Source organism: Dasypus novemcinctus, chromosome 1 (genome assembly GCF_030445035.2).
Source record: "Dasypus novemcinctus isolate mDasNov1 chromosome 1, mDasNov1.1.hap2, whole genome shotgun sequence".
NCBI lineage: Eukaryota > Metazoa > Chordata > Mammalia > Cingulata > Dasypodidae > Dasypus > Dasypus novemcinctus.
In genome coordinates this window covers 63,645,307-63,717,395 of record NC_080673.1, presented here as the reverse complement: position 1 = coordinate 63,717,395, position 72,089 = coordinate 63,645,307, and the positions used below count along the sequence as shown (strand labels likewise).

General features: G+C 35.2%; 1 protein-coding gene across 1 annotated transcript; it reads right to left on the bottom strand.

Annotated features, from left to right (window-relative positions):
• Positions 1-30,495: 30,495 nt before the first annotated feature.
• MSANTD7 (Myb/SANT DNA binding domain containing 7) lies at positions 30,496-48,657 on the bottom strand. Its single transcript, XM_058302852.1, is given in 6 exon segments — positions 30,496-30,732; positions 30,735-30,859; positions 30,862-31,241; positions 31,243-31,496; positions 31,498-31,527; positions 48,529-48,657. Coding segments are annotated over 6 exon segments (1,155 nt in total).
• Positions 48,658-72,089: the final 23,432 nt, after the last annotated feature.

Sequence of the window (72,089 nt, the reverse complement as noted above, 5' to 3'; positions counted from 1 at the left end):
ACAACTATATCAAACTGCTATAGTGATTAAGACAGAATTCTTGTAAATGTGCCTTAGAGTGCGATAGAGAAGACAAATATAAAATAGTCAAATTAGAACAAAGTTACAGCAATAAATATTCCTATATCATTCCTTAAATATTTGGCAATATATTTTGGAAGACATTGTAGAACTCCCAAAATTGGGAGTGACAGAAATCCTTAATTACCCCTCATCTTCAAAATGAGAGGGATGCCTTTATCCTATGTGCTCTGTGGTTATTTTTTCAATCCTCTGGAGAATATATGAATTTTTCTTTGTAAGTAAGAAATTTTGTATTGAGTCATATATAAATTCTATGACACTGGCTATTAAAAAACAAAAACAAAAGAATTAGAGCAGAAGAAATATTTATTGGGAAAGTGTTCCACACAGTATGCTTATATATTATCTTTAGTCCTTCATTTTAAAATAAAACACTAAATCATTTTGTGTGTTTCCAATGTAATCTAAATAACATGGTTATAGGCATCTATATCTTTTTTTACATATGTTAACAGATGACATCTTGTAGTTTTAAAATTCCTGGTTCTGGAGGTTAAAGAACTCAATCCCAATCTCTGATCTGTCACACATTAGTTCTGAAGTCTTGAGCAAATCAATGAATTTTTCTGTCCCTCAGTTTCCTCATCTTAAGAAAGAACCAATTGTAGCAAATATTTCTTGGCATTCTTGTGAGAATTAAATGACCTATAGATATAAACACTTAGAATAGGGACTGCTATATGTGCTGAATAAATTTTGTTTTAAAAAATATGGTAGAAATTAATAAATAAGAATTGAAATAGTTACTAGTGAGAGGAAAATGTCAATTTGAGTTTAAGGTTTATATTATGTAGCAGTTTGTTATTATTTATGAATACCCAAAAAAGATATTATGTTTGTAAACTGGTCTGTTCCTCTGGGCAAGATGTCCTTTGATTGGATTATATTAAGGGGTTTTATTTGATTGAATCAAGATTTGGGTTTTGATTTGACCAAGTCAGTAGAGTGTGACTCAGTGTTGAGTCCCTGTCCCTTTGGTTGGTTGATAGAAACAGACATTCACCCAAGAAGATACACAGAAGAAGACACAAGGGTTCCATAGACACAAAGAGTGAGAACTTTGCCAGTTTTGATCCTGGAGCCCCAGGGAAAGATGAGCCACTTGCCTGATAATTTATAGCTGGAGAGAACAGAGCTTTAAGAGGAAGAAGGGAGAGACCAGGCAGAGATTGCCTGTCATCTTGCTTCAACACATGGCAACAGACCTTGGTGAGGAAGCAACCTTGAGTTGGACTCTTTAGAACCTTGTAACTATAAGCTTTTACCCCAAATAAATATCTCTTATAAAAAACAACATATTTCTGGTACTTTGCATCAGCACCTGTTGGGCCAACTAATACAGAATTCCAAATAATGTTTCCTCAATATGTTATAACAAAAAAAAAAAAGTTTCTTTAATGAGAATCTTTTCTTAGAACTCTGGAGATTTCACCACCACAGTAGATTTTGGATTGGTGGGAGATAAGCTTTATTTGGTAAAGTGTAAAAAGGTGATTTTGAAAAAAAATGATTGGAAAGGAGAAATGGCATGAGCCTTTAGTAAAAGTACATTCTCAAAAAGAGAAAACTGGGAATATGGGAATATGTTTTTTAAGATACAATATTCATGTTTCTTTCATATTTTTGTTCATTTTTCAGCAGAGCACTAACTGCCTGTATTAGTCAGGGTTCTCCAGAGAAACAGAACCAACATAGGAATTGATTCAAACAACTGTGAGGATCAGCAAGTTCAAATTCTTTAAGGCAGGGCATAGTTGGGAAATCTGATGAAGGTTTTCAATGAATTCCCCAGGAGAAGCTGCCTGGTTGAAGCAGAGATAAAAATTATTCTTTATGATTGCTGAAATCACCAGTGTTCCCTTTAAGGCCTTAATCGGATGAGGAGACTTTTCTCATTGCTGTAGGCAATTTCCTTTAAGATGTAATCAGCCATAGATTATATTAGCTGATGAATGATTTAATTCCATGAAATAAACTCACAGTAACAATCAAATCAGTACTTCATTTTTGACCAAACAACTTGGACACAATAATCTAGCCAAATTGGGTCATGAAATTAGCCATCACACTGCCCTTTTGTTCCAGGTTGTATTTTCCAGATGACTGTATAATGAGCAGCTTGAAAGATATAGTGTTTATCAATGGAGCAGAGGATAGATCTGCTTATTTTAGAATAAAATAGAGATAATGTCTCTCTTAATTGAAAAAATCAGTCACATTTGTGGAGGTTTTTTTTTTTAAACATTTGCATCCCCTACATTTGGGGTTCATCAGTTATGACACAACTGGGTGCACAGTACAGTCCCAGGCTTTCCATGTATTCCCTCTGGGACTTAGAGAGAGAGAAAAAAGAACCAGTGTGAATCTGGAGCTCAGGGCATGCAGCTATGTGCTATGTGGCCAATAACAAATTCCTTTGTCTCTGACCCTGGAGTAATATCTTCTGCCAGCATCTATGAAACTGAATCAGTCTAACTTGTTAGCATACAAGTAAGGTATAGCCAATGATTCTTTACTGTTTTTATAAAACTGTCTATGAGTATATATCCCTTAGAAAGACTGGGTGTACTTTGAAAAAATTACAATATCCCAGCTAAATAACAGCAAGCTAAAAGGGTAGATGACTTTAGGCTTCCCTGCAGATCACTAAAATTTTTAGATAAATAAGGAACATGCAATTTTTACTAAGCTATTTAGCCATTTTCTAAACAAAATAGAAAATCATGTAAGATAAGCCAAGCACAATTATCTGTTGACTTTTATTCAAAATAATTTTATCACTTTTGTAAATGTCCCAATCAACAGTACTACCTCTGATAACAGCTAAGTTTAAAGAATTATCATAACTTAAATGCAAATTTTCCATTCATCATAAATTAGTAGGGAGAATTGCGAAGTGGAATATTCTAGAACAATGTTGAATAATCCTAATTAGAATTTAGTAATGTGACATTTATTTTCTTTGAGAATATGCAGGTTCACAAATTATTGATAAATATTCTTCCTTATCTGAGCCATTAAAGGACACTGATGATTGCAATTCATGAGGTAAATTGCAAATCTTGCAGGAAGGAAAAGGCATGGAAGAATGTAAGAATTTGAAAAAAAAAATTGAGATAGCCAATTCTGTTGCTGCACTTTCAAATTTAAAAGATCTATGTAAGCATCCAATAAGAAGAAGAATATAAATAATAATAATAATTAGATGCCTCAGAGACATGAAAAACATTGCATTTGAAATCTGATTAGTGATTTATTTTGCCCTTGTTAAAAAAAAAACAAAATGGACTAGAGACAAATTATCTTGCAGTGATTTATATAGGGATTTATACAATTTCTACTTCACTGGATTATTTTAGAGATTAAAAATTGGGGCATAAAGGAGTCTTTAATTAGGTTGGTGAAAATGAAAACCAAATTTTAAATCCCTTCTCAATTAAGGCTAGTTAACAGGGACTATATTCCTACCAAGCTGACATGTTTATAAACTTTGAAATCCTATTTACAGAAAATAAACTCAGTTTAATTTAAATCATGTTTAGAATAAGGGAATGAATAAATTCACCCATACTGTCAGTATCTGAAAATGAAAAGGGCCAAGATAAAAAAACCAAAACAGTAGAACAACTCTTCTTGATGATCTACTATAATATTAGCAAAGTTTTTAGGTTCTGTCGTAAGAAGAATGTTGTCTTCCTTGGTCCCACTTTCCCAACTTCCCAAGTATTAATTCGGTGAAAATGTAACCTCAGCTGTAGTTCCAACTTAATTTCCCTGCCCATAATATGCAGTACAATTAATTCAGTTAATTATAATCATGTAATCTTAGAGAAAAAAAGAAGTATCCTTAGAGATTGTCTAATCCTGCTTTCTCACTTTTACCTGTAGAAATAGATTTACCAATCTTGCCAAGGTGACACAAATTCAAAAGACACATAAGAATGTCTTTATGGCAATGTGAAAATTAAAAGTATAAAATTTATTATTAATTTATTTATTTTAAATATTTAAAGAAATATAAAACATTTAAAATTAATTTTCTAAAATGAAGTGATTCTGGTAAATTTAGTGACTTCAGAATATTGTTTCTCAGTGTTTCAAAATTTAATTTGTTTTCTGATTAAGAAGATAATACCTACTTTTATAAATTTTCTAATCTGTTAGACTGCTGTGACAATCTAAAATTCTTTTATGAATCCCAAAAAGAGGAAGATTAAGATTTTGAATTAATCCATTCCTGTGGATGTGACTCTTTCGATTGGACCACATCAGTGAGTTGTGACTCAGGTTGATTCTCTGAACTCTTCTGGGTCTTATAAAAATAGAGACACATAGAGAAAGACACACAGGAAAAAGGAGCTCTGCCCATGGAGCAGCTCAAGGCTGAAGAAACAAGTCCTATGCCTGGTTCCCCATAGCTGAGTTTCAGAAAATGGGCTGGAGGGGAAGGAAGGAACCTCTGCAGGTATCAGCAGCCATCTTGCTCCATCATGTGGCAGGACCCCAGGATCGCCTGTAGTTGATTTTGATGAGACAGCATCTCTGCTGATGTGGACATTTCATGGCCTGGAACTGTAAGCTTTTACTCTAAATAAAATTCCCATTATAAAAGCCAGTTTATTTCTGGAACTTTGAATTGACCACCCTGTGGCAAACTAAGACAGCTGCCAAAAGCAATATTCCAGAAATGGTTTGGCTTTTACAATAGGGATCTATTAGCTTGTAAACTTAAAGTTCTGAGGCTGAGAAAAATTTCTAAATCAAGGCATCATTAAGATGATAACTTGTTCTTGAGGACTGGCTGCTTGCAACCCTGGCCTCCTCCATCACATGGCAAGGCATGTGGTGGCATCCCCTGGTCACTACCTTCTCTTCCAGGTTTTGTTTTTTCCAGTTTCTTGCATCCAAGACTTTCTCTTCTTTTGTCTGAATGTCATTATCTTATAGAGGACTCCAGTGAGGATTAAAACCCACCCTGGGCCACACTGTAATTGAAGTAACCAAATCAAAAGGTCCTATGTGCAATAGGCTTACACCCACGTGAATGGATTAGCATTAAGAAAATGATTTTCTGGGGCCAATACTATTTCAAATAGTCATATGACAGAGACGATCTACAATGGAGATGATTAATAATGGGGAAGGGAAAGACATAGATCCTTAGGTGTACATCTTAGTTTGCTAAAAGCTGCTGAGAACAATATATAATAAATGGGTAGGTGGGCTTTTATAATGGAATTTTTTAGTTTAAAAGCTTACAGTTCTGAGGATGTGAAAATGTCCAGGTCAAGGCATTATCAGAGATACTCTCACTGAAGATCTGCTGCTGGTGACCCTTGATTTCTGTCATGTGACAAGGCAAAATGGTGGCTCTGCTGGTCTCTGCCATTGCTTCCAGGCTCACTTTCTCTCCAAACTTAGCTATGGGTGATAAGGCACACTGCAGTTCCCATTCATCTCTCCCCTCTGTTCCAGGCCCCATTGCTTAACATTTGGATTGCTCCATTTGTGACTTTTCTTTTTCCTGGGTTCATCAACATCTAAATATTTATCTCTGTCACTGCAAATGTTTTTCTCTGTTTGCGACTTTCTACTCTGTTTATAAGGGACTCAAGTAAGAGGATTAAGACCCACCTAGGGTCCCCCAATCTAATCAAAGGCCCTTAACATAATTGATCTAACTGATAATGATCTAATCCAAAATTCCACAAACTGAATGTAATGAAAATGTCTTGTCTACAGTGAGTTTACAGGCACAGGCATGGGTTCTCTTTAAGAACAAGATTTTCTGGAGTCCACAAAAGACTCAAGTCCATAAAACATCAAACTCCCTAAATGTACACATATAGTTTGAAAAATATCTTCTTGCAAAGGTAGTTCTGATGCCACCCTGTAATGGAATTGAGCTCTGCAGTTAAAACAAAAATCATGATTCATAAATAGTGATTTCTTAAAGCACCTGATTTATTTATAATAAATATTGACACTTGTTTAGTGAAATAAAATTTAACAAAGTCTTGCATAGAATTTTGTTATTTGATACAATGTAATGTATAAAAGTTAATACCCCACTTCTGGCCCCAAATGTTTCAGAAGTCCCAAAAACTCTCCAAGTTTGCTAAGTGTGGCAGTTTGAGATTATTTTATGAATCCCAAAAAGAGAAAGATTATGTTTGCAAACTAGTCTACTCCTCTGGATGTGATCACCTTCATTGCATTAAATTCAGTTGAGGGGAAAACACAGAAAATGGCATCTGAATGGGTATACCTTGTAATCTCTCCTGCAAAGGACCAGCTGAGTGGAGTTGGAATCTTGCCAGAGTGGGCTGTTTCAGGAGCCTGTAGGGTGGGAGGTGTCTGGACATCATTTTGGGGGTGCTACAAGAAGGTAGTGCTTGCTAGAGGTGGGATTGAGGGTTTCTAGCACTGAGGTTGGAGGTTGTGCGAGGGTGGAGCCCTTCACCCTAGGGCTAAGTGCTGCAGCATTCCCTGGAGATTGTTGGTTGTGTGCAGCAGCGTTTCTGGGCTCCATGTTCCTTAGGCACATGGTCCCCAGGTCTGCGTACACTGGACCTCTGTGGCCCGCATTCCACAGACTCACGTGCCCCAAGTCTGCGGTGTCCCGGGTTTCTGTTTCCTGAATCTGGCCCTAGCTGAGGTCCAGTATTCCCCTAGCCCTCTATTCTCTAACTTGCTCCAGGAGTGGGAGGGTTTTGGTGGGAGGTGCTGAGGGGCCTGGCAAGTGGAGGTTCAATTTTATGCCCCCATCCCTTTTTTTGAGCTTGGAGGAGTGTGCTAGCTGGCTTTTGGAGAGCCTGTGAGAAAAGAAGGGGTGAATCTGCTGAGAAAACCAGATTTACCTAAACACCCTGGGATAGGAAACTTGGTCTGGAAGAAGGTGGATTCAGAAAACTAACCAGTCCCTCCCATATCACACCTAAAGTAGAGGGACAGTAGGATGTGCTTTGCAAGCTTCCAGTAGCATATTTAGGGTTCCAGGCATGGTGTGGGTGCTCTCGCCCAAGAAATTAAGAGTCATTATTTTCTGTGGTGAGTTGGTTCACCAGGGACCCATTTGAATCTCCCACCACACCCCTCACACAGCTTTCCAGCTGCCCTGGGAGAGAGGGAAGTGAGGAAGGGAGAAACGGGAAAGGTCAGACACCTAAGGGGTTTATTTAATTGTATAGAGGATTCCTTGCCTGAAACCTTGTCTGGTCTTTTTTGTCAGTTTGTTTTTCTGTTTTTCCTTCATCTTTATCCCCCCACGGCTGTTTTTTCCTTTCTTTTTTTTTTTTTTTCTTTCTTGGCTTGCTTTATTTTTTTCTCTCCACCCCCCCCCCCCCCATTTTTTTCTTCTTTTCTTCTTTTTTTTAATATTAGATACACAGGGAATGTTTCTTATTTGCTGTGTTTATTCATCCTTGATTTCCTCTTTTATCTGTGTACTGATTTTGGTTACCAATGCTATCCCCTTTCCTTTATATCTTTCTATACTCTATCATTTACTGTTTCTCTTACATTCCAACTCTCCTTGTTTAGCCCCCAATTTTTTCTAATACCTCTGTTCTGTTTTCTATCTTTTATTCACTCTTTATATTATTGTCCTTTCTTTACTCTTCCCTTCTCTCCTGACCATGCCGGCCTATTAATACATACTATATTCCTCTCCATATTTAGTTTACTATCTCATTATAGGTGCTCCAGTTTCTTACTGGAGAAGAATTGATCGATAAAAAGATAGGAAAAAAAAATCCAGCAGGGACTTAGGGACATGAATGACAATGCAAAATTCACAAACATATGCATTATAGGCATCCCAGAAGGAGAAGAGAAGGGAAACGGGACAGAAGGGGTGTTGGAGGAAATAACAGCTGAAAACTTCCCAAACCTACTGAGGGAGATGCATATACATGTCCAGGAAGCACAACACATCGCAAACAGCATAAATCCCAACAGGCCTACCCAAGACATATACTTGTCAAATTTATCCAATGCTCAAGACAAAAAGAAAATACTAAAAGTAGCAAGAGAAAAGAGAACCATCACATACAGAGGAGGCTTCATAAGATTAAGTGCTGATTTCTCATCTGAAACCATGGAGTCAAGAAGAACATGGTATGACAGTCAAGGTACTAAAAGAAAAAAAATTCTAACCAAGAATACTGTATCCAGCAAAGCTAGCATTCAAAAATGATAGAGAGTTCAAAATATTCACAGATAAACAGAAACTAAGAAAATATGCCAACAAGAATTCTGCCCTTCAAGAAATACTAAAGGAAGTTCTACAAGAGGAAAGAAAAAAACAGGACAGACAGAGATGGAGGAGGAGGTAAGAGCAACTAAAAAGACAAAAAGAGAAAAAAATCAGACAGAATATGACAAACACAAATCCAAAGAAAATATGGCTAATATAAGTAATCCCTTAAAAGTAATCGCACTGAATGTCAATGGATTAAACTCACCTGTTAAGAGACTCAGACTGGAAGACTGGATAAGGAAATATGACCCATCTATATGCTGTTTACAAGAAACACATCTTAGACTCAGGGATTCATGGAGATTGAAAGTGAATGGCTGAAAAACAACCTTACAAGCAAACAATAACCAAAAAAGTGCAGGAGTAGCTATATTAATAACAAACAAACCAGACTTTAAATGCAAAACTATTATGAGAGACAAAGATGGACACTACATATTAGTGAAAGAGCTAATCTTTCAAGAAGAAAGAACAATCATAAACATGTTTGCTCCTAACAAGGGTGCCTCCAAATATGTGAGACAAACATTGGAAAAAATAAATGAAAGAATATTGGGGGACTTTAATACACCACTATCAACTTTGGACAGAACATCTCAAAAGAGAATCAATAAAGAAACAGAGACTTTGAACAATATATTAGAGGAGCTGGACCTAATAGACATATACAGAACATTACACCCAAATACAGAAGGATATACATTCTTCAAGTGCTCATGGATCATTCTCCAAGATAGACAATATGCTAGGCCACAGAAGAAGTCTCAATGAATTCTGAAAGATTGAAATAATACAAAATAATTTCTCTGACCATAGTGGAATGAAGCTGGAAATCTGCAAGGGCCAGAGACCCAGATTTGGCACCAAGATATGAAGTTAAACAACACACTCTTAGAAAAACAGTGGTTCAAGGAGGAAATATCAAAAGAAATCAATAACTACCTTGAAACTAATGAAAATGATAACACAACATATCAAAACTTATGGGATGCAGCAAAAGCTGTACTGAGAGGGAAATGTATAGCTATAAATACATACATCTAAAAAGAAGAAAGAGCTAAAATTGAAGAACCAACTGCACACTTGGAGGTATTAGTAGAAAAGTAAAAAACTAAACCCAAAGGGAGAAGAAGGAAAGAAATAGCAAAGATCAGAGTAGAACTAAATGAAATAGAAAATAAGAAAGCACTTAAAAAAATAAAAATAAAAACCAAGAGCTTGTTCATTGAGAAGATAATAAAAGTGATAAACCCTTAGCTAGACTAACAAAGGAAAAAAGAGAAAAGATGCAAATGCACAAAATAAGAAATGAGAAAGGGGATATCACCAGTGACCCCACAGAAGTAAAGACCATCATAAGAGGATATTCTGAAAAAATACATTCCAACAAAAAAACAATTTAGAGGGAATGGACAAATTCCTAGAAACACATAGCAACCTACATTGACAAAAGAATACATTGATAATCTCAACAAATGAATTACAAGTAAATAGAAGGGGTAATAGTGGGCATTCTTGTCTTGCTCCTGATCTTAGAGGGAAATATTTTAGGATTTCACCATTGTAAATGATGTTAGCTGTGGGCTTTTCATATATACCCATTCTATTTAATATTGTGTGAGAAGTAGTTGCTCAAGCACTGATGTAACAACCAGACATAAAAGGTATCCAAATTAGAAAAAAGTCAAAATTTAACTATTTGCAGATGACATGGTTCTATACATAGAAAGGCCTGAGAAGTCTACAACAATGCTTGTAGAACTTATAAATGAGTTCAGTAAAGTCACAGGTTATAAGATCAGTGTACAAAAATCAGTAGCATTTCTGTACACCAATAATGAGCTAGATCAGGGGGAAATCAAGAAACAAATAACATTTACAAACAATAGTAAACAAAAAAAAATACCTAGGAATAAATTTAACTAAAGATGTAAAAGACTTATACACAGAAAACTACACAACACTGTTCAAGGAAATCAAAGAAGACCTAAATAAATTGAAGAATATTCCCTTTTAATGGATAGGAAGACTAAATATTATTAAGATGTCTATCCTAACCAAACTAATCTACAGATTCAATGCAATCCCAATAAAAATCAACACAGCATTTTTTAATGAACTAGAAAAACTAACTATGAAATTTATTTGGAAAGGAAAGAGGCCCCAAATAACCAAAGACATATTGAAAAAGAAAAATGAAATTGGAGGAATCACAGTACCTGACTTCAAAACATACTACAAAACCTACAGTAGTGAAAACAGCATGGTATTGGCACAAGGATAGATACACTGACAAATGGAACTGAATTGAGAGTTCTGATATAAATCCTCATATATACAGTCATATGATATTCGACAAGGCCACCAAACCCACTCAACAGGGAGAGAATGGCCTCTTCAACAATGGTGTCTGGAGAACTGAATATCCATATGCAAAAGAATGAAAGAGAATTACTATCTCACACCTTATACAAAAATCAACTCAAGATGGATAAAAGACTTACATATAAGAGGCAATACCATAAAGACCTTGGGAAAAAATGTAGGGAAGCACTACAGGACCTTGTAATAGGAAATGGCTTCATGAACTTCACACCCAAAGACAAGCAGGAAAACAACAAACAGATAAATGGAACTTCATCAAATTAAAGCCTTTTGCATCTCACAGGAGATTGTCAGGAAAGTGAAAAGACAGCCTACCCAATGGGAGAAAATATTTGTTAACCATACATCTGATAGGAGACTAATGTCCTGAATATATAAAGAACTCCTATATCTCAAAAACAAAAAGAAAAACAAGCCATTAAAAAATGGGCAAGAGGTTTGAACAGACACTTCACCAAAGAAGAAATACAAAAGGCTAAAAAGCACATGAAAACATGCTCAAAATCACTAGCTATTAGGGAAAAGCAAATCAAAACTACAATGAGATACCATCTTAGTCCCATGAGACTAGTGGCTATCAAAGAAACAGAAGACTACAATTGTTGGAGAGGATGTGGAGGAATGAGAAAACTCATCCAGAGCTGGTGGGAATATAGAAGGATCCAGCTATTCTGGAGGACAGTCTGGCAGTTTCTCAAAAAACTAGCTATAGATTTGCCATATGACCCAACAATTCCACTGCTGGGTATATACCCAGAAGAACTGAAAACAAGAACACAAATGGATATATGCACACCAACTTTCATAGCAACATTATTGCTATGTCAAAAGTTGGAATCAACACAAATACCAACAGATGAACGGCTAAATAAAATGTGGTATATACATACAACGGAATACTACTCAGCTATAAGAAGGAATACAGTACAAGCACATGGGATAACATGGATGAATTTTGACGTTATGTTGCGTGAAGCAAGCCAGGCATTGAAGGACAAATACTATATGCCCTCTCTGATATGAAATAAGTAAACCAACCTTTCTCAGAGAGCTAGAGACTGGATGATAGGCTTAAAGGAAGTTGGGGGGAGAGGAAGGTTGCAAACTGATGCCTACAGGGATGAACTCTATGATAAGCTGGAGGTAAGTATTTGTACAGGGAAGGGACAAGATGGGGGCATAGGGATACCTTTGTATGCAGCTTTGCAGGCTTGAGGGGGTCAGGGTTGGGAGGATAGGTCAAATGGCCCAAGGAATTGGGGGGAGGGCTGGGTGGAACATTTTAACATGAGAGATTGTCAGGTATGTGGTTGAAACTATAATGGTGAGAAACTCTTTAGAAAATATAGTAAAGAAGGTTTACCTGTTTAAGATGCTTAAGGGGGGCATCCAGCTCAGGGGCTTCTAGGGAGTGTGTGAGTGCTCATTTTGTCAGTGTGTTATATCATTGGGTGGGGACCCATACAATGAGTGTGAAGGTATACCCATATTCTAGGGAGGACTGATGTTCTCAAACAGAGGGAATTGTGTCTCTCGAGACAATTGGTGGTTCCCAAAGGGTTAGGGCAGTCTAGTATGTCAAGTCCTTGGCATTGTTCTGAGTATCTGTGAATCTGGTCCTTCAAGTAATGAAGATTGATTGTCACTGTGGCCCCTGAGGGGAGGGGAGAGAGGTATAGAGTAGATGGAATCAGGGTAACTGGGTGGCAGTGGAAGTTTTCCATTGGATCATGCAGTGATGGATATAGGACATGTTAAATTATACCAAAAATGTATAAAAGTCTATAGGCTAAAATATAAACCATAATGTAAACCAAACGGAACCATGTTTGAAAGCTGTTTTTCAATCTGTGCAACAGCTGCAGCAGATATAACATGAACATGTAAAAAGATCATTGCTGGAGAAGGGGGAAAAGGGTTTGATGTTGGATATATGGAAGTCCCTTATACTGTATATGTGAATTACTGTGATACAAAACTTTTGTAAAGACAAAATTAAAAATTAGAAAAAAAAAAGAAGGTAGACACTAAGGAAGAAATAAAGGTAATTGCCTTGCCACTGTACATACAGGGCAACACCTATAGCAGTGACGAAATGCAAAATGTCAAAAATAAATCTTTACATTTTTCATTTTTTATTACCCCAATTTATATTTACTTTATTTTAGTTTTTCTAAATTAGTATGTATTCTATTTCTAATATTTAAACCCATCACTAAATTTCATTTTCCTATTAATTGAATTTGGCAATATATTAGTCTTCTTTTTTGAAGAAGTTTTGGACCACAGAGAGGTTCTACTATCACAGGGAAGGAACACTAGTGTGGGGAGTTATTGATGGGGGACACATGGTTGGGAGGAAGTTCTCCAGGGCATGTATATAGAGTACATAAAAATGTTTGGATATCTGTTGGGTATTTTCATAGTAGTCACAGTTACAAAAAGACAACTAAGGGAGTGCTGAGTTCCTAGCCAGGGGAGCTCTATAATATTCTCCAATGGAACAGCAACAATTCCCCAAGTGCAATGGCAAAGACCAACAAAGAAGAATGGCCCAACAATGAGCCCTTGATACTGATGACTATGCTTATGAGACTGTGTGCCTGAAATATGAACTAGACCTAGACCTGCAGGGTGCCTAAGAGTTACCTCCTGAGAGCCTCCATGTTGCTCAAATATGGCCACTCTCTAAGCCAAACTCAACATGTAAATGCATTACCTTCCCCCCAGCATGGAACATGATTCCCAGGGATGAGCCTCCCTGGCACTGAGGAATTACTACCATGCACCAGCTGGTAATGTAACTGAAAAAAGACCTTAAATAAAAGGGTCAACTCAGACCAGCAGAATATCTCAGCCTACATGTAGGGTCATGTGTTAAAAACTGCTTTTTGACCTTCAATAAAAGGGGAATATGGCAAAGACAAATGAGTTTATATGCCCAAGAGTCTTCAAAAAGAGTAGGGAGGTCATCAGAGGGGTTGTGCTTATGCATGCCTCAGCAGGACCCAGAGACAGCCAAAGTAGATACGACCCAAGGTACTGGTTCTCCTGAGGGTTATGGAGACCCACAGGTTCTATGGTCATGGCACATGGCTCTGGAATTCAGTGCCATGTCAGTTGGCCTTACTTTGGATTTTGTGTTCTTGAGTGAGATGGAGTTGGGCTCATATGGGACCTTTCTACACATGCCTCTTTTGTCACCTTTACTAAAACTGTGGTTGGCTCTAGGGTTGGTGTATACTCAGGAGACTTAAATCTCTGGACTGTCCATGTGCCAGCTGGTTCCTGAGCCTCAACAGACTTGCAACTCCTACCCTCTTGTTTATTGGACTTACCCAGGATCGCTAACAAGGTGAAGATGGTTAATCACCACACCAGCTAACCAATAGTGCTGAAAACTGCAAGCAGGAGAATTGCATCCTTCCTCCATGTGCAATCTCAAGCCCCTCTTGATATGGAGGTGGAGAGGACATCACCATCCTAGAGTCCACAGGATAGAGAAATAAAATATGGATTAGAGTGGACTTACTAATATTCTACTATGGCACTCTTGTGGCTAGTAATGGAAGAAATTGTAGCATTGATGTGGAGAAAGTGGCCATGGTAGTTACTGGGGAGCAGGGAGAGGGAAGAAGAGATGTGATGTGTGTGTGTGTGTGTGTGTGTGTGTGTGTCCTGAATGATGTTGCTGGGACATTATATATCCTGCCATATCCCACTGGGGGGAGTGTAAACACAATGTGGACTGTTATCCATGTGGTGCAGTGGTGCTCTGGGGTGTGTTTACCAAGTGCAATGAGCATGCCATGGTGGTGGTGGGGGTTGTTGATGTGGGAGGAGTGGGGTGAGGGTGTTGGGGATATATGGGAACCTCATTTTTTCTAATGTAACATTTAAAAAAAAATAAAGAGATCATGGGGAAAAAAAATTCAGTTGAGGGGCCTTCGACCAGATTACCTGTGAAGATTTCTTTAGAGCTTTTGATTCAACTTCATCAGTAAGACATGACTCAGGTTGAGTCCCTGACCCCTTACTAGGTCTGATATAAATGAACTCACACACACAGACACAGGAACAGAGAGTGCTGTCATTTTTTAACCTGTCATGTGATAGAAAGGAGAAGCCTCAGAAAGGTGAAGTCCCTGGGAGAGGTGATTCTTTCCCTGATAGCTTACAGCTGATCTCGGGAAGAGAGTGGACAGCAAAGATGGATAAAGAAAGCCTGGAAAGAGAAAAGCCCTATGTCAGCTTGTGCTGAAATTAGGAAGAAAGTGGAGCAACTGAGCCTGAGAGAGGAAACCAAGAAGAGAAGGTTGAGATTGCCTGCTCTCTTGCTACAATATGTGGCAGTTGACTTTGGTGAGAAAGCACCTCTTCTGGTGCCTTGAGTTGGCCTTTTCATGGCCTTGTAACAAATTCCCATTATGAAAGCCAATACATTCTGGTACTTTGAACAGGCACTCTTTGGCAAACCAATACAGTGAGTCACCAGTTGGAATCATAAATTCCAAGTCAGGTTTTACCCATGGTTAAGATTTACTACAACAAAAAATAGAGAGCAGAAGTAGTTCTAGGGAAGTGGATGTGGCTCAAGACATTGGGCTCCCATCTACCATATGAGAGTTCCTGGGTTTGTTTTCTGGGGCTTCCTGGTGAAGGTGAGCTGGCCCAAGTGGTGAGGTGGCCCATGTGGTGAGCTGGCCCATGCTGAGAGCTGGCCTATGTGGAGAGCTGGCCCACACAAAGAGCTGGCCCAACAAAAAGAAACAAAAAGAGAGTTAATGAGTGACACAAAAACCAGGGAGCTGAGGTGGCTCAAGTGATTGAGTGCCTCTCTCTTATACATTGGAGGCCCCTGGATCAATTCCCAGTGCCTCCTAAAAAGAAGACGAGAAGAGAAGACAATCAGACACAGAGAGCACACAGCAAATGGACACAGAATGCAGACAGCAATGTAAAATAATGAGTGGGATGAATAAATAAAATAAATCTCTTTTTAAAAAGTAGTTCTATTTCTACTTTTAAATACATAGTAAAGTTAGTAATATATATATTTTATTCCTATATATTGCCTATTCCAAAAATATGCAAACTTAAAAATGTTGTGGTTCTGTAAGTTCAAGCTCCAGGCTCACATATAAGTGGTATAATTATTCAACATGTGCATATATACCATGAATTTTGAAAAACAAATATAAAAAAAACAATATTATTGCCATTAACCTATAGATATGGGAAGAGTTTAGAGTTCTCTGAGGCATATTGTGTGGAAAATGAATTTTGTAACCATTTCTTAAAAATATTAGCTCTTTTTTATACAAATACACACAATGATACATACAAAATGATACAAATTATAAAATTGAATATGTTAGGAAATACAAAGAAAACTATATTACTTATAAATATTACTAGAAAAAAGACAAAGAATTTATATATCTCTATATCACTGTCATGAGAACACATATGTATTATATATATATAATACATGTACAAAAACACTAAGTATTTTCATGCCATATCTAATACTCTACAATTATTCAAATACAGGGGCAGAATTGTCTTAATTCCCTAGTTGCTAAAACAAATAGAGGAATTTATTGGCTCACTCTTTTGAGGCTAGGGGAAATTCAAATTTGAGGTATCAACGAGGTGTTGTTTTCTTGCCCAAGACTGACATTCTGGGGCTGGCTTCCTGCATTCCTTGGGCCCTTGGCTTTTCCATAGCATGACAATGCACCAGATGCTGCCACTTTCTTTCTGAATTCCTTTATTTCCAGCTTCTGCCCCTCCACATGGCTTTCTCTTATTATTAGTGAATATCTTCTGTTTATAAAGTACTCCAGTAATCTGAATTAAGATCCACCCTGATTCAGGTGGCCATACTTTTTCACTAAGATAATATCTTCAAAGGGTCCTATTTACAATGGGTTCACACCCACAAGAATGGCTTAAGAACATATTTTTCTGGGGGTACATAATTCAATCTACCACATATCTAGATATATTAAAGTTTATTCATATGGTGCATTTGCATCCATTATAAAATGTTACTACTGAAGAAATTTTTCATGCATTCAGCATCTACTATTTGTCAGGTATATGAAATACTAGGAGAAAACAGTAAAGAGATATTCAGAAACTCTTGTCCACAAGGCATATAGTTCTATATTGTGAGGAATTCAATAAATAGTAAAACAAATGATAATATATTGTCTACCAGATGGTGTTAAGTTCTATAGCAAAGAAATGGAACAGGGGAGGGCAATAGGGAATTTTGTGGGGAATTGAGTGAGTGATTCTAAAGATGACTGAAGGTTTCAGTGGGAGATAAAGTTGAAAACAATGACATGGTTATGAGGGACTAAAATAGGAGAATAACTGAGGGAAGAATTTTCAGGAAGGCAAAACAGCGAATGTGCTCATAGGTATATATGTAACTGGTATATTTCAGTAAGGATTCCATTGTGAGGGAGTAGATGAAGTTAGAGAGGGAATAAAGGGTCACATAGGGTTTAGTAGGAAATGGTCATGATTTTGGCTTTTCCACTGATGGGAAACCAAAGAAGGGAGGTGAAAAGAAAAGTAATAGCATCTTAAAAGATTTGGCAGTATCACCTCTGACTGCTACGTTGAAAATAGGTTATAAAGTGAGAAAACTATTTTGCAAATTATTCCTGGTAGGAGATGATTGTAGATTGGACCAGGTTCTAGCAGTGGGGAGAGGGAAAAATAGCCAACTTCAGATTTTATCTTGAAGACATTTCTGAAAGGATTTCTAAATCATGTAGGCAGAGCCTGTCAGTCCCTAGCCCAGCAGGCCTGGGCACCACCATCCGATCCCAGAAGAGGGACATGGGCCCTGCCACAGACCTTACACAGCCTCCCTGCTAGGGCAGCGCCCCACAGCACCTCAGTACAGCTCAGGTTTGGCTAAGTTGTCGTGAGGGACCTTGCCCTCCCTCACCTAGCCCAGCCCTAATCTCGTGGTCTTCCTTGGCCATGCCTTGGGTGACACACGCTGTCCTCTCTTCCCACAGCTTAGCATAAATCTTTCTCATTTGTTGTCTTTGTTGGTTTTTATTTGGGGACTGGCTGAGCCAAAGAGTCAGAAATTCTGCCCTTTGCCCCTACCACTTAGCATTCTCGTTTTGGTTTATGTATAGTTTTAGTTTTCCTATGCTGGTTCTATTTATATTAAACCCCTGGTTGGTGTAAAAAAAAAAAAAAAAAAAAAAAAAAATGTGAGTTACACATGAGGTGACAAAATATTTTATTGTACAATCTGGAACGTATTAACAGTGACGTGGGAAGCTATCTATAATCAGACTGAGGCAACAAGCATAAATTAGAGTCATCCTATGCAAACAAGATACATTGCAATCCAACATAATAGAGATAAAGGCAACAAGTCCATGTTTTGACCTGAAAATTGGAGAATGAGAATTGTAATTACTGTGTATTAGGCAGCCAAAGGGGAACTGATGCAAAGTACCAGAAATCTGCTGGGTTTTATAAATGGTATTTATTTGGCATAGAAGTTTGAAGCTACAATCGGCCCTAAAAAGTCCAACTCAAGGTGCCATTAGAGGTAATTTTGCACCCAGTCATTTGCTGCATGTTAATGCAAGATGGCAAGCAATGGCTGTGAGGGTTCAGCCTCCTCTTCCTCTTCAGGCTCCATTGTCCCAGCTTCTTCTGGTCTCAGCTGTAGGCTGGTATAAGGCTCGTTCTCTCCCCAGGGCTTGTTTCTTCCCGAGCTCAGCTGCTCTGGTCTCTCCACAGATCAGCTGTAGACTGTCAGCCCCTCTCTCTTCCCAATGCCTTGCCATGTCTAATGAGCCTTCTCTCTTTCCTCACATATCTATTTCTCTGTATATATACTTCCCAGAGTTCCAGCAAAAAACTCCTACTAACTAGTCTGCCATATTGTTTTCTCTGTACGTCCCTACCCGCCAAGGGGGCCGAGACACAATGCCCTACTGATATGGCCCAGTCAAAGCCTTAATCATTATTTAATCAAGGAAAAGTGAAACTTCTGAATTTAATGAAATCTAATACACCCAGAGGAACAGACCAGTTTACAAACATAATCCAATATCTACTTTTGGAATTCATAAATAATATCAAATTGCTATATACTGATATGGTGCTGGTAATTGAATCATATCCCTACAAAAGGCATGTTCAAGTTCCATTAGCTGGTCCTGTGGGTGTGACCCATTTGTATGTAAATAGGAACTTTGAAGATATCATTTAAAGTGTGCCCAAAACCAAATGAGGATGGGCCTTAATCCCATATGGCTGATGTCCTTATAGGCAAAGGAAATCAGATACAAAAGTAGAAGTCATGGGTAGCAGTCAAACACTGGAAGTTACCTGGAACAGAAAGGAAAAGAGACAAACATGTGCATAGCCATGTGATAGAAAGACCAAGGAATCACAAAGATTTCTGGCCATCCAGAAGATAGTGAACCTAGGAGCAAGCAGGTCTTCTAGCTTCTGAAACTAAGAGTCAATAAATCCCTGTTGTTAAGACAACTCATTGTATGGCATTTGTTTTAGCAGCTAGGAAACTAAAACATATGAATATGAGCAATAGTTTGCTTTTTAAGATGTAAAATTTGAAATGATATTTAATAGCATGAGTCTTTTATATAAATTATTATAAAAAAGAATGCTGACTATATTTTTATTTTTATCTCTGATATAAGAAAATATATCATGATCACAATAGTGATTGTACATAGACAGTAATTTTATTAATACATAGTACATTTTTCAGAGTTTCAGTGATGAAACTTCATGAGTTTTATAATCAGTAAATATGCTATAAAATAAATATACATATTATTTTTATTATTTATATTACATATATATTTCCACTGGATTGACTATATCAAAAATGATATAAGAACTAAAAAAAATTTTTACAACTTGTACTTTACTTGCTCTGTTAATTCAGTTCCTTTTAAATATTGCTTCTCATCCCCTAATTGCTATAATTCAGAACTACATTTGAACACATTTAATGACTAAGCAAATGAGTTCCAACTATTCCGAATGAAACTCTTTTTGTTTATGGGCTATTTCTGGAATTGTAGGATAATTTGCATGTTTAATTTGGTCACTCAGTATGTCCTATTTCATTCAGTCTTATAAACGTGTAAAAAATATTAAGTGCTAGAATATGTGTACCAAGGAAAGCTTGTTGTCTAATTAATTTAGGAATATTATACCACTTTAAAGTCTTGTTTTAGCATAAACTCATTTTAAAAACTATTTTTCATTTAGATTTATCATTTAAAAAATCAAACATTTGTGACAGAAAAATACAGAAGATAGTAGCAACAGGTAAAAAATGTAAACTTCAGGACTAAATGAAAATGTACTTCAGGACATTTATATGTAGATTATATAGTTTTGTTTCCTTAAAAATAACATATTCAAAATTTTCATGGGGAAAATTATAATTGTATTATTTGCAAAAATTAAAAGAAAACCTACTTCAAGTGCTAATATTTGTGTTAATCATACATGTGCCCAGGTCCTCTGCTTCTGGAAATACTGAGGGGAGGGTATCTGTCTGGAAGATCCCAGCTTTATTCCAAATGATGCCCCAGCACTGCTCTGACTATTGCCTGCCTCAACCCCAGTGAAATTGTTTACACCCAATTTACTTCTATGTTGATTCTAAATATGACAGCTATTGCCTCAAAAATGTGGTGGTAATAGTTAATTGATCTACTTGAAAGTACTTTAGAAAAGTTCTAACTAAATATTAAAGTTTTAAAACACAAGAGAACTATTAAAAAAATAAAAGGCATATAGGAGGAAGTGCAAACGCATTAGCCTCTTCTTGTTTAGCTTGGATGATGGATATTTAATTTTCATAATTCAAGATGTTATTATTCATATATGGTGATGTTATATGTGTTCTTTTTAATCTTCCCCCCAAACACTTGGAAAACAGCTCATTTTAAAAAAACTAATGAAGGAGAGTGGGTGTAGCTCGGTGGTTGAGCACCTGCTTCATATGTACTGTGTTCAAACTCATATAAAAGATTCATAAAATTTTAAAATGTCCAAAATAGCCATCTCAAAAAGGAGGTATTCTAGCCTAAAAGGAAACCTAGGTGGATAGATCTGAGAAAAGAAAATTCCTCAGAGGCTGTGATTTAGAAATGGCTCCAAAATACTGTGTGTGGAAAAGGCGGAACAATCAGCATGCTAAGGAAAGCCAAACACTTGAAAACTATGAAATATCCTGGAAGGCAATGATTCACCTTGAGGAAAACAACTGGAAAACAACATTCAATTGCAGGAATGCTAAGCAGAAGAGAAAGAGAAGATAAAGGAGGGGCAGAAAAATATCCCAGGTGAAGCAGATAACAGAAAGTTCAATAAAATTAAGACAATGTCAAATGCATAAGGCATTGTCTTGAAAAGATAGAAAGATCCAAGGTGGAAACATAAAACAACCAGTTTAGCTCCTAGAGAGAGAGGCTATATTTTCAGTAGGTAGCTCTCAAACAACCTAGCTAAGAATGTTACTTTAATCTAGCTCCTCCCCCATATAACTGTTTTATAATGCTCTAGGAAAACTCACCTCATTTAAACATGGGGAAAAAAGAAATTGAATCTGAAAATACAAAACTGTATTATAATGTAAAATCATGAAAAAAAGCATTGTAACAGACAGACAGAAGTAATAAATTGAAAAGAGAAGCCAAAAGTAGATTAAACCTCTAAATTCATATTTTAGGTAATAATTATTTCTTATAACTTAATATTTTGAAAAACTTTTAGATATACAGAAATTATGCAAAAAAGTACAAAGAGCTTCTGTATACTTTCATTCAGTTTATTTTAATATTAACATCTTAGGAAACCATAGTTCTCTGATCAATACTAATAAATTAACATTGCCACAATATTATTAATTTAACTATAAACTTCTTTCACATATTATCAGGTTTCCACTAATGTCCTTTTTCTGTTCTAGGATCCAATCCAAGTTTCCCCCTGAATTTAGTTGACACTTCTCCTTAATCTTCAAACTGTGACAGGTAGTCTTTCCTTACCGTTAATGACCTGTAACTTTGAAGAGTACTGTTTAGTTATTTTGTAGAATGATCATTAATTTGGATAAGCCTAATAATTTCTCATGATTAGAGTGAGGTTATGCATCTTTGGAAGGTGCATCCTATTTGTTTCTGTACATATCTAACTATAAAAAATATTAAAATTCTTGAGTTTATTGATGCCTATAATACAGATGAAATGTCACAGTTATTTGTCCAACAGGGAGATACTTTTATGTCATTATCTACAATCCTGCTATACAAAAATTTTCAGAATTTCTTTCCCATATTTCTGTTAGAAAAATATTTACTAACTTGACTTCAGTATTTGTGTAAGCTTTTTTTTTTTTGTCTTTAGCCTTAAGTATCCAGTTCAAATACTGTTTTTCCCCCAAATGTACAGAAGTTATTTTCTTCCTCATCCTCTTCTGTGTAGTCATGTTAGCCACTCTTAAAAGAGCTAGTTTCTTTTAGTTGTTGTTGCTGTTTTTTATTCCATTTTTGGGTTTCCTTCACATATTCCAGTTGATTTTTATTTTGAGTATATGTGAAACATTACCACAGTTCTAAGATTCAGATCTAAAATAAGAGCTACTCAGAGAACAGGCGCTCCTTTCTTACCTCTACAACACCCCTGATCTCCCATTCTTTCAACTCCTTTACTACCTACCTCTTCAAGGTAGCCATTCTCATTAAATATGGATAATCTGCTCTGTATTTCTTATCCTGGAGTAAGCATTTATTCATATACATCCTATTTCTTGAATGAAAGGTATATCTTCTTTTGCAGTTTGCTTTTTACACCTAACCGTATATCCTAGAATTTTTTTTCATATTGTTGAATGTGTACCTTCAGTGTAGGGTTTTAGAAGTCTGATTGCTATGCCAAAAGTTAAGTACATATGCAGTGTTTATGTGTGTGCGTGCCAATTTCTCCTCCATGGAAGTTATACGAACAAAGTTTGCATTCCTGCCAGCCAAGTGAAAGTACCTGTTTCTCCACAGGCTCATCAACAGAATGTTATGTTACTCCTTCTCATTTTAAACATATGATAGAAGAAAATGATATCTAAGAGTTATTTTAATTAGCATTTCTCCAATTACCTGTGAGTTTAAACTTTTATTTCCTATAACTAAGTGCTGTTTTTTATCTCTTTTATTAAATGACATTTCTATCCACAAATGTGTATTTCATTTATATTTTGGTCTTTTGTCCCCTAAGTTTTATAAGTATTTTAACATAGTAATGATATTTACCCTCTGTCTGTGGTATATATTGCAAATATTTTCTCCCAGTTTATCTATTACCTTTTCATTTTGTGTGTGATATTTTTACTTTTTTTATACTTTTGTACAATCAAATTTATCAATCTTTTATTTTATTGTCTTTGTATCTTAAGTCATCATACTTAAAGGCTTTGCTCAACATTGAGGAGAAATTTACCCATGTTTTCTGCTATTTTTTCTACAGTTTAATTTTACATTTAGAGCCTTGATCCATTCGAATATTATTCCTCTGTGTGATATGATATTTTGACCTAATTTCATCTCTTTTCATATGGTTACCAGATTGACCTAGCACTCATTATAAAGACCATCTTTGTCCCCGTAATTTGAGAGGCCACTTTTATCATGTATCAAAGTACTGTAAGTATAGTTAGGTCTATTTCTGGACTTTCTATTCTATTCAACTGCTAAATTTGATATGAATGCAAAAGTATTACATTGTTTTTAATTATAGAGGCTTTATACTATCTTTTAATATTTCATATGGCAAGTTGTTCCTCATAGGTTTTCCTTTTCAGTATTATTTTTCTAGTTAAAGCTGTATTTTTGTTTTCCATATGATCTTTAGCATTAACTTATCTAATTTCATGAGTACAACTTGTTGGTACTTTTACTAGAATTACATTAAATTAGGGAGAACTGGCATCTTTAAAATATTGAGTTCTATGCAAGAATAGGGACTAACTATCTTAACCATGTTCAAGCCCACATTAGTGACTTTCAGGAGTTTTAAAGTACCACTTACAGAGGATTTGTACATTTTCATAAAGCTTATCCCTTGGTATTTAATCTTGTAATGGGATTATTTCCATAATTATATCCTTTAACTGGCTATTAATTGTGCCCAGGAAGGTTATTAATTTTTTATGTTAATTTATATCCTACTACCTTATTGAATTCTTTCCTGTTTGAGCTATTATTATTATTGATCCTTAGAATTTTCCAAGTATATTATCATACAATTTGTAATTAGAGATACATGTACTAATCATTTCCCATTCTTAAGTTTTTAATGATTCTTCTGGTTTAATTACATTGGCTAATACACCAATCACAGTGTTGAACAGTAACAGAGATGTCATCAGGGTTCTCCAGAGAAGCCATACTGACATGACTACGGGGAGTGGCAAGTTTGTATTCCTTAGCATAGGACACAAGCTTGAAATTTTGAAAAAGTTAATACTGAAATCTTGTACTTCCCAACTCTGTTTGGCAGGCTGCAGGCTGGAAACGGTGATGAATATGCAGTTGCATTCCTCAGGAGAAGCTGATTTGCTGAAGAAGAGCTAGAAACTCCTCTTTCTGACGTCGGAAATCCTGTCTTAATTTAAGCTCACCTTCTGATTGCATGAGGAGATTTCTGTCACTGCTAAGGGTAATCTCCCTGATTGTAAATGTAATCAGCCTTACACGCAATCTCCTGACAATGTTGTAAATCCATCCATGACATGCTCAACAGTGACACTCATACCAGTGCTTGCTTGACAAAATACCTAGACACCCTAACATAGAAATAGCTGTGTTGACACATAAAAGTATCCACCACAGGGCATATTTGCCTTGGTATTCATTTTGGAAATGAGATAATAGTATTCCTACTCACACACACATATACATATTTTTATACCTTAAGTGTGCCTCTTTCTACATTTTGAGTGTTTCATTACATATGGATATTAAATTTTGACAGTTTTAAGGCATTTATTGAGATTTTTATATGATTATTTCCCTTAAGTGATTTAATATAGTGTATAATACTAATTAATATTTTGGTACTTATTACTGAAATAAGTCCCATTTGGTCATCATGTATTATTTTCTTAATGTGATGTTGGATTCTATTTGCTAATATTCTATTATTTTTGTTTTGATGTTCATGAGTGATTTTGACCTTTGGTGTTACTTTTCTTTTCTCTTCCTGTCTTTTCTTATTTAATTAAGTTTAAGTATCAATGTTAGGTGTTCACTTGCTTCATAAAAGCAATTACAGTGTTCTTTCTTTTTAATGTCTAATAATTAGACATTATTGGGACTCATTTGGACTCATCTTTGAAGGTTTGGTTAAATTCAACATGAGGAAATTTCTGGATTTAGTGTTGTTTTGTTAGTTATAGCTGTTATTGTTCATTTTTGTTTTTCAGAGTTTCTTAACTACTTTATTTAGTCTATGAAAATTATTCTATGTAAGCCCTTTTACTCTATTCAGTTTTACTTGGTAATCTGTATTTTCCCTAGGAAATAATTTGTTTTTTTTTTAAGATTCTGAATTTTTAAGATATACTATACGCTCATTCTCTTCTTTATTACTTTCTGCACCTATTTTTCATTTCTTTTTTGGTGCTTTCTTTTAATTTAAATGTGTTATAATTTTTCAATTTTTGAATGGAGAAATATTTTCATTATTTCATATTTTAATTATAAAAATGTTTATTTCTATGAATTGTTCTCTGATCACAGCTTTAAGGGAATCATGTGGATTCTGCTATGTATTATCTACATTTTATTTTATTTTTTAATTTCTGTAATTTAATTTCTCTCACACGAGAGTTGTTTAGTAGAAGTTTAGTATTATTGTTAATTTATTTCTAGATGGAAAGTACTTTCTGGTTCTTGATGTATTAGTATTTCTACTTTTCTTGAGTTGTAACCAGTTAATTTTGTAGTATTTCTATTTCATGTAAATTGCAGATTTTACTTTGTAACCTAATATGCAATTAATTTTTGTGAGTTTGTCATGGGCACTAGAGAAAAAGGCATATTCTCTATTAGTAGGTTTTGGATTTGTACATATCCACGTACACACTATTATTATATAGACGCATATTTATATCTGTGGAAAGTGGATATATATAAGGTGTGTGCATATGCAAGCACACGTGTGTGTGTGTGTGTGTGTATATAAATTAAAAATACATTGCTTAGCACTATCTTTTTTCTTTCACTTCATCTCTCTTGTACTGAGTGGTATACTAAAGTTTCTTATTTGCATAAGAAAGAACAAAGTCAATAAATAGAATCAGAGATGATACAGATGCTAGAACTGGGAGACAAATAAATTAATGCCAGATAAACACTATGATGAAAACATACAAGTGTAATAGTTTAAATTAAAATTAGATCTACAAAATTGCATGTTCAAACAGACAAAATAAAGTTAGTGTCAGTTATTGCTGGGCCCAAAAGTCATTATGGTGTTTCCTTATACATCTATATATATACTGTATATATGTATATTTTAATATGTATTTATATATACATATTGTACATATGTACATTTTATATATTTTTTGTATATGTATTTTTGTACTGTTTTCTTATATATCTATATATGTTTATTAAATAATTATAATAAATATGCACTATTTAACCTTGAATGTTTTGTTTTAAATAACTATCTGTTAATATAATTATATTATTGAAGTATTTAATAAATGTCAAAAGAATTTTTCAAAGTACTTACATATACTTTTTAAAAAGGAATTATAAATATTTATACCTAGTGCACCAGAAATGTGAGACTGTATGGAAATAAGACAATACATTCTTGTATCTTTACATATTATGTGTAACAATTAATATACAGATAACAATATGTATTTCAAAGATTCACTTCCATTCAATGAGTAGAAAAGTATATTATCATTACATTTGTCAGTATGACTGAAGGCTTTCATTTTATTTTGTTTAGGTAACTTGAATAATTCAGTTTGTGACTATATCATGATTGAAATATCCATGACACTGACTTTACAAATGCTAGCACAATCAAATGGAATCTAATAAAACTTAACATCTTTTGCTTTTTTCTTTACCTTTCCCTTTTACTGGCATTAGTTTTCTTTCAAATCATCCCATACAAAAGAGCTTATAAAATTGATGAAAAAGACATTTGCAATACATTTTATAGAACAACTCAGTGAATAAATTGCTAAACTTATGGAAAAAAATTTGCATAAAGGTGTATTTGTGAAAATATCACTACTGCATTCTAAATGTGAAACTCATTAAGTTTTGACAAATTGTCAACTATTAAATGTGGTGGAAAAGAAAGTTAACTAGATTTGATTTCTTTCTGTGTAATGAGACAAAAATATTCTGGAGATTTCAAAGGCTAACATCTTTTGAGGAAATTTATAGATATCTCTTAGAAGAAGTGTTTTGATTTTGACATATAAGTCATTTTGACCTTATATATTATATACTATCCTTCCAGTTATTATCTGCTAATATCTTTAATTCACTACTACTTAGAAAAACTGAACTGTAGGCATCAAAGACACATTTTTAATACAATACAGATTAATGATTTTTTTGTTCCATGAAATTTTTGGTTTGCATAGCTGAAATACTTAGTATACCAAGAAGTAAGCTTTAGGGAATATATCTTCACAAGAAAATAGAATTACTTTAGTCAGTTTATTAGGTTACTAAATAAACCTTTTAGATTACTTTGTTTCTTAGGTGTAAATGATAGTATATCAATAAAAGCTTGAGAATTCTCCATTGTAAATTAATATTTGGTGTCTGTATTACATATTTCTATCTATTGTAATATTGGTGTTCATCAGCAACCTAAAAACAAAAGATTATAGGGTATTTATATATTTGTCCCCCCCCCTAAATAAATCTATGGTAATTAAAGCAGAAATGTCATATTTATAAATTGACATTTAATAATGCATATCTCTGTTCATTTATTTTAGGACTAATAATAAACTTAGATATTATGTCAGGCAATATTCTCAGTACTAATAGTTATGAAAAGTTCAATGCTTCTAGAAGAATACATTGGCAGAAGTCCACTTTTAGTGCAACAGGATCAGTGACATTCTGATGTACAATATACATGTACATAAAGTTACTAAATAGCAATATGTTTCTGAGATAGTTTTAAAACAGTAATTTCATGATACTACAAAATAGTCGACAATCTTTCTGCAAATGAAGAGTTTTGCAACATATAGAAAATAGTGTAACTCTCTCCTGTTATCAAGTATACAAAATACCAGAGATCATCCACCTGAGAAATGAAGATAGAGCTACTGAAAACTAGCAAAATCCAGACATTGCTATTAACCAGGTAATCTGAATGTAGACATTTCGTGGAGCCTATCAAAACCAGTAAAAATCCATAAATAGTTTGCCTTAAGTGAATATACAAAATGCTATTATTTTGATCCCCTCATATATGCCAGGCTCTATGCTAGGACAGCAGAAAGGAAGAAGATATTAAAGTAAGTAAAAGGAAATTGACCCGTGTGGATCTGGCCTATGCGCAGTGCTGATGCGCGCAAGGAGTGCTATGCCACACAGGAGTGTCCCCCGTGTGGGGGAGCCCCACGCGCAAGGAGTGCGCCCTGTAAGGAGAGCTGCCCAGTGTGAGAGAAAGTGCAGCCTGCCCAAGAATGGTGCCAGACACACCGAGAACTGACACAATAAGATGATGCAACAAAAAGAAACACAGATTCCCAGTGCCGCTGATAAGGATAGAAGCAGTCACAGAAGAAGGCACAGCAAATGGACACAGAGAGCAGACAACTTGGGGGGGGGGGGAAGGGGAGAGAAATAAGTAAAAATAATAAATCTTTAAATAATAATAATAATAAGTCTGACTACAAAAGAATTAGAAATAAACTGGCAGGCAACTACTTAACAGTACAAAAAGAAAAATTGGAATAGTTTCTTCCAAATGCTGAAAGAAAATAACTGTCAATATAAAATTCTGTCTCCTACAAAATGATATTTTAAGAAAAAGGGAAAAAGAAGAATTTTCAAAAGATAATTTATAATTTATAATTAATTAGTAATTAAGCTAATTATTAATAAATTATCCATTGTTAATATACACTTAAATTATTGGCTGATTATGAAATTAAAACAGAAAAGAAAATTAGCTTCTAAATTGAAAAGAGGCAAACAGTATGAGGAAAACATAATTAAATTAATCTTAAGTCAATAATAGGGAAGAAAATTCCAAAACATACATCCAGAAAGAAAAGACTGCAGGAAGCCCAGATTATGACAGTAAAAATCACTACAAATACATCACAAATCAAAATCAACAAAAATTGACTAAACTTTCTAGTTTAATAACAATGGTATTCATCCTGGATTGGAAACCATAGGTAATTAAAGTAATAGTGTATGATTTAAAGTTTAATTAAAAGGAGACAAACTATATGCATAATAATTCTCAGCAAAAAAAAAAAAAAAAAAAAACTGCTGAAATTATGTTGAAGCCACACCAAATAGATGTTAAGATAAAGTCTATTAACCAGAACAAAATGGTAAAATAATTACAAGGTAAAAGTATAGTCTAATCCATTACTAAAACTGGCAATTGAGATTAAACCTACATTGAAGCACCACTTTGCAACATCTAAAGGCTTAATAAGGTTAGGAAATTCCAAGTGTTGTGTGACATTCTGGTATGTTTTTTTTTAACATACACTTAGTATTTATATTACAGCCAATGTTACATTTTATCAAAGACAAGTCTTAACATGAACCATAACATGTTGTGGTTCCCTATCAGTTCTTCATTTTACCTTATATTGACAGGACATTAAGAACTAGTAAAGTGAAGATGGAAAAGATGGTTTGGCTATTAAGAATATTTACCAGTTGTATTAGTCAGCCAAAAGGGTGCTGATGCAAAATACCAGAAATTGTTTGGTTTTTATAAAGGGTATTTATTTGGGGTAAGAGCTTACAGACACTAAGCCATAAAGCATAAGTTACTTCCCTCACCAAAGTCTATTTCCATGTGTTGGAGCAAGATGGCTGCACACATCTATGAGGGTTCAGGCTTCCTGAGTTCCTCTGGGCTCAGTGCCTCTGTTTTCTCCACGGTCAGCTGTAGACTATGAGGCTCTCTAGGCTTTGCCTCTCTGTACCAGGTCAGCTCTAGACTATCAGGTGAATGACTGCATAATGCTTTTAAACTTTTAAACCCTTCCATCTATGAACCATTTGATCCTTACAACAACCCTGTGAGGTAAGCAGGTCAGGAATTGTTAGCTATGTCTCATTTTGCAAATGAGGAAATTGTTGATAAGAGAGGTAAACTAAATTGCTTCACATCCAATGGAATCAGTGACAAAGCCAGTTACTAATTAGCTCTCTGAACTTGGCTCCATCCTTTTTCCAGGTCTTTCAATTAGTGGAGAATCTTGGGAAAAGGAAGGCGCCTGAATACTCCTTTTATTCTGAATATTCATGGTTCATCTATTTCGTTTTTTCCTGAGGACTAAGTGCATAAGAAAAGGTGTCAACATACCAGAAGGTGGATGTTGGAACTAGACTTTAAGAGGTCTAAGGCTTTAAGAGGTAGACCCTTTAGTAATTATCATCTAGCCTTTGATATTAGAAATTAACTTTTGAAGCAATTTTTCAGGATGGAAAAGAACTAGTTAACTCTTTCACTGTGATTACTGCGTGTCTGCACAGCTCTTTGGCAGTATCTTGCTGAGTACTGGCCTCCTCACCAATAAAAATCAGCCCCTCCAATTTCTTGTCCTCCTGCTTTGAGAGTTTTCATGCCAGTCTCCTGTTTTCTGCCAATGCATCTGCAATAATTCTGGCCACTGAACACCTTTTTTTCCACCTTGGAGGTAGCTCACTGGACAAAAAAGGTTATTCCCAACAGAAACAAAACCAATTCTGGATGAGGAAACCTGAGGCCACTGTGCAAAAGCTACAGGAGGAGGATTTTAGCAGGTGCTGGTGCAGGGACTGGGCTCATAGGGCATGCCTGTCTGGTCCTGGTGCTTCTCTGACAGGGAGCAACTTCATCTCTGAAAAGGTGGTGGGACCTGCTGCAGTTAGGAGTTCTTTGAGAGCACCCTGTACCCCAGGATGCATCCCACAAGTTCTCAAGATCACTGGCTTCTCCCATCAGATCACTCATTCTCAATTGACAATCCTCGTTTGATTCCTTAACTGTTTTCCAGATAGGCTGATGGTCTGCTGCCTGTATCCTTTATGCTTTCAGAATGCTGGTTCCCTCTTCCCCTGGGCAATCAGAGGCCACTAAATTCTGATCACAGTGCTTGCCCCAAGCAGCATCCTCCATTAAGCTGTCTGGGTCAGTCGCTATCAGATTCTGGAGAAGCTGATTCAAAGTGTCATGAAAAGGAGTGTGGGGGGTCACCCACACTTACCGCAAGGGTAACCTTTAAATATAGTGCCTTCAGAACTTTAAACATGGAACAACAGAAGCCTCCCTGCTGCGTTCTTTTACACACAGCCTAACATCTGTATTATGTTAGATAGACATCTGTATTATGATATACATCCGTATGATGATGTACAATCTGGAGGTGCTGAACATACTCTGTCTTGCCTAGTATGGAGAGAAGTGTTCACGTCTCCTATCTGGACCACCGGATGCTCCGCACTGCTGTTCGTACTGGCCCTGAAGTTCTAGGAAGAAAGGTTAGTTGAAGGAAGCTCCTGAACAGCGCCATGCACTTCCAAAGGTGTGGTGTGGGGAAGCTCTGTATGCTCTTGGTCTATTCCCAAGAACCAGCTGATTCTTCCCTCTCAGGGCTTGCTGAGAAGCCAGTTCCTAGGTCTGTATGTTTGGCTTCTGCCAAGGATATGCTTTACGTTCACTAATGTATTTGACATATTTCTTATTCTACTTTGTTTCACTGCCAGCCCGACAATTTCTTTCTTCCTTTTCTAAATAAGAAACAACTGCTGGAGTAACACCGTCACCTGCATCGGTTGCAACCACGCTTGCCTGGCCATCCTTACAGACAGCCACGCAGACCTATGCTCTGGCCGAGTGACCTCCGACAGCCACGGTGAGGCAGGTGGTCACCGGCTTCTGAGGAGCCATCAGGCACCGCGGAGCCTCTTTTCCCCACTGTGGTATGCTCGTAATGAATGTCAATTAGTAGCAGCTCTCTGGAAAACACTTTTACAATGCCTAGAATGGCTCAAAACTTTTATATAACCTACGAGCCTTATGAAGATTCTAATGCTAAACACTTTGATTTAGAAAACCAATCAAAATATCTATTTACAGTAGATTCCTTGTACATATTGTGGTATAGAAAATATTATAGAGCAGCAAAAATTAATGAACTATAACTGCACACTTCAGTGTGAATGAATTTTAAATTATTATAATAATGAAGGGGAAAAGTAATATAAAGAATATACTGTATATAATTTCATACATATAAAAATTTAAAGGGCACATTAAAATATATTCTTATATGTAGTATTAAATACATTTATTAAAAAACATGTTATTACTACAGACAATGCAATGAGACAAAGAAGCAATGAATATAATATTCAGATTGCAGTTTCATTTTTGGAGATGGGGAAGGAGGGAGCAATATTTGAAAACTGTGCACAATGGATTTCAAGTTTACTAGTACTTTATTTTTAATTTCTAATGCTTGGTTTTAAGTACATGTATCCTAATTTTATTATTTTTTAAACCTCTTATTTTTTAATATCAATTATGTCATTTCTTTAACACATCTAATGTAAGATAGATTTTTATATTTCATAGCATTCTATCATGTGTAATTACACATAGATATTTCCTCAGTATGATCAAACATAATTGTCATTTAAAATTTCAATATTACTCCTAAAAGAAGTAATATTGGGGAGAGAGCCTGTCTGACAAACTTCTACTTAATGAGAAATGATTAAGAAAAGCAAACAAGCAAAGAAAAAGGGGATAATTAAAACCAGAAACCATAATGTGAAATAAAAAAAATTGGCAAAGCTAATAAATATATCTGCATAAACAAATGTAATATAAGATACTTACATATTGAGAACCAATATAGCAAAATAGACTTTTTCCTATTTTGATTGTATAAGAATTTCTGACTCTCTATCAGAAGTCCTCATTTTTGTATTTTCTTCTACTCAGTTGAGAAGTCCTTTCAATTTCCATCAGGGACTTCTGAAAACCTTTAGATATCGTAAACCAATGCCATGACCTCTTATATTTCAAATTATATTTATGTCTATATTTGGCAATCTACCAGACATCAATTTCCTTTTATATGATCATTACATTTCCTAATGTATTTTCCTCCATTATTTTGATTGAAGAGAAAACTTTTGAAAGTTGTGCAAGTATTTTCATATCATAAAACAAGCCAATTCCTGACTGACAAGGTAAAGAACATGTCACAATTTCTGGAAATATATCATTCAAAATATAAGCATAGATATATTTTCTGAAAATTTTAAAAGAGGAATTGAGTGTTTTACTGATTCTTTGCATACATCGGAAAATATGTTCATACCATTGCTTTGTAAATCACATTACTCGATTTTAATGTTAAGAATTATTGGCACATTTTAAAACTATCACAAGGATTGTTAACATAATATATTACATTTAAAAATACTCAAGTCATGTCTCCAATAGACACAAATGGTGACATGAAGTGACCCACAGATCCTTTCCCTCACTGAATGATTGAACAACTAACAAAAACTGGCAGAGCCATCTTTCTTGAAACCCTGGAAAACAATCGGAAACATATTCTCAAAGGGCTGCAGTAACTGGGTAAGTGCTGAATCGAGAATCACTTAAAACTGGTAGGAGAAGCTTGTGGTGCCCTTGCTGGTCCCTGTCCTGTCACATCCCTGGCACAGTGTTTAGCCATCCTGAGTTCCCATTGTGAGTCATGACCCTTTACCAGAAAGAGCAGAGAAACCTTATACACATACTGCGTGCCTATATGTTGGTGCCAATCTCTTGGGTGGCAGCATGAAAGACTGAACCAGGAGATACCTCTCTGGTTCTCCTTCCAAGAACATGCCTTATAGGCCGAAGCAGCTTGCACAGAGCTAGAGTAGTTTGAGAAAGAGTTAAATTACAGTAGTGTTCTGCAAGGGAATAATGTTGCAGTTTGATATTATTTATGAATTCCAAAAAGAGATGTTGATTATGTTTGTAAACTGGTCTGTTCCTCTGAGTGTGTTGCCCTTTGATTGTATTAGATTCAGCTGAGATGCCTTTGATTAAATCAAGATTAGGGCTTGGAGTTGACCATGTCATTAGGGTGTGATACACAGAAGCTACACAGATGAAGAGAGTCAGCTCCACAAACACGGCTGAGGTCCCAGGAAGAGAGATGAGTCATTCATCTGCTAGTCTACAGCTGACCTTGTGAGGAGAACAGAACAGCACAGTGGCCATTTTGAAATAACGCTTTTTTTTTCTTCTGCCATTTAGACAACCCCTAGGTAGTCAGCTTGAAAAATTCCATCCATAAGCATTTTCACAAGGAGAAGCAATTAGGAAAAAAAAAAGTTAAGAAAACTGACTTGCATTCAGTAATCTCTTATTCATTATGTTATAAGTATTTATGGTTTCATTTTATTTCAAGAAATGTTGAATGCATACATTATTTGTGGAATCCTTTGATTAAACATTTCTTATTCCCCTTCTAATTGGGTGCATTTATATATGATGTGTGAATGACTGTATATGAATTTACTACATTCCCCCAAAGGCTTTCCTTTAACTAGTTTGCTTGCTGTATATTCAACAGTGATATTCTATAAATAAATAGCACAGAGCCTAATTTTTTTTTTTTTTTTTAACTAAAACTGTTTATAGAATGGTCCTGGATAGGATCCTAAAACTATTCTGATGATGAATTAATTACAGGACTAGAAAAACTATTTTATCTTTACAAACTCTGATGTATGACCTTTTACAATAGTGCCTAATTAATAAATTTACTTTAATGTGTATAGTCTGCAATTGAAGTATTTTATTCACTAGGTAATTTTCTAATGAAATTAATACTGAAAATGACAGTAATTGCATATTTTTTATTTCTACACTTAAATTATAGAGATATACCTTTATTATGTGAATGTAATTAATTTTCATAAACAATGGAAATTCTTATTTCAGTATAAAGGACAAGTCTGACTATTGAATGCTAAAATATAAGGATATTTTAAATTTGTTTTCCTGATTCTAGAGTGATCTATTTTTCTTTTTTTGAGAGTAAGTATATGACTTTACTTTAGAATATTTAATTTAATTTAAATAATATCTTATGATAATCTGAAATTTTTAAATATTATTTCACTTACATCTAATTATAGTAACAACTAAAAGAAATGACATAAAAGTAGAAATCATATAATGTGATATTTAATCCACATATTTAAATTACTTAAAATCATACTGTTTCTTGAATATACAGAATTTTCATTTTGTACATCTTGTTACAATTATCACAATTTAAAATTATATGCAATAAAAAATAAATTTAGCCTCAATGATATCAACTATGCCTGTTGGTAAGAAAATAGACCAAGGAGACAGATGATACATTTGATTGACTTCATTGTTTTCTTCAAATTTGAAAGCAAATGGTTCAAATTTTAGAATCTATATAAATTTGAATTTTCTAAGTGACCAAATTTTAACCTTTAAAGAATTCATTTCCTGAATAGATTGCTCTTTACATTTTTGTAAAAAGAATTATTGCCTATTCTGATCCTATGCAGAAAGCAAAATTGCAGGTATGTAAATATTTAAACATGTATTAACATTTGGCTTTTGTATTCCATGAAATCTCTGGAACAAAGTTTACTGTTCTAAACTGCATTCTTGATTCCAAATCGAAAGTTAAAATTTGCTATGGTATAAAGGTTCTAAATGAAATCTTTTGCTCAATGCTTTTTGCAATTTCAGGGTAAATAATGCTACAATTCCTCAAATCAGTGAGAATGTTTCTCTCTTTTAAACATTTAAGTTCCAAAGTCACAAAGAGTTTAATGGCAGCAGGACTGAAGTTGCATATGATTTTATTCCTATGGGTAAGAAGCCTAAGATTTGCATTACTTGGTCAGAAAACATATACATATTAATTACAATGTAAATTGATGGACTATTTCTAAGAGCAATTTATGCTCCACCAGAAATATATGAGAGCACCTAAAGCAATAAGTCATATGACTATTTCTAGTTTTCTCTTTACAGTTCCTTGCTATTTTAATTTACATTTTCTTTACCACCACATCTTTGCTGCATATGTCCTCCATAAGGTGATTATTTGGATTTTCTCCTCTGTGAGTTGCCTGTGGTATAGGCCAGGCACTCCTGCTTGAAGGTCCAGGCTGCTGAGTTTGGGCAAACTTAATATTAATTAAAGTGATGTGCATTGCCCCTGGACCTAATCCATAAAAACAACAAGAAAAAGAAAAACATGCAAGCACTTTTCCCTGTTCTGCATTTTTTTTTTTTCCTGTCTAAGTAGGGCTGGAGTATTTAAGGTACCAAATGTTGAAGTTAGTAGAACTAAATTTAAGTACCTGACTAGGCACTTCTATCATCTGAACATACTTGAGATGTGACTTAAGAAAGAAAGGATGAAAGAGAGAGGAAGAGAGAAGAAAGGAAGAAAGGAAGAAAAAAATTTATTTTTAACCCTCGAATTTTGAATGTCTATTCTTTACCACAGCTCTGCCTATCCTAAATAATACATAACTAGTATCGCTTTGTCAATTGTCCTTTCTTGTCAATTTTTAAGAGCTCTAGGCATGTGATAATTCTTTGTCATTTAATTAGCAAAGTATTTTCTCAAATATATCTTTCCTTCTGACTTAATTATCTTATATTACTTTTCTAATATTTTTGCCTTCATGTCCACTTGAAAAAATTACTATTTATTATTTTGGAAGATCCACTATTATTGTACTTCTTAATGAAGGGTTATCTTCCCTTTACTTGCCCTCAGAGTTAGATGATTTTCAAGTACTATTTGAAATCATAACACAATCTACTCCCTCACCAGTATAGTTCAGTTTTCTGTTTAACTCTTTCCAAAGAGCTGAAATAAAATAACTTTCATTTCCTCATTTCCTCTTTCACAGCTCTCCTTCAAGATAATTTAGAATAAGATTGCTCCTCTTTTTACCCTCTCTGTATAGTAGATTTTACAAAAATATTTTAAAGTTATAATGCTATGTTGTTATTAGCATGTAATTATCATGATTTATGATAATTTATGAACATGGAATATTAGACAGAAATTAAATAAAATTATAGCTTTTCAAGTTGTCTTAAAGGGATTCCTATGAGTTACTGACAAATAATAAGGCAATATAAAGAAAATGTATATCTGTATCAAGATGACAAAAGCATATAAAATATCCTTACATATGAATTTGAATGTTAGGCCATGAATATGGATAAAAAATATCAAAATATATGTATTAGCCTTTTAAGATGGTTTACCTGAGCCCTGAAAGGTGGGGAAAGTAAAGAGAGGAACGGGAATCAAGAACAAAAGGAAAGGGGGAGCAGATGTGGCTCAGGCAGTTGGGTGCTTGCCTTCCATGTTGGAGGTCCTGAGTTCAGTTTCCAGTACCTCTCAAATAAGACAAACAAACCAAAAGCAGACATCAAACAAAAATGAACAGACAATGAGAAAAAGTAACAATGAGCAGACAGTGAGCAAAAACAAAATGAGCAGAGAATGGATTTGTCTTGAGCAGTTGGGTGCCTGCCTCCCAAATGGGAGGTCCTTGTTTTGTTACCTGGTACCTCTTAAAGAAGAAACAAGCAGTCAATAAGCAAAAAATAATGAGGAAAAACAATGAGCAAACAGACAAGGGAGTCATGTGGGGGTGGGGAAGCATAAAAAGGAAAGAATATTATGATAAAACTATAAATGTAAAATGTGATTCACTTAGCAAAGGAGGTGATTGACTGAGGATACATGGAGCACCTTTACACCAATTTCCTCTTCCCAATCTGACTTAATTTCTAATATCCAATTTAACATCCATTTATTATATCAATCTTGATTTAGGAGCTAATTAGAGATGTCTTACAGATAAAGACAGCCCTATCTTGTCTCAGTCTCAGTGTTCATGTTATAAATGATCAAACATATAGAATTTTAAAAAGTTTTCAAAATATTTTGTGATGGTTATAATCATAGTTAACTTTAATGAAGGCCAGTCTATATTATGGATTCTGTGTTAAGCACTTCTTTATAATCCATGTTCAGAAAGAAGACAAGCTCTAGGATCAAACAGTCTGAGTTTATAACCTCACTCATTTAACAGGTGATCATTTTATAGATGAGGAAACTAAGACACTTTATTTTTCATGCAAACCTGGTTTAGGGTTCATTATTTACAGAATTGATAAAAATTGTTGGGTGCTTTGTGCCTTTCCTGTGCCCATTTAATATTATACTATTTGAATTGCTCTAAAAATAACTTTTTCATGATTTTTGTTAATGAAGTACAAAGTAATATGCATATTTTGAAACGTGCTCATTTGTAAAATGATTTGTATATAGAAATAGGCTAACTTTTCGGATAAAAATTATCAAATTCTCAGAACCATTATTTAAAATTGCCTGTTGATTCTAGAATCATCAGAAATAATCCTTACAATATATAAATGTTAATGTTATTACCCATTTATTTTCTTATTCATTAAAATAAAAGCATCCAAAATCATTAAATCTTAAATTTTTAACAAATGTATTGAGAGATATCTAAGATTTTACTCCAGCAACTAATCAATTCTTTTTCAAATACTACTTTATGTTGCATTTGCTTTTCTTTTTTTTTAAATAACATCTTCTATGTGACCTATGTATCTTTTAAAAATAAATTTAAAATATACTTAATAAAATAATATCTTCTATACTAAGATTGTGACAATTAAAATATTTACACATATATGAGGTGTGATGATAGAATCTAGATACAATTTTAGATATGTGCAATTTTCTTAGCTGATACCTTTAAATGAATTTTATTACCTTTTATTATCTTTTCCCAATCTTTACCATATACATGTAATTACAGCAAAATGGGGGAGTTACATACCTTTTTCCTATCCTACTGTGGTTTTTTTTTTCCTTTTTTTGGCAAAGCCATTTATGATAGATTATATATGAATAATTCATGAACAGCTGAGTCTAAAGAGACAGGAGAAAACCCAGGTATTAGGTGGGTTAAATAGTTGAGATTAACATAATTAAACGCTAGAGAGTACAGGATTATAGGAAATTGGCAAGTGGCATGGCTTGTAAGTGAATAGAAACTCACAAACCCTGCTACTTTTCAGTATCTTGCAGGATTTACTAGTTCCTGTTTTATATCTCTGCATTTTTGTTTGTTAATAAAAATATTCATGTTTATGGAGGATTAGTATACATATACATAAGGAGACAGATACAGGACTTAAACTGTAGCAGTTGTTTGTAGTAGCAAGGAGTATTAGAAATACATTAATATTTGTTTCTAGGAAAAACTTTCGGAATCAATTTTGTACAGTTATATTGTTGCTGAGCAAGGAGCTTGCAGCCTGATGTGCACAGAAGCCAATACCATGACCTCAGGATTTTGAGAAAAGAAAAAGTTATAATATAAGGTCAACCAACAGGGAGACAGGAGGCAAGGCTCAAATCTGTCTTCCTGACCCAAGAACTAAAGGAGATTATAGGATGCAAACAAAGGGTGGTGGGTATGGTGAAAGGATTTTGGTTGCCATAATTCTGATTGGCTGTAGAAATGTACCAATCTTGCTTTTGAGGGCTCCCTTGCATTTTTAAAAATTAATTTATTGAAATATATCACCCACACTCCAACATACATAAACAATAAATGTATAGTAATAGTTGTGAACTTACAAAACAAACATATATAACATCGTACAGGACTCTCATAACTCATTCTACCACCAACACCTTACATTGTTCTTAAACCTTTGATTAAACCTAATGATTAAAGAGCATTGTCAATGTATTACTACTAACCAAAATATTTTCCCCCAACCCTTCCTATTATTATCATCTTTATATTATTTATATATGAACATACATAAACAAGTGCAGTAAAAGCTGTGAACTTACAAGGCAAACATGCATTACATCATACAGGGGTCCCATATCCAACCTCCACCAACACTGTCGTGAGACATTTGTTACAAATAATAAAAGAATATTGTCAAAATCTTACTACTGATTACAGTCCTTATCTTACATTTGGTGTGTTTTCCCCCAACCCACCCTATTTTTTTAAAATATATTTTTATGACAGAAGTTGTAAACTTATAAAGCAATCATGCACGTATGCAGAATTCCCGAACATTCCTTCATCAACACACCACACTGTGGTAGAACATTTGTTACAGATATTACCGTCTGATTGTTACCACGTCCCTAGTGTACATTTGGCTCACATTTTCAATACTGCCTCATTCAACACAGTATATCTTTGGCATACATGCAAGAATATTAAATTATTACTGCTAACCACAGTCAATAGGTCACTCCAGTTGTATTTTTTCCCAATCATTCCTAATACCCTGTAGTAGTGATGTACATTTTCTCTAGCTCACAAAGGACAATCTTGCATCTGTAATCAACCACAATTCTCACCCACCTCTTGGTTTACTGTTATTCAGTTCCTAGATTATTCTCTAGCATTCTTTCAGTTGGCACTTACATTCCTAGACTACCATTTACAGCCACGGACCCATTTATAAACAAGCTGTTTACTATTTGTTCCCATCTACTCTATACATTTCCACATTTTTACAGTAAAGCTAATTAAAACTTCTATGTACATTAAATATCAGTAATCCATCTCAGACCTTCCCTTATCTCCTTTAAGAATCCAACACCTACCACCAGATCTTGAAGATATTTTCCTGTAACTTCTTCTAGAAGTTTTATGGTTCTTGCTTTTATTTTTAGGTTTTTGATCTGTCTTGAATTAATTTTTGGAAAAGGTGTGAGATAGGAGTCCTCTTTCCTACTTTTGGTTATGAATATCCAGTTCTTTCACCACCATTTTGCTGAATGGCCTGTTCTGCTCAAGGTATGTGAGTTTGACAGGCTAGTCAAAAATCATTTGATCATGCATGTGAGGGTCTGTTTCTGAACCATCATTTGGTTCCACTGGTCTATGTGTCTGTCTTTATGCCAGTACCACACTGTTTTTACCACTATAGCTAGGTAATATGATTTAAAATTAGGAGATGAGGGTTTGCTTTTCCTTTTTATGATGTTTCTGGCTATTCAGGACTCCTTACCCTTCCAAAAAAATTCGATCATTGTGTTTTCATTGTTTTTAATGCTGGTGGAATTTTTATCAGGATTATATTGAATCTGTATATCAATTTAAGTAGAACTGACATCTTAATGATATTTAGTCTTCCAATCCATGATTATGGAACGTTCTTCCAGTTATTTAGGGCTTGATCTCTTTTAACATTGAGTTGCAGTTTTCTGAAAACAAGTGCTTTACATCATTGGTTAACTTTATTCCTATTTGAGTTTTATCTGTCATATTTTATTTTACTCATCTTTTGACACTTTTAGTTATTCTTTTTGATAAAATTTTCATTTCTAGACTCTCTTCCAGGTCTCTCTCTCCTGTCTTTTCTTTTCAGGCTCTAGCACACCCTTTACTATTTCCTGAAATTCTGGTCTCTTGCTTAGAAATTCTCTCAGTTTCTGTTTATCTGTGAATATTCTAATATTGCCCTCATTTTTGAAAGACAGTCTTACTGGATATAAGATTCTTGGCTGGAAATATTTCTCTTGTAGTATCTTAAATATATCAGATCATTGTCTTCTTGCCTCCATGGTTTCTGTTGAGAAATCAGCACTTAATCTTATTGGGTATCCCTTATATGTTATTCATTGCTTTTCTCTTGCTGTTCTCAGAATTCTCTCTTTGTAGTTGGCATTTGACATTTGATCACCATGTGTCTTGGAGTTGGTCTGTTTCGATTTTTTCAGATGGGAATATGTTGTGTTTCTTGGACATGGATATCTATGTTCTTTAGTACAGTTGGGAAATTTTCTGCTATAATTTCTTCAAATATCCCTTCTGCCCCCTTTCCCTTCTCTTCTCCTTCTGGGACACCCACAACATGTATGTTTGCATGCCTTTTGCTATCATTTAGTTTCCTGAGACCTTGTTCAATTTTTTCCATTCCTTTCTTCATTTGTTCTTTTTTATGTTCACTTTCAGAGGCCATTTCTTCAAGTTCACCAATCCTTTCTTCTGCTTGCTCAAATCTTCTATTATATGATTCCAATGCCTTTTTAATTTCATTTATTGCACCTCATTCCCATAAGTCTGCTATTTTTCCATGTATGCTTTCAGATTCTTCTTTATGTTCATCCAGTGTCTTCTTAATATCTTTAATCTCTTTAGCCATATGTATTAGTCAGTGAAAGGGGTGCTGATGAAAAATACCAAAAATTGGTTGGTTTTTACAATGGGTATTTATTTGGGGTAGGAGCTTACAGATATCAGGCCATAAAGCATAATTTACTTTCCTCATCAAAGTCTATTTTCATGTGTTGGAGCAAGACGGCTGCCAACATCAGGCTTCCTGGCTTCTTTTGGGCTCAGTTCCTCTGTTTTCTCCACAATGTCAGCTCTAGACTATCAGGCAAATGGCACTGTCTCCCTCCCTGGGATCCAGCTTCAGCATCAAACTCCAACATCAAAACTTCAACATTAAAAACCTGTAACTCTGTCCTTTGCCATGCCTTCTATCTGTGAGTCCCCAGCCACTGAAGGGTGGGGACTAAATGCCCTACTGGCATAAGAGGTTTACATAATTACTTAATCAAGTAAACCTATGAATCCAATATAACCTAATATGCCCAGAGGAAAAGATCAGTTTGCAAACATAATCCAATATTTCTTTTTGAAATTCATCAATAACATCAAACTGCTACACCATTTCATTGAATTTATTAAGGATATTTGTTTGAACATCTATGATTAGTTGTCTCAACTCCTTTATATCATTGGAGTCTTATCTTGTTCCTTTAACAGGGCCATATATTCCTGTTTCTTGATGTGGATAGTTAATTTTTTTGTTGGTATCTTGGCATCTGGCTTACTAGAGTATTTATTCTGGGTGCAGTTTTTGTCTTTAGTTGAGGGCTTTCTGCCCTTTCTCCATTGCAGGTTGTGCAGTAGTAGCCAAGGATGTAATTGGTGCTATAAACTATGGAGGCTCAAGCTGACCTCATTGTCCCAGGGACCAATGAAGCTTCTTCCAACTTTCTCCTTTGCCACAGGTAGGGACAGAGTCACACCTGTGTAGAAAAATTCAATTTTCATGCAGGCCTAGACTGTAGCTGCCCAGGAAGATTGATGAAACTTCGCACCCCTTTCTCCCCTGCCTGGGGAGGATGGAGCTGCAGGTGTGGGCAGCAATCTGTGCAGTATGAATACAAGATGACAGCAGTTGCCCTGGTAGACTTCTGATTTTCAGTCTGTGCCAGCCAAAGATACCCAGAGTTACCAGGATAAGCTGGTGCAAGGCTTGCCAGCCTCTTCCCTGCCAGAGGTGCCGCTAAAGCCTAGTCTAGGGCTGCAGGCCAATCTGGGTGAGAGAAACCAGTTCCTACCATCACTATGATTTTTGGTCAGCTTGGCTTCCCCTCACACCATGGGTGGGGTCAAAATGGCGACCACTGGCTTCCTTCTGACTTGGACAGATTCACACCTCAACTGTTCCCAGGGTTACTAATTAGTAGACTATGAGTCTACTAATCAGTAGCCGAAATCGTCAGCCAACTGTCTCCTCCTCCCGTTTTTGGGAAATGGAGCTTCCAAATCCAGCCACAGACTAGCTGCTGGGGTGGTTTGTGTGGCCAGAGTAGGACAATCACTGGCCTCTGTGGTTTGGCAGGCAATTTCCCAGAGAGGCTGGCACAGGTCCCTGCACCCTCCTGCCTACCAGAGGTGGCACCGTGGCCCAGGCTTCAACTGCAACCTGATCTGGATGGAAAGAAGCTGTCCCCACCAGCACTGGTAGAGAGTTAAGATGGTGGCTCCAGGCCTCTTTCTGACTCCGACAGGCTCAAACTTAAGCTGTTCTTAGAATTATATTTTAGACCGCTGAATTTACTCATCAGTAACTGAAGTTGGTGCCCAACCATCTCTTCCTCCCTTGTTTTTGGGAAGTGGAGATTTTAATTCCAGCTGCGGAACAGCTCCCAAGGCAGCTTGTGCCTCCAGTGGAGGATGGCCACCGGCCTCCATAGTGTTGAACCAGGCTTGTAAGATAGGAAATTAATAATTAATAGATGGATCTAGAACCTGGCAAAGAGTCATGTGGACATCATTAACCCCCAAGATGGCTGCTGGAAGACCCCCGCCCCCAAGATTTTGCTATCCAGAACAAAGACTTCTTCCTGGGGGCAAGGAAAAGCCCTGGATGTTCCCTGGGAACTTTATCATTGAATCCTCACTAAGGGATTGATGGGTGAGGTAATCAATCAAAACAGGAAACAGCTGAAACCCTATCCCCTGCCATTAGCAAAGGGGTGGAATAATTAACAGTTTAAAAGCCAGGCAAAGACCTGAGTGTGGGCTCTCACCCTGCTTTCCTGACTCTGGACCTGTTTCCTGCCCTCTGTGTGTCACTCTCCCCATTTTTCCTCTGCCTTGTGGTCATGCAAGTAAACCTGGGGATTTATAATCTATAATGGGGAATTGTAGCCTGTAAATCAGCCCTCTTCATCCCTTTTCACCCCCTTCTTCTCTACCTGGGACCCCTGCTCTGTTATTTTCTCCCATTTCTCTTCCCTCCCTCCCTAAATAAATTTCTGGCCTAACTCACCCGGCATGCTGTTGAAATTCATTCCTGCAGCATAGCCAAGAACTAGATAAAATCCAGTAACAGCGTGGAGCACTCCATTTATGAATCTTCTCTGCAGATGGGCAGTCTCCTCCTTCCATTCCTTCAAGCATGTTGCAGGATGCTCTTCTGGTCTCCTGGAGCCCCCAAAACAGCTGCTTCAGCTAGCTCCAGAGAGCTATGGGTGTTTACTAATCGCCTTGTCACAGGAGCTGACTCTACAGCTCCTTACTTTGCCACCATCTTGCTTGTCATCCCCCGGGTGATCCCTTGCATTTTATTTTGCTTCTGATGACTCCTCATCCCCATCCAAGGAGGGCTTTTTAAGGAAAGGTTACTTTAGTTATACTTGCCAGCAACTGCACCTGAATGTAGCAAGGATGATTTTACAGACTGGTTAGAACTGATCTCTGCACATCAGGCAGTTTGTGATAAGGGCAAGAAAGGGAGGAGTTTCCGTGGTTTCAATATAATGAACTATATAATCACTGCCACTTTTACCTGGAATGGTTGTCATGGGAGGATACAATTGCAGGTTTACCCTATGGCTAAGAAAGCTAAATCTCATGGCCTCTTGTTTCTGGGTCCTTCTTGTGGTCATGTAATTTTGCAGAGTTTGCTAAGCAAAATGTTTTAACTCAAAGTAATAAAAAACACTGCTTGTTTCCACTTCAGGATGCCTTCAGTTACTTTATTCTCTTATTGGAAAGTTCTGGTCCAGACTATGACATTCTTTGGATCCAGCTAAGGGGAAGTTGAGTTAGGGATACATATTATTTGGGCTTCTGTGTGATTTGAAGCCACTTCCATGTAAAATTAAGTTATTTCTAGCAGTCAAGCTGTTTACTATTACCCACTCTGTGGATTTATGTGGTGTCAAAACATTAAGGTGAAGAATATGAGATTTTCTTGAGAAAAGTCCCCTTTCAATGGAGTTCTAAGTTCATAGTAATGAGTGTGGTAAGTAGAGAGAAATAATTTGAAATGCGTGGATACAGAAAGTAAACTGTGGAACATTTTTCAGAACTCATGTAAAATTAAGGAAGAATAATTTGTTCCATTCAATGCATAGTTAAAAAAAATTCCAAACAGGTATATACTGAAAATAGCTACATAAACAATTATAAATGTACCATATAATTTTTCAATTGGCATTTAGGCAAAATGCCATTTTCAAATTTCTGTTGTAGGGTACAAACTTGCAGCAGTAATAAAAACAGTAACTACATCAGTAATAACAAATGAAAGAAACTTGAGAGGGATCTTCTCAAATTTAAACATTCTTCCAAAAGTTATAAAGCTGAAATAAACAAAACTAAGCTCTAAGTATTAAATCCTGATCAATGTAAAGGAAAAACTGAATTCTCTTTCTAGTCTCACTATGGAAGAAGGTATCAAAATATCATAGTCATATGAAATGACTCTCAAAGGGTATCCAGTCAAAATTGTAGGGGTAAACATATTAGAGGAATAGGAGGAAACTGATTCATAAAATACCATGCAATTTTTCAAGTCTTGTCATGTCTGTGGTATTTGTCAACTTTTTAAACATACTGTTTTGTTATGAGCTGTTTCTCACTCTAAATATGTACTTGCCTTATTTTCAAATTTAAATTTGTAGTTTGTATTCTTTCCTTTTTAACAAGGGTCTTAAAATTGAACCATAAGTTTTAAAAATTCTGTTCATCAAACTTTCTCTTAAAGTACTAAAATGATTAGAGTGGGAAGTTTTTTCCTATATATGTATACGTTTTCATATTAATAATTTAACCTGTTAAGATTCTCATATTAATATCTTTTAATATCCAAAGTGCCCACATGAGGTTTCTGTAGCAGAGCAGAATATTAATACTTAATATTAATACTTATATAGTGGAGTAAGTGCACTGGAGATTCTTAACCCTGTGGTGATATAAAGAGAACCGGGTGTCAGCTTACTGTCAGGAAGTGTAGGCTACAGCAGAAAAATGGATCTGGGCATTTATGTAGAAAAGTGAGACCCCTCCCTTTTTGACAGTATCTTCCTGATAGTTGATGGGAAGAATCCTTTCTCTAACCCTTTGGAATATAATTAAATCTTTTCAAAGGAATGATAAGGCTCAGGTCTCTGGCTCTAAACCACTTGGGATGTCTCCACCTTCTGAGTCTCACCCTCTCTTGAAATGTATGCATATACCATCCATGGCAGGTAAATCTCTCAAGATGGTTCCTATCCAGTCAGTCATGAATTAACTTTCAAGATGTGCCCTCATTACCTACACCCAAAGGTTCAGTGAAATTTGTTCAGAAAGTCCTAAATATGCATAAACATAATATTTTATTTACAGTCCAACACTACCTTACAACCAATAAGAGACAGGCAGACCAACTAAATCAAAATTACCTTGGCAACTAAATCTCAAACTCTGCTGGTTCATTATCAATTGCTAAAACTACTTTGGAAAAGTTCCTTAGCACTATCTAATAAAACTAAACATATATAATTACTGCACTACTAGGTATACCTGTATACCAAGAAGAATTGCAGCACTTACTTACTAAAGGTACAAGAATGTTCATTAAAGAACAATTCTTAATAGCTTCAAATGTCCATCAAGAGTAGAATGGACACATTTTAATACATAGTGGCATATACATAAAATAGTATCCCATTTTCAGTATGAGAATACATGAAATGCACATGGGACTTGGGTAAATCTTACAAACACACAACCAAAAAAAAGAAGACAGTTAAAAAAAAATCTAGTTACCTGGGTGAGGTGGCACAGATGATACTTTTTTTTCTATAGGTATGGGGTAAGGGATTGCACCAGGGGACCTTGCATGTAGGAAGCCTGTGATGAACCACTGAGTCACAGTGGCTCCCCACAAGCCATCCCTTCATCCCTTCATTCGTCTGCTCGTTCTTTGTTTTTGCCTTTAGGAAGCACAAGGAACGAACTCTGGACCATTCACACAAGAAGCAAGTGCCCAACCTCTTGAGCCACATCCACTCCCTAGATGATATCTGGAAATTGATTGGACTGTGAAGTACTTACTTACGATTGCCTACTTTGTTAAAATTCATTGAGCTTTGTACTATTTCTAGATTTTATTTCAATGAAATATTTACTGAAGTATTTCACTGCCATTTAATTTACATTTCTTAAATGCTACTGAACACAGTATTTGATATATTTCTTGGCATCACCCTCTTTATTAACAGAACCCCAATAATTTCAAGATTTCTAAAATTAAGTGACCCTATCCTTAACTAAGAGCACAAATTCTGTTGGATTTAGGTAAAATATAACAGTTTAAATTCACTAGTTTGCAATTCAGGTAATGCCTTTTTTGACCAAGAAAATATAAAGGAGGATTTGCCAAGGATTTACGGTTTATTTTTACAAAAAGAGCTCCTTTTTCTTTCTGAATATGGTTGGCAGTGTTGCTGAAGTCATTTTCTGCAGATGAGGATATCTAATCTTAGGAAAAAGCCAATAAAAAATATCCTGCAAAGAAAGATGGTGAAAAAAAATCCTGTTCTTAATGAATTCTTTAAGCTGCTGAATTAACTATTTTGGAGATGTTCTCCCTTTGGACACATAGTTAAAAGTTTTTTGTTTGTTTTAACAATGTTCAAATTAACTCAAGTCCTGTGACCTTGGAAAACAGTTGTTAAAAACCCCTACCCACCTACCATTTCATGTTCTGAAAACGGGGTTATTGCAAAGAACCACCTTTCCCCATATGACTCAGATAAAACTCATGGATGCCCCCTTGTTTACCTGTGACAAAGCCAGACACAGATTGTCCACATTCCCTTTCTTTGTCTCATAAATGATTAGCTGAATTGCTGACCTTTTTGGAACAATGCTTGTTAACCGATTTTGACTAAGTTTCTTGCATTCCTCCATGTTCCTGAATTTTGGTCCACCCTAAATCTAAAGTAGCATACAGCCCCTCCTTAAGTATCCTTATAAGGAAATAGGCTGATCTCAGCATAAAATATTCTCTGATCTACTTTCTGATCAAACCGACCTTTCATCCCACCTCCTTACACCAGTTTCTTTCTAGAACTTCGTTTCTGTAAAAGAAAAACCCTTTTTCTGTACCACCAACACCTAACACTTGTAGTCTTATTTGAAGGAGTTATTCCTATTTTCATAGTCCATTCTAATAAAGCCTCTCCTTGCTAAACTTGGATTTGTTTTGTTTTTTTTTGTTTTTTGACTGATTTATTCATATTTAAGTCATTTTGAATTCTGTTACTGTGATTTAACATTTGCAGAAAAACATCTTAAGTTACAAAAGTATGCTATTGGCGGAAATGGCAGAACCACAATTTAGACTAGCTTAAACATATACTGTAATTCTCCACAAGTATTCAAAATCAAACTTTCAAAATCAAAAAGACATTCAAACAAGTTTAGGGAGCCAGGAGTCAGATGATTTAAGAGTACTGCTTAACTGCACCTAAGATTTAAACACAATTAGCAGTCTTATTTTCTGCTTTTCTTCATGCATGATCCCTCTTCTTTTGGCCACCTGTAAATTACATTGTCTTAGCAAATATTCTTATACTTTCACCATAAGAAAGGCAAGTGTTCTATTCTTCAAATCATGGGTGAAAAATTCCAAGATTTAAAAATATATATTTAAAAAATTTTTTTTAGAATATAGTGCTCCGTATTTCTGAATTTCCTTTGTTTTACTCTGTAGCCATTTTATATTTTAGACACTTAAATACATTAATATTTTCTATTATGGCTTCTCCCTTTGTCATGTTTTAAAATGCACACACACCAAGAATATAAAAATGCAATATTTTTTGTCCTCAGTATATATATATATTTACTTTTAAATTAGTTCACCTATGAGTCATTTTTGTATGAATTATAGCAGAGAAATCTAAATTTAATGTCTATTCACCAAAATATATAAGTATATATTCTATTCTCCCAACCACTGATTACTTAAGCATTCATTTTTAAGTGTCAATTTTGTTTATGTCATATAAAAAGTACTCCTACTTCCCAACTCATTTTCTATTTCTTCTACGATGTTTACTCAGCTATTTCCGGATAATTAATTTAATATTCATCCATGCTGCAATTATATTCTACTCATTCTGATTTTTTAAAATACTTTCAGGTGTCATATTTTAATTTCCAAAGTTTTGGCTATTCTTGCATTCCAATTTATCATAAATATCCAGTTTTCTTTGTGGATAAATATTCTTTTGAATATTTAAGCACTTAAATTTTTTAAAAATTCTTCATTCTTTATATGACTTCTATTATTTTGCTAGTTATTTTTTCTATTTAATTCGGTTGCTCCTTTATAGTGTTTGTTTTCTTTGAATGCTGATTAATTCTTGAATATCTATACAAGTTTTAAAGTAATAAATATATTATCCCAGATGTGTGGCAACCATGAGATTCTCCAGGAAATCAGTTCCTGATCTTTCAAAGGTTGACATGTCCTGAGTATGATCAAATGTTACACAGAAAAACCAAATGAATGTCTCTAAAGAGTAACCAGAGGGAAACGGACTTTGGCCCAGTGGTTAGGGCGTCCGTCTACCACATGGGAGGTCCGCGGTTCAAACCCCGGGCCTCCTTGACCCGTGTGGAGCTGGCCATGTGCAGCACTGATGTGCTCAAGGAGTGCTGTGACACGCAAGGGTGTCCCCCGCATGGGGGAGCCCCACGCGCAAGGAGTGCGCCCGTGAGGAAAGCCGCCCAGCGTGAAAAGAAAGAGCAGCCTGCCCAGGAATGGCTCCGCCCACACTTCCCGTGCCGCTGACGACAACAGAAGCGGACAAAGAAACAAGACGCAGCAAATAGACACCAAGAACAGACAACCAGGGGAGGGGGGGAAATTAAATAAATAAATCTTTAAAAAAAAAAAAAAAAAGAGTAACCAGAGAGTTTATTAAGAATGTAACATTCTAAGTTAGTTAAATTGGCTAATAAACACCAAAATTAAATCTCCCAGACAAAATCTATTCATTTCTCCTCTCTTTGATCTCTGGGGGAAAAAATCCAAAAATTATTTTTCTAAACCATTAATTTTTTTAGCATTACTCAACATTATATTTACTACTTCCAACTGAGTTTCTCCTTGGGTTTTGCCCTCATATTTTTAATTTCCAAAAGTTTTCATGTTCCATTCCTCTTGGAGTGTGTATGCATTTAAAAAAGCGTTATAGTTTAAAAACCTAGAAACAGTTGAACATCTGAAGGAATTTCTTTCTGTGCAATGCCATTTTCCATCACATTTCCTACTTTCTCCCTGTTCTTGCTATACAATTTGGAGTCTAAGCACTATATATCTACATTATCTTATCAAGAAATTTCTACCATGAATTTTAACTAATGATTGTTGCCTGTTGTATCAAATAATGTTGATATTTCTGTACTGATATTATATACTGTTTCCTTTTGCCACTAACCCAGAATGTTCTTACTGCCAATGACATCACTTCTGATATTGGAAAGTTTTGAAGCAGCACCTAGAGAAACATGTCCACTCCCTAGTTAGTAGACCCAGTGACCTAAGCCCACTATCAGAAAATGATTAGTTTCTCTGACTTCATCTATACCAAAATTTATAAATTTCCTGGTTTACTCATAGCAGTCTTATTATTTTCAAGAGATGCCACACTCTATTTGGTTTATCCTTACTATTATCATTAGAATTTTTGAAAATGCACTTTGGCATTTTGAAACCATATTGCCACTTGAATTTATTTCCAAAATACTAGAACTATAAAAGCTTCTCTTAAAAAAATCAGAGATATCTTTGTGTCTCTTTCTAAATGAAAACATTAAACATTGGAAATGAGAGATACAGGAAGATATTTTGAATAAGACGACAAATCATAGAATAAGGAGCATAAAATGTATCTTTTCAGGAAGGATAAGGAGTTACTGGTAAAGGTTTGAGACAATCCAACAACCTTTTGCAGGTGAAGCTTTTTAAAACAGGGTATGTTCAGTGGTGAGTAAAGTTACAATTCTGCTATATTTCATTCAGAAATCATTCCTTTTATTGAAATGTCAAACCAGTTTTATTATACTTGAAATTATTATCCAAAGACAAGAGAAAATACCATTTTATCATGTAAATAAAAAATGGAGACAGTTGTTAGTTTTACTCTAAGCACTGTAAAGAGTTACTAAAATACCAATCAAAAGTTTTATTTATTATCAAAAGTGAAGTTTAAATGTATGAATTAGCATAATTAAGTATTAATATATTAACCTGATAGTGTTTTCTCTTATAACTTTATATAATTATAATTCATGATTTTTAAATTCATTCCTATATCTATGAGGGAAAAAAAAAGTCCTACTAGGTCAAAATTCTTGTTTTTATGATACTCACATGTACATTTTCTCATTATTTTTCTGGCATTTTATAAAAGTTATTACTTACATAGCACAAAGGTCCAAAGAGCAGGGGGAGAGATCTCATCTTGATCAGTGCCTTGAGGAGGCTTTTTACTCCTGTTAGTGTTGGTGGATGGTGGCTCCACACAACCCACTTCACATCAGTGAGAGGAAAAATCTGTGTTGCTTGAGAATGAGGTATTTATACACCCCAAGGGGGAGAGGGTCCTGTCACAGAGCAAGAAGCATGTATCAAGGAAACTTTGTGAAGAGCATCCCCACTGGAAAGCAGCTCCGGCTGCTTGTTCTTGGTTTCAGTTTAAAGTAAGGTTAAGCTGTTCCAGTAGACCTAATATCACTCCCAGCCTGTGAAATGGAAACATAGTGAAGCATCTGTAAATAGTCTACCAAGAGAGAAAAAGAGGGAGCTAAGCAAGGCTGGAGAAATGGCCTCTGCTTGGTTCATGACTTCCCCAGCAGATAATATGTGGAACTTCTAAGACTACCCACATCTCTCTTTAAAACCTGAAGCTCTGTTTTCATTGGATCACAGTGGGGCCAAGAAATGGGTATTATTTAAAAATTCATCATGTGATTTTTATATGAAGTCAGGGTTCAGAACCATGGGTTATAGCTGCTAAGATAAATATACATTATTATTATTATTATTATTATTAGTTGAAGTGGTTTAAATTTGCATAGCTGTAATTTTGATTGAATGGGGAGTGCTTATAAGAGAAGTCTGTCTTGTGCCTTCAAGTATTTAAAATATCCTTCTGTTTTCATTCCATTAAAGGTAATTTGCCAGCCATTTACTTTAACATTTATGATTCTTAGACACATTACAGATTTCATAAAACTTGCAATTTCTAAATGCTAACATTCTAACTATGCCATTTATTTTTTAAAATAGTTATGTTTGCTTAAAATTCCATTGCTGTGTCAAGTGCCAATTGAACTTAAAAATATAATTATTAGTTACTCAGCAAAAGTATAATGATTTTAACCAACTGTGTCTAAAGAAATACTTTTAAACTGATTTCATTTTTGCTAAATGACTGGATTCTTCTTTATGTTTTATTCATAAGCTTTCCCTTTGCTTTTTTCCTTTTTTGAGTGTAGTTTAAATAAAGAACTATGATTATATGTAAAACTGATTGCTCAAAGTAATTAATCATTTTTCTAATGAAATTACCAGAGTAAATTAAGAATCTTATAATTAAAGTTTTCTCTTGTGTAAATGAAATATGCTAAAATTACTATTTCAAAACCATCAAATCATGTCCTTTTACAATGAAGTTTAATATATATATACACACAAATATATACATATAAATTATATGAAATATATGCATATACAATATGTGTTAAATATTACATCTATTTTTCTAACATCATTGACAATATATTGTTTCAATTTTTTCGCATTTCTTTCAAAGGAAACACAAAGGCACAAGAAAAAAACAGTTATTTGATTAAATGTTAAATGAAAAGTCCTACCTGCTCTTCTCACATTTTATCTTTAGCAGCACACCTATTTTTACATCAGATTATTTCTATAATGTATTATTTCTACTCTATTTTATTATGGTTTTAATCACAGGGTATGTATTCAAGTGAAACTCAGATTTATTATGCAAATGTCATTTACTTCAGTAAGTATTATATAGTAATATTTACCAAAACACTTTCATTTCAAACATTTTTCTAATGTTTATTAGGACATATAGGTTTTCTACCTGTAAAGGATAAAATTCTTGCTTTAAAATCAGATTTTGGCCACATGGCTGCCTAGGTAACCTGGAAAACCTCAATAACCAAATGCTTATAATATTAAAATTTTAGAGTTGTCATTATATATGACGGCTAAATACTATAGAAAAGCAGGTGAAACGACTGATACCAAAAAAACAAGGGAGAATAAAAACCAGCAGACAGGTTGCTGCAACTTTCCTTAGTGGCAGGAAATATGGGCACAGCAATACACAAATTTGGGTTTTATCATTCATCAGTAAGAAGATGATGAATAGCTGCATCTGTAATGAAATGACAGACAAGAAAAATACGCATTAACCAATACAGGAAGTGGATGTTAAAGTTTGCTTTTCAATACTGAAACAACTGGGATGAAAAAAACAAATGTGGTCTCCCATGAGAATTTGTAGCATAGGGCTATACTCCCGTGGTATTGGGTTCCAATCTTACAAATTATACAGCCTACAAGCCATCCAATTAACAAATTACCCTGTGAATCATTTCAACACCCATCCCCATGATAACAATTATATACTCTGGACAAAATGTAAAAAACAACAATTTGAAGGCACTAATGACCAATAAGAAGCTTTCAGAAACTGAGTGGAATTGGAAGAGATAGAAGCCAAAAACAGTCTTATGATATATATTAATGTAGTTATATAATACATGCAAGCAGTCATATATGTTACAACATAGCCTTAATTTTAAATTAGCTAATTAATAATACTTTAGTTTTAACTATGCAATCTCACTCACGTAATCCACAGCATGTAACTATACAGTTACCTATTAATAGTAATGAAAACTATCTTTAGCTACCAAATTAAATTCCTGTTTTTCACTCCATGGTAGGTTTCTGACTTTTTTCCTACTCCTTTAGGAGCTCCTGCTTTTCCTTCTTACTCTTATCTAAAACCTTATAAACCACTCACCTGATAGAGAAGCTTGGACACTCCAAGGTGCACAATTAAAAAAAAAAAAAAAAACAAAACAGCAAATTTGAGCTCATCCCTTCTCCCACATGTTGGAGATTTGGACCCGAAGGTATAGGGAATGAAAGAAAGAGAAAAGGGGGAAGGAAGCAAAGAGAAAGAAAGAGCGAGAGAAAAAGAACAAGAGAGCTGGGATCAGGGGGTTTGTGAGTAGAGACTCATCAGACAACTTTATTGTTTAAAAGAGGCTCTCTATATACCCTAGTCTATGTGTCAACCAGCAGCAACATGCAGTTAACTATCAGCATTACCTATAGTCTAAGGAATTTTAAAAAACCTTATCTCAAGGTACAAAGTCTAAGTGTTCTATTCACTACAAAAGGCATGTGCTCAGCTTTCCTTTCAGCCTTTAACGCTTCATCCAATCTGTGGGAAACTCTTAATTATCACATTCCTTAGGTTGCAAGCGTAGCCATGGAGACAGCACATCTCCCCTGGTGAGGCCACTGTGCCTCAGTTTCCAACACGAACGGTTATCATGCCCACTTTGCAACCCCAAGTTTGCAATGGACTCAGCCAATAAATCCCTATCTTCAAGTCTCTTTGCCTAAATCTAATAAAAATCCTTCCTTCCTTTGCTCGAGGATGCAGATCTGAGACTGTCTCTTAGTCTCTGCCAGCTTCTTAATAAACTGTTCCCTTATGTGATCAAACGTGTTACAGAATTCAATCCTCTGCATCAGGTAAGAGCCCAAGAGAGCACACAGGGTCCCCCTAAAAGTCCCCCTTGTAAAAGGGGGTATGCTTTTAGATTGTGTCTGACCTCCCTTTCTTCTTTTGTATTCATACCTCTTCTTCTCTCTGCTTGTGCTTTTAGTGGGCCTTCCAGCACAGGTTCCTCTCTCTGATAACAAGTATGAGGCCATGACTTAACACCAAGTGGATATTCTTTTCCATAAACTTGTGTCTTTAGCAGAGACACACAAGGATGGAAGGGGTTGGAGCTCCATTTTTTTATTCCAGTGCCTATCAAAAAGGCCCTACTCGTTCATTTTGCTACAAATCCAATTCTTTCTGGGCCCAGTCTTTCCCATGACTAGATTTTTAATCTTGTCATTCAGATCTGTAAGTCTACCCATATGTATCCAATAGATCTTCTTTTTGCCTAATGTAGTCAGAGTTGACTTTTATTGCTGACAAAGTTTAATTTAAAAAAGATGAAGAACATAGAGCATATTCCATATAGTTTTCCTATTTGAAAATAACAATAATGGATAATTTTATTAGTGAAAATAAGAGAGACATTTCTGTCTAGATGCATACAAAACATAGCATAAAAGGCAAAAGGGAATATTCTGAAGATGCTGATGTTAATCATGGCTCTAAAAGTATTATCAACTGCAGAAATTTTTTTTTAAAGAAAACTATTAGAAATTCTATTTCAATAGTTTGTAAAAAATAGGGGTTTTTAAGAAATGGAAAGAAAGAAACTAAATGCCATATGTAGAATGCACAGAGATGGAAAGAAAACATGAGTCTAAAAATGAAATCTTGGTGTCATAATGCATTTTAAGAAATCAAAATTAAATTAAAATGAAATTTATGTGAGGTGGTGAATGTCAAAATTGCTATTCTTCACCAACTAATGATTCATTTGGAAATAGACCTTGACCAAAAGGAGCAAATGTTAAATACAAATTAGTGTTTTTATGGCGAAGAGATTTCAAAGTAAGTGGGGAGGTCATTCCAAAGGTTACACTTAGGCACATCTCAGCAGTATCTCACTGACTGCCAAAGTAAACAGTGCTTCAAGCAGGGGTAATCCTGAGGGCCCTAGAGACATCTAGACACTATAGGCAGGACAAACAAGCCCTGGAAATCAGAATTCTGTTGGTGGGCCTTACCTTAGCATATATAAAAGCCTATCTCCCCATTTATAATAATTTATAATCTTCCTACACATGGCTCTTCTGTCCCTTTTATTTGAAGCTATAATTAGCACTATATACATTAAATATATGTCCCAGAGACTTAAATCTTCCAGCTGATCATATGCTTGTTGAGCCCTGAATCTCAGCAGAGTTGCAGTCAACAACTATTCTCCATTTCACGGGACTCTCCCAGGACAACTAACAAAAGGATAATGATGGACAATGCCCATCTCCCCAAAATAGAGAATATCTACAACTGCAAGCAAGACAGTACATCCATCTACCCCATGGGATCTAAGCCCCTTCTCAACTGGAAGCAGAGTGAGCTTCACCATACCAAAATGCTCAAGATTGGGGAATGAACAAACATAAGAGGTGAATACGGCTATGGACTAAAGTAGACTTACTATTACTCTAGTAATGCAAGAACTTGTAACATGGATATAAAGACAGTGGTTAATAGCGGTTCTGAGAGGAGGAAGAAGGAAGACTAGGTGTAACATGGGGCATTTTGGGTACATGGAATTGTTCTTCATGATATTGCAATGACAGATATAGGCTGTTACACGTTTTGTCAAAATCTATAGAATTATGTGATGCAAAGTGTAAACTATAATGTAAACTATAGATTACGATTAGTAGCAATGTTTCAATACATGTTCATCAATTGTAACAAATGTACCACACTAATGACAAATGTTGTTAATGAGGGAAATTGAGGGGGGGGGAGAGGCTGGCATATATAGGAATCCCCTATATCTTCTACATAACATTTATGTAATCTAAAGCTTCTTTAAGAATAATAAAAAAATTAAAAACTGGTATTGTAGAATATAGAAATATATTGAAATAATGACAAGGAGTTACAAAGGTATAAATTCTTCTTCTAATGTTGTTTTTAGAATTTTTTTTTTTGGAGGTACTGGAGATGGGGATATGCAGGCAGCCTATGCTCAACCACTGAGCCACATTGGCTCCCCTCTAACATTGTATTTAAAAAGAACTTGGGAGCGGGCTTGGCCCAGTGGTTAGGGTGTCTGTCTACCACATGGGAGGTCCGGGGTTCAAACCCCGGGCTTCCTTGACCAGTGTGGAGCTGGCCCATGCGCAGTGCTGATGCGCGCAAGGAGTGCCCTGCCACGCAGGGGTGGCCCCAGCGTAGGGGAGCCCATGTGCAAGGAGTGCACCCCGTATGAAGAGTCGCCCAGCGTGAAAGAAAGTTCAGTCTGCCCAAATATGGCACCGCACACATGGAGAGCTGACACAACAAGATGATGCAACAAAAGAAATATAGATTCCTGTGCCTCTGACAACAACAGAAGCAGACAAAGAAGAAGATGCAGCAAATGGACACAGAGAACAGACAACTGGGAGGGGGGAGGGGAGAAAAATAAAATAAATAAATAAATCTTTAAAAAAAAAAGAACTTGGAATTTAGGAAACTAGCAATTATTAAGATAATAGTAATATAGGTCCATGAATACGATGAAGAATTTGAGGTATTCTTAAGGAAGCAAGAAGACAATTGGAACCGGTGAACTAATTAATCATGTTGGAAAATATCCAGGAAATTAAGAAAATAAACAAGTATAATGATTAATATAGTGACTTCCAATACATAATATGAAAGAACAGATATGAATATGATTGGGAACTATTTTCCATATGAGAATTTCTTGACAAGGAAATTGAAAATAAATAAATAAACAAACAAACAAATAAAAATATCTCTAAAGAAGTAGAATGTGAGAGAGAGTAATAGGAAAATTTTAACCTGTTCAAATTCCCTTGTTTTATATAAGTGCTAAATTTTATTCCTGGCTTTTATAATCAGAAAATTATATATGATAAATATATTTTTTAAATTTAAAGATTCCCACATATACATTATTATATCTTTCCCAGTATTTGTATACTGCTTCAAGTTGAGATTCCCAAAGTATATTAGTATACAACAGGTTTGGAGAATTCTTGCAGTGAGGAAGCAGTTTAACTTTATTCATTATTGTAGCAATGGGGTTGATCTTTATTTTTGTTAGTTTTACTGGTTAAAAACTAGAGAAATTATTTGTAGCTGTTTTAAAAAGTAAATGCCTTGGAAATTCTTAAAATTGACAACAACAACAACAACAAAAAAAACAGAGAACAAAGGCTCAGGCATGAAACAGAGAGCAAATCAAAGCCAAGATCAGGAAAAGCAGTCTTCTTTGATGTAGGCTCAGGCACGTCTGCCAAGGTCCCTGGCCATGTGCCAGTGGACACTGCCAGCACAGTGGCATGCACTGGGCATTTTCAAGAGTGCCATTGGGCTCTGCTTCACCTTATTAATTGCTCTTTCTGCTTCATCTTGTCAGTTGCTCTTTGTAGTTCAGAAATCTATTTGTCTGTCATGAATAATTTCATACTCTGCTCTCTTTCTCACCATTGCATGCAGGAATTTGCAGGAGGGAGAGATTAATCAGTCAGTCTCAAGTCTCAGGTCCAAATTTTAAACTCCAGATGGTGAGAGGAAAGTCTACTTGCAAATATTCAGAAATGGGAGCACCCTGAATTGGTATTTCTGCATAAAAACAAGTATTAGGAAATTTGACAAATTCTTACTTGTCCTGAAACAACTCATATTTCAGACACATAATTAACCTTACTAACACAATTAAATTATTCCTATAAAACCAAAATGTTAGACAACCAATTCCCAAAGGGAAAAAAATATCAAATCATATTAGTTGCTGTATTCACTGTCAAGCCCAGGACCTCTCTATCATGTGTATTCCCTTTGAACTTTTGTCATTTTTCCATGCATTATTTTGTAACCTCTAGCCTAAATTGTAAATACCTTAATGCATTCTATGTATATTACTGAAAAAAACAGAAATGGAAGAAAAGGTAAATATTTCTACAGAAAAAGGAAAGGTTATAAGTAGTTGTTTTATTCTTATTTTTTCCATTTAAAGAGATTATAGTCATTTGAGGACTGCTTCCCTCCACTTACTGTTTCATGTTTGCTTTACCTTCATTCAACTGTCTTGGTCATTGTGATGACAAAAACTTACCTTTAATTTCAAGAGTATGAACCTTTCATTAGCACAGTCATCAATATCAAGGGCCCATCAATGAACCATCTTCCTTCATTAACCATTGCCTCTGTACCTATGAGATTCTTGCTGTTCCAGAGAATGTGGCAGAGCTCCCCAGGATGGGAATTCAGTATTCTTTAGATTATTGTGTGGCTCTCCACCCACCATGACAATGTCCCATGAACATTTGAACACATTTATATACCTTATATGTATATCCAGGAGAACTCCCACCCATGAACTTTTATCTTGAAATTGGAACTTAGCGTAGTATTATAAGGTGCTTAAGCAATACATCCTGACTGCATCCTTGTTGCTCAAATGTGACCTTTCTCTAAGCTGAACTCAGCATATAAATGCAATAACTTCCCCCCAGTGTGGGACATGACTCCCAGGGATGAGCATCCCTGGAACTGATGGGTTACTATCAAACACCAACTAGCAATGTAATTGGTAAAAGACCTTGACCTAGGAGGAAAAGGTAAAGACAAATGAGTTTATAGGGTTAAGAGACTTCAAAGTGATTTGGGAAGTCATTCCAGAAGTTATGCTTATGCATATATCAGCAGGATTTAATTGACTTCCGAATTAGACACTACCCTATATAGCAGTGCTCCTGAGGTCTCTGGAGGCACCCAGGCACTATGGTCAGGGAATATAGCTCATAAGTTTGGTGCATTGCCAGTGTGACAAAATTTTACTCAGTTGTGGTTTCCCTACACTTTACTCTTTGGTCCCTTCTATTTGAAACTATAGTTGGAACTGGAGTTAGTAGGTGTATGTCTAAGAGACTTGAATCTTTGGACTATCCATGTACCATCTGGGCCCTGCCTCTCCTCATAGAGTTGCAACACCTACTCTCCAGTTCATTAGATTCACCCAGGACAACTAACAAAGAAATGTGGATGGACAATCACTATACCAAGGAACCAAGAGAGTCTATAGCTGTAAGCAAGAGAATCCCAACCATCAGTCATATGGGACTGAAGCCCCATCTCAATTAGAGGGGAGTGGACATCACCATCCCAGGATCCTCAGGATTGGGGAATGAACTATGGAACAGAGTGGACTTACTGGTATTCTACTATAGACTTACTGTGATGCTGGCAATGGAAGAACTTACATCATTGATGTGGAGGCAGTGGCCACTAGAGTTCTGAGGTCAGGGAGAGGGAAACAGACACAATATGGGGGTATTTTCAGGACTTGAGACTTGTCCTGAATGACTTTGCAATGACAGATACAGGCCATTATATATCTTGCCATAACATACAGAATTGTGTGAAAGAGACTGTAAACTACAATGTAAACTATAATCCATGCTTAGTGGCAATGCTCCAAAATGCATTCATCAATTGCAATGAATGTACCACACTAATGAAGGATGTTGTCAATGGGGGTAATGTGGGTGGTGTGGGGAGCAGGGAATATGGGAATCCCTTTATTTTTTATATAATGTTTATTTAATCTAGATATCTTAAAAATAAAATTAAAAAAACATACCTTTATTTCTAAAATTTTTAAACATTTGAAGTCCACACTGTTTTTCTTTAACTTTTAACTATATCAATATCTACTAAAATTTCTGTATATAATATTTCATAGCCTACCTTTAGAGAAATTATTCATGACCTGTGTGATGAAAATTCCTCCCTTGGTTTTGGTGTTTGCCAAAATATCTTTAACTGCACATTTGAGAATAACCAAACAGAAATTGTACTGTCGTGTTAAGTTGATGACCTTTACAAGAATAAAGACCAATAGATGTGGGGTAGGAAAACAAAGGATGCATCTTTAAATTTGTACGTCTTTTAAGTCCTTTGGACGGCTAATAAAACACGGGGCTTTATTTACACACACACATGCACACTTACATACCTGTTTATCTCTTTTTGTTCCCCCTTGGCATCCAGATGCCTAGTAAAGTGCTTAAGAGTCTCAGCGTGTCTCAGCTACTTTAACAGAAACCAAGAAAACGTTGTTGTTCATGTTTACATTAAAACATTTAAGGAAAGAGTAACATGGCTGCACTGATTTTGAAGGGTTCAAAATGTGAATTCAGGTATGGATATCTCCTCACAGTCATGAGTCATCCACAGAAAATCTGAGATTTCCCAAGCAACTATTTTTTGTGAAGACTTAGAATTAGAGAAAAAAATTAAATGTGTGTTCGTACATGTGTATATAAATATTATTATTTGAGATATATTTAAGTTTAAATTTAAAATAAATTATAATAAAAAGTGAATTATAATTAAAAGCTAATAAAGGAAAGAAGAGAAATTATAGCTCACTACTTAACAACTAGCATGCACTGAAAAAAACAACCCAAAGCTAAAGTTAGGTTGACGGAGCAGATTGGAGGTAATATGAATAACTTGAAAGTGAATAGTTCTCCCAATTCCTATTACAGAGATTTACATTCAAAACTCAACTATGGGGGCTTGGAGGTTTATTTTATTTTTTTTGAGATTCCATCTTTCTTGATGCATTAAAGTTAGCAATTTGCTTATATTGATGTATATTATGTCATCCAATTTATTAAAACAGTTATATGCTAGGTAGTAAATGTTTTGAAAGAGATTAAAAAAATTCACTGTTTAGGAAAAATGTATTTCTAACTTTGCATTTCACAACCATCCACTGAACTTCAAACAGGACTTTCTAGTTTTACTTCCTATTGCTTTATATAGTTTTGATGAAAATATTAGTAATTAATAAGCAATTAATTTCATGTTAATTAATACATCCACTTCAGAATAACTCACTTAAAAGCTCATTTGAAAAGAGTTTTATGAAGCAAAGATGTAATTCAATATGGATATAAAATAAATTATAGGAGAATAAATGTTAGGAAAATTCATATGATACCTGGTTTTATATTAACTTGTAGACTATATATATATATTTTTTTTTGATGTTGAGGCTTTTAATGTTGGAGTTTTTGGGTTTTTTTAATATATATCTTTTTTATTGACTTTGTAATAATATTACATTAAAAATATATATATATGAGGTCCCATTCAACCCCACCACCCCCACCCCTCCTCTCCCCCCCCAGCAACACTCATTCCCATCATCATGACACATCCATTGCATTTGGTAAGTACATCTTTGGGCACCTCTGCACCTCATGGTCAATGGTCCACATCATGGCCCATACTCTCCCCCATTCCATCCAGTGGGCCCTGTGAGGATTTACAATGTCCGGTGATAGCCCCTGAAGCACCATCCAGGGCAGCTCCATGTCCCAAAGATGCCTCCACCTCTCATCTCTTCCTGCCTTTCCCCATACCCATCAGCCACCATGTCCACTTTTCCCAATCCAATGCCACCTTTTCTATGTGGACATTGGATTGGTTGTGTCCATTGCACCTCTATGTCAAGAGGAGGCTCAGATTCCACATGGATGCTGGATGCAATCCTCCCACTTTCCGTTGTAATCACTCTAGGCTCCATGGTGTGGTGGTTGTCCTTCTTCAACTCCATCTTAGCTGAGTGTGGTGAGTCCAATAAATCAGATTGTAGGTGCTGGAGTCTGTTGAGGCTCAGGACCTGGCTATCACATTGTCAGTCCAGAGATTCAAATCCCCTAAATATATCTTAAACCCCAACACTAACTGCAACTCCAGCACATTAGCATGAAAGTCTTATGAAGAGAGATCCCATCTGAGTCCAGATTCATCACACATAAACACCAGTTCCAAAGAGGGGCCATCTGACCTGGTAGTTAACACCATCTGCCATGACCATAACTCCCATGGGTCTCTTTAGCCCTCAAAGGAACCAATATCTGGGGGTTGTAACTGCTTTATCTGTCTCTCAGACTCTGCTCAGTTGTGCATAAGGGCAATCCTTCTCACAGCCTCCAGACTCTTTTAGAGACTCGTAGCCATATAAACTCATTTCTCCTTTCCATTTCCCCCTTACATTAGGTCAAACAGCATTTTAAAGTCATGTTATTTTATGTAGACAGGGATATTCTGCTGATCCGCATTGAGCCTTCCGTATAAGGTCATTTTCCAGTTGCATCATCAGTTGGTAGTTGATAGTGGTCCCTCGGTGCCAGGGAGGCTCATCCCCAGGTGTCATGTCCCACGCTGGGGGGAAGGCATTGCATTTACATGCTGAGTTTGGCTTCGAGACTGGCCACATTTGAGTAACATGAAGGCTGACAGGAGGAAATTCCCAGGCACAATGCTGCTCTAGGCCTTGTTCTTATTTTAGGCTTATCAGCTCACAAGCATAGTCATTAGCGTCAGGGGCTCACTGTTGAACCCTCACTCCCTCCCGGTCCCCGCCGCTGCACCTGGGAGACTGTCGCTGCTCCCCTAGGGACCACGACAGAGCACCACTGGCCAGGAACCCAGTACCCCCCCGCTGTGGTTTTTAATTGTTGCCACTATGAGTATATCCAAACATTACCATGCACCCTGGACATATGTTCTGTACAGCTCCCTGTCACCCATATATCACCTGTCAATGGTATCCTATACCAGTATCCCTCCATTGCCATTGTTAAACTACTCTGTGATCCAGAACTCCCTGAAATTTGAAGCCCAATATAATGTCAGGGCCCCTTACTAGGAAATGGCATATAGCGATGGGTTTAAAGGTTAGATAAAGAATACGTGTTGACTTGGAAAAAATTCTACATCCTATCTTTTTCTTTTTTTTTTTTTTCCCCTAATTATTCAGCTTCTCTTCACAGGAGCCCTAGACCACAGCAATGCATATATATAATATACAGCACTCCCATACATCCACCACAAAACCTTTTCCCTTCCATAGCGATACTCTTACATCCTATTCACATCATATTTATTTAACGTGATGTACAGAGTCTGAGACAATAGCTTTCAAACAAGGTGACATCTGTGCTTACATTGTGGTGCATACTTTAGGATACACAGTTTTTAAAATTCTTTGTTATCCTATGTTTTACATTATGGTTTACATTATCAGTCTGTCATCTCCTATATGTTATGGTGTAATATTACATGTTTATATCCATCCTTGTGTACTCTCACGAAACTCCTCTCTTACCCCCCATTTACCTTGGTTCCACACATTTAACGTCCATTTTCCCTTCCACCTTGGTGCCCACAGTGACGGCCAACCTCCGTTTCCCGAGGAGCCACTTCCAGAGATAGATGGAATAGTGTTCAGGGCCTAACTTGCTCAACTGCCCCAATGCCCTGGGAGCCATCCTTTCTCTCGAGGGATACAGTTCCCTCTATTTGATGGCATTAGTCCTCCCCAGGATGTGGGTCCACCCCCACTCTCACTACTTGGGTTTCTGCCCCATGGTGTCACCCACTCTGGCAGAATGAGCATTTAGACATTCCCCAGGAACCCGTCCTGCATCAGACCCTCCCCTCCGAGCATTCTAAACGGTAACCCTCTTTATTATATTTTGATATGATTTTCTCGGCATTTTACTCTCCACCAACACCTGACACTCTCCTGTGGTAGACTATATTTTTAATAGATGATTACATTTTCCATTTATTTGATATAAAGAAAATTCCATTTATTTGATATAAAGTTAGTAGAAACATAACAACTATTCAAGCCAGAGTTTGAGTATTCAGAAGAATCCATGTTGCATACTACCCGTTCCTGTAGACCTGCATGTATTCATGTGTACCAAGGATAAGATTAGGTTTTTCTAGTGTGGGCAATGTTTGAAATGACCATATTTGGAAGGATGAATAAAATAATCCTCCCCACCGAACTACTGCCCATTGACTTGCTCTGATGATAAATCAGGTCCTCTAGATCAACCCTTTGCTAACACATTCAACTGCACTGCATGCACAGAAATTAATAATAGGTGCACATTGCAGTGCTCAAGGCTGGAAGGAGTGTCCTTAAGATTCTGGTTCCCAGGCACCACCTGATTGCCTAACATTGTAGAAATCCTGTCAACACACCTTTTGCACCAGTGTACTACTTCAGACAGCTCAGAAGGTTTGCGCTAAGCCCAAGATCAACCTGACAAATGATATATAAAATGAGAAATGTGAAGATGCTTTCATGACAGGCAGCAGAAATTCTGACTCTTAACAATAAAGAAATTCATTATTTCATATTTTGTCCTGAAGAAGGAGGGCTTCCAAGGGTTTTAAATCACGACTTTATCCTTGCTGAAGAACAGCTGCTGCAATAGGCTTTGCTGTTCGGATACAGAAAGGAGACCCGAACATAGAGCGTTCCAGTAATTGAATATCATTGGAGTCTCATTGGGTCAGATTAGAACACCTGTCCACACTCGAACCAATATTAGTTAGCACAGATTTTGAGGGAGCGAAGGGGTAGATATTTGAATAATATCAGGATTCTATTTAGAAAAAGGAAAGATGATAAATTGATAGGCAATTAACAGTGTTCATTCAGTATAAATTGAAAGGCAGCATCTTATTACTTTTGTTGTGGTGGCTGTGAAATAGAACACATCTTTTCATTAATTTTTATTAGATCTTCACTTACAAAGGATTGAAAACAAAACCTTCCATCAGCTTATCTATACTTATACTCCTCTACACTAAACATTTATATTTGATTAGGTATTTTAAACAATACTTGATTTTTTATCATTTTGTAACCTCAAGCTATATTTCGAACACATAGAGATATTGTGGGGTTTTTTTTCCTCTATGGGGATTTTTCCTTTCCTTTCTTTTCTTTCTAACATAAAATGATTTTTCCCCCAAAAGGAGCTTCCATAATTCATCACTTTTTAAACATGATATCTTTATTAGCATTGTAGTTTCTAGTGCAATTTACAATGAAGAAAATATTCTTTAAAAGAAATGTGTAATATTGTTTCAGCTTAACCTTGAAAAAGTAGAAAAAAAAATTGAGTCTTAGTCGAATAGCAACCAAAAGCCTCAGAAACAGTAATCTTAGTGCTAGCCTGGCAGACACAATCTACACGGAACTTAATCAAAATAAGATTAAAAGTCCATAGCAATTTCCTTGAGTGGCCAGTCAGATATCCCCCATTACAGTCATCAACCAGCCTGCCCCTGGGGCTTATTTCAGAAATAAATTGGTTCATAGATGAGCTGAGGCAGAAGAAGAAAAAAATGTTTCCTTGAGGCTCTACCTTAAATTTTATCAAGTAATACAATAAGACTTGAAAGTCTTTTTATTCTGAAATATTCTTTTTATTCTGCTTTGTATCTTCTCACTTTTACCAGTATTATATGAAATACTAGTTTATATAATATTTTGCTTAAGTTCATATAGGTTTAATAGACAGCATTAAATATTCAATAAAATAAAACAGCAGTAATCTTTGGCCAGGTGTTCAGGGAAGGATTCTACTTAGTTATTAGAAGATTTACATAATTATCTTATTAATATTACTTAGCAATCACAAGCATTGGATAATGCCAGAGAGATCTGCAAGAGACACCATTAACCTGGGAGTCTTAATTTTCAGGCTGAGAGATACTCCTAGATACTTTTTTCACAAAAGAGCATTATATCATTGAAGCTTGAGAGTATGAGTAGAATGCCCCATTCTTGCCATTATAAATATTCTATCCATGTTCTTTTATAAAGCAAAATCAATTAAAAATGTACTACTAATACCATACTTTATGAATTATTAATTCATTTTACATATATTGCTACTTTTGATTGCCCCCAAAATTTCTCTATACATATATATTTTATCACAAATTTACTGAGAAGGAAAATATGAGTAATAGAAGTTAAAAGATTTGCTAAAATCATGCAAGTCTATGATAGCACTAACACCAAAAGCCAGAATTATGCATTTAAGTTTAAATGGCTAGACACCATGTCATAATTGTCACTTTCATCATGGTTCTTATAGGTACATTGTATCTTTAGACAGTGTTATCAAAAGTAAATAACACTGTACTTAGTAAAAGACAAATGCAAATGGTTATGACCTCAAACAGCCTGATTTTATGTGTTTGGATTAAGATCTAATAATGGCATTTGGTTTGATGCCAATGGTCAATGAGACTCATTGCTGTAGACCATGCATTAAATATGGTATTTCAAACAAAAAAACAAAAAGACTTCATGACACAAAATAAAAACTGCTATAATGTATTGATTTTAATCTTTTAAAATTATAATTAGAAACCTCAAGCCTAAAAATTACAAGGTAATTTTAAGCAATTATTTCATAACAAAGTAATCATATAATTACACATAATTGATATAAAAACATAAATTGCCACTCTGTTTAATCATTATGTAGCTAATGTGGTTTTTTGGTCATCAATTAAATGGTTAATTATAAAATATGGGCAAAATTGTTGTGTCTTTTCAGAGATCATGAAAATCTTATTGAGGTAATTGATAAAAAATGGACACAAAGACTTAGATAAAATTTACTGTTTGTCACAGTATGTTCCCAAAGAGATCTGTGTTAAAAAAAAAAAATTATTTTAAAAAATATTCCCCTTTATTCAAATCATTTTGTTCAAAACCCTATTCAATATAATTATACAGTTAGATAAAGATTAAGAAATAATCTATTTCATATTAAGTAATTTTAATAAGATGTTATTAAAATTCCAAAATTAATCTATCTTTGACTATCAGAGAACAGATCAGGGCTCTGAAGACTTGGCTTTATGTTTTGGTTTTCAAGACAATTGGAGTTACAAAAATACATATTTGCTAGTTTTTTTGTTTTGTTATTTGCTTTAATGGCATATTTTAAAAAATAGTGGATAAAATCTGGCAATTTAGAGGCCTTCATAGCCTTATAACAGGGCTCAATTGTTCCTGAAAGCTATTCTTTCAAAGCAGCTTGAGCAACTGTGAACTGCACCATCAAACCAGTGTCCTTGCAGGACTCCTGGCACATATAAACTGCTTGACTGAGAAAAGAGCAGGAAATTTTTTCACATATGTACATAAAAAGAGTTGATCCCAAGGACTGCAGATGTCTCAAGGTCCTGCGTTGCACTTTAGTCTTTCTGCTCATTTACGCAAAGATATTTTTTAGTGTTTTAGTAAACACATGCAATCTACCCATTTTATCTTTTCATTTGATAACAGCCTTTCTCTTAAACCAATTTTGTTCTGTATATTCTACCCTGATTTATGTTACAGGGGCATTTATATAAGCCGTACAGACTATTTCCCCTCTTAACCTCAGTTATTAGCTACCCCTTAGCCTGTCACGGAGGTATAAGACAATCCAAGTGGAATCAGCAAAAAGATCATTATATAAAAAATACCTTGTAGAAATAAGACTTTATTTAGGCAACTTAGAAAATACCAGCAGGCAAATAAGGAGATTCATAAGATAAATTTTGCCCAAGTAACAATTTTAGCTGGGAGAATAAACAGTTCCATCCATTGCAGAAACAGACTTGCTTAGTTCAATGAGTTACAGGTTGATGAAGAATGAATAAGTAGAAGAAATTGTCTGCACCTTTCCAGTGATAAATAGAATTTTTTAATACAAATAGAATTGCCCTGCTTATTATTATGTATGATGTCATGCATTAGGTTAAAATATATGGTGATTTCCTTCAGGATGTGTTTATCAAATCTTTCATATTTACACTTTCCAATTGTTAAATGTTTTAATATTTTTAATATTGAAATTTAAAAAGACTTCTTTCCATAAATCATGTTAGACTTCAAAGCTTAAAAAATATTAATCCTTCAAAATTTAGATATAAAAAATAATCTTGTTTGCCCATCAAATTACAACTTTCAACTTAACTCCTTGTTTATTTCTGTGGTTTAATTCTTAAACCTTTGTTAATGATGCTTCATAATATTAGTAATAAGAAGCGCATGAGTAGTAATTTATTCATTTGTATTTTTTTCATTTATCCATCAAAAAATATATTTTGACTACTACTAAATGTAGTTCAATTGAGCATTATTTAACAAATGATTGTTAATATTCAAAACGCCATGATAAATTATGTGGTGGATACAAAGATAAATATATGTCTCACTCATCAAACTATTTGCAGTCTGAGAGGAAAAAGCTCTGTTGATAAGCATATTAAAAGGCTATATTTCATATATTCTGTTATTCTTATAAAAGAGCAAATATTTGATCACCTTCAACTGTATTTGTCAGACTACAAATGCTTACTCTTCTTTAAGATAATTATTTTCCCACTTCACACCATCTCTGAGAGATAATGCTCTATCTTTCTGTGTGTCATCAGGTTTATGTAATTTCACATACCTGGTTTGTCTGGTTACAGAGGCTAATCATCGCATAATAGTTTTTATGCTTTTTGGTCTGAGGTTAGTTGGGTGCTTTGAGGCAAAACTGAATGAGTTTCCAATAGCCAGTTTAAAATTTACAAGAAATACAGACACAAAATGCCTGGGGTTATCCTCAAATGAAGTTAGATTTGAATTGCATTCAATGTTCTTTATTACAATGTGTGGATGCTCAAAGCAAATACAATAGTTTCTCTTTGCCTCTGTGATTTGATTTCATAGTGTTGTGCTTAAATATAACTTTTGTAATGTCTACTTCACTGAATAAACTTAAAAAATTGGACTCAGAAAAACAATTTTGTGTAATAACCTATTGGAGATTGGTTTGTAAGGTAAAGCAGAGGTCTCAATATAACACCAAATGAACAATAAAACTTTAGGAGTTGGGGTTCCACTCAGAAAATATTATCATTAAATTATTAAAGCAGATCATATTAGTATTAAACTAAATTAAAAGATAAACATGATTGGAGGTCAAATAATAAAAAAAAAATATGCTTTCCAGAAGGTATTAAAGAAGGTCCATCACTTGTATTCTCATAATAAACAAAAACACACTACATGTGTCATATTTTAAGCAATTAATGCATATTAACAAACAATTTCTCCTTGTTCTAATAGTCAATTTGTGTGATTGGTAACCTAATGTACTTTAAAACAAACAGTTATTGGTTTCAGACAGACATGTTTGGCTCTGGCTTTGGACTGTACTAGCTTTATAAGCTTGATAAAATTACTTAATTTAAATTTCAGATTTCATTTTCATAAAACAGTATTAATATTGATTACAATTTAAAATGTATAAGTAGATAATAAATGGACTGTACCCTGGCAACATTCATCAAAAGTGAAATGGTTATTATTAGGCACTATTGTTAGACTGTTCTAGTTTGCAAAGGACACAAAAAATAATACACCTGAATTTGCTTAAAGAATATCCACAATATAGTCTCTTCATTTATGTTAACTGGTTTCTTTGCCAATTATTATCAATTAGTAAGGATTACTGATTTACCATAGTATAAAATGCACATTTAGATTGTACGTGAATCTTTATGAAAATTTCAAACTGGGAAATATTAGTACTTGCCATATCTTCTTTGTCCCAGAAGAATCCGCCTAACCTCAAATTAGAGTTTAACTAATTCTACTTATCACAGAGTCTCTAATCAACAACCTAAGGTGAGAGAATAACTTAACTGTTGGGTAACTGAGAAATGCCATTCAATTTATATATATATATATATATATAATATATATATATATAATATATATATAAATTATATATATGCCATTTTATATATATATAAATTATATATATGCCATTTTATATATATAAATATATATATATACACTGCCTGAATGTTCACTTTTATTTCTCTATATTTCTCTCTTAATATCTCCTTCCCATTCTTTGAGGAGGAGAAAGTCATGCCTGCCATCTATTCACAGCTTAAATTTATGAAGTTGCCCTCTTCCTCCTAATTCTTTTCTCCAGATATTTCTTTTGATTTCAATGACAAAATTAAAGCATTTAGAAGAGACTCTTCTAAATGACAAGTGGTGTAAATTACTCCACATATCTATGACTCTCCTACACACACATTGCCTTCCCACAAGTTACAATAGATTAACCCTCCATGCTCCAATCCAAGATTTATCAGCTACAGCAACACTTATGCCACTAAAGGACTTACTTTTAAATTATTTCCTTTTTCATCCTGGATTTTAAATTTTACTCCCCCTTGATCCCATGTCACCCTGTAACCCAACAGGACCAACCCAATTTATCTGATTTATTTTTTCTTTTTTAGTTTTATTTTTTCATTTTAAAGAAGCTTTAGATTACATAAATGTTAGATAAAAAATATAAGGGATCACCATATGCCATATTCCCTCCTTCTCCCACACTTTCCCATATTAACAGCATCCTTCTTTTTTTTTTTAAGATTTATTTTTCATTTATTTCTCTCCGCTTCCCTGCCCCTCCTCGCTATTGTCTA